General features: G+C 43.6%; 1 non-coding gene and 1 pseudogene across 1 annotated transcript; both read left to right on the top strand.

Annotated features, from left to right (window-relative positions):
- Window positions 1-47969: 47969 nt before the first annotated feature.
- Window positions 47970-48052, top strand: trnas-cga (transfer RNA serine (anticodon CGA)). Its single transcript has one exon. It is a non-coding gene; the product is annotated as a tRNA-Ser (tRNA).
- Window positions 48053-70839: 22787 nt separating this feature from the next.
- Window positions 70840-71227, top strand: LOC139256450 (histone H2A type 2-A-like; annotated as a pseudogene).
- The last annotated feature ends 862 nt before the right edge of the window (window positions 71228-72089 follow it).

Raw genomic sequence — 72089 nt, 5'->3', positions numbered from 1 at the left:
CGTCTTAATGGGGCAATTGATGAACCGGAACTGACAACCATCCCGTTGAAACAGACACCGAATGAGTCTGGACAGGAAGCACATCCCTCTTACACATCTGTAGAATGGGCCTTCACAGACAGCAGTTCCCTTTCAAAAGAATAAAGTGGGATTTCTATCATTCCTGAAGGCAATTGTGCTGTGCGTGAGTGAGCGCGGGTCACAGGACCACGCGGGGCTGGGACGGTTGTTGAAGCCATCGGTGATAGACAGGCAGGAAGGGGAGGGGGTTAAGTAAAACCAACCCAGACAAAAAGACAATTTAAAATATATATATATTTATCATAATAAGAAAATAAATAAATTTACAATCTTATTGAAAAAAATTGAATTTGATTTGATTTAAATAAATAAATAATTGTTTCTTAATCTATATATTTTTGATTGAACGAAGGCTGTGAGACTGCATGAAATCCACTGGAAATCAGGGCGTGCAGTCAGTAAATACCCAAACACAGTAAGCCCATGGTGGAAGACAAGCCACGAGGGAAGATGTGGGCAACAAAAGCCATCTTTTAAAGTCGCGAGTGCCTTTCTGCAGGATCAGACAGAAGCTGCGTGTGCTGTGAAAGAGGTCAAATGTAATAGAGCCAATGTAGGCAGAACAGAAAAAGCACATTTATTGTGAAAGTTAAAAAGTAGGGAATGTATGTAAATATACGCATATATAAATATTTATACATATAGTTATATAAACAAAGTCAGTCAGTCAGTCATGACTTGTCTTATCTTGTGTTGATTTGATTTGTATTTGAAAATAAGGGGGAATGATCTCATCATGTCACACTGCCCATCCGCAAGCTCTCGCTAAAATCGCTATGTTTCTTACTTTTATAAAGTGCCTTCTTTCAGATGTGGAATAGCAAAATCCCACAGCAGATTCTTCTCTGTCAGGCAGTCCTCGAATGCATGTTGAATCAAATTAGTGTGGCTTCAAGTTGCATGTATTGCATTTTTCCTCCCATGATATGAAATGCATAGTAAGATCGCGCAGAACGTTCGCACGCACTCCCTCGCTTACACAAACACACCAACAAACTAAAATTCCTCCACCGTCCAAAGGCAGTTTTTGAAATTTGAAATTTGAAATTTGAAATATGGGACAGACAGCACATCCCTTTAAAACTGATACATAATGATCCTGTACTGAAAGCACACCATTTTGGAGAGACAGAGAATGACCCCGGACAGACGAGCACATCACCTTAAAAGGGATACAGAAACACAATGGACAAAAACAAAGAATTCTGTAAAACTCAGCAGGTCGTGAACATTCTCTAGATGAAGATCCCGGGCTCACGTTCAGTCAGATGATCGTTCCGATATTTTATGAAAAATGTAAATGTTACAGATTTTTTCCACGAAAATAGCACCTGGAAAAAAATAAGCAGCGAGGAAGGACAAAAGGGAATGTCGGTGATAGAGTGGAGCATAGGAGTGATTGAATAATAAATGGAACAATGCGAAGAGGGAAAGTGGGTGGTAAGCGGGCAATAAAGTAACAAAGGATGGACCAGAGGAGGTGTTAGTGTGAACAGCAGAACCATTAGCAGACAATGGGAGCGGTGCTTATGATCCGATACGTTGAACCGAATGTTGAGGCCAGAACACTGTAACATTCCTGGAATGTAGGAATTGAACGCCTTTTAATCAGACCAGGCAGCTTGCCCACCCCGGATTGATTACCTGTACGGTTTAAATTCGGCAGCCAAGGGATTAAATCCAAAGCCAGCTTCTCACATTTTTTCAGCGCTGGAGGAAGAGGACGCACTCATATTCAGGGCAGAGTCTGTTTCACGTTGAAGTGGAGATTGATGCTGAATGTATGCTTATCCGAATGGCGGTGAGCTCATGCGTGCAGAAAGGAAGATATACTGATCAAGTATTGGCCGGAATCAAACACGGGTTTAGGTTTTCCAATGAGACACAGAGCCGAGTGCTTCTGAGAGACATGAACTTTACTCAGTTCGGTGAGTTTCACTTTGCTCCTGGGAATCTCCAAGAATTTGGACGCTGTGGGAACAAGGGAGTGCAATCACACGTTTTAATTTGAAACATGTCAGTTTTCTCACATGTCGACCGGCTGAAAAGTGATTTTGTTGAATAAATTTGACAGGGCTCGTCCGCGATGTGAATGTGAACCCGGGACCTCTCGTTTTTCAATTATTAAAATCCCTATACGAGAATCATACACCTAGACCAACGAGCCGCCGACAATGAGGGCGGTAGCTCTCAGAATCTGACGTTAGTTTGCTATTTATGCCCATCGTGCCTGTGCTGACTCTCAGAGACCTATCCCATGCGTCCCCCTCTCCATTGTCCTGCTAATGTTTTCCCTTTGATGAATAGATTATTTTTTGAGACATTACTTCACCAACGAGCTGCATCCTTGTCAGTAATCGGTGAATTTGGCAATGAGGTTAAATGTGATTGACGAAAAGAAACGAGGGGAAAATGTTCAACACAATAATGACGAAGCTTGCGGCATACTGGATCAGCAGTCCATTGCATGGACCTCTCAGTCACCTTGTCTCCTATTTACTGCAACGTCAGACATTCATCCCCTACTTTTTGCATTCAAACAGAAATAATGTGCACGAAAGTCTACTTCACCCGTGCAACCAGATCGACAGTCATGAAAATGTGCCATTAGCTTCTTAAAGCAAACAGCCTTCCTGTAATTCAGGTGAGTGACTGTACGAGATGGTTGGTTTTGAGGCAGAATCAAAACGAAGAATATAAAATTTCATGCAGCGAGTTAGCTGACCGCGGCAGGACACGAACCTACAATCTTCTGATAACATCACAGTTGCAATCGAAGTCAGACGCCTTATCCATGAGTCCACGCGGCCGCTGCGGTCGGCACAAAATGTGTTCTTTTTTTATACTGAGAGCAAATTTGGGACAAGGGTTATATCAAGGAGTGGATTTCGGAACATATGAGCATTTTTTAGTCATGAATAGATGCGCTGCGATATGGATGTGCACGCATATAGGCAACGTCAATGTCGCTTGAAACACAATTCGGTTATCTCAACTGAAATCACACTCCTTTTAACATATACAGGATGATCCTGATTATGAGAAAATACGTCTCAAAGGGGCAATTGATGAACCGGAACTGACAACCATCCCGTTTGAACAGACACCGAATGATCCTGGACAGGAAGCACATCCCTCTAACACAGTTGAAGAATGGGCCTTCCCGGACAGCAGTTCCCTTTCAAAAGAATAAAGTGGGATTTCTATCATTCCTGAAGGCAATTGTGATGTGCGTGAGTGAGTGCGGGTCTGAGGACCACGCGGGGCTGGGACCGTTGTTGAAGCCACAGGTGATCGACAGGCAGGAAGGAGGGAGGGAAGTAAAACCAAGCCAGACAAAAAGACAATTTAAAACATATATATATTTATCATAATAAGAAAATAAATACATTTACAATTTTATTGCAAAAAATTGAATTTGATGTGATTTAAATAATTGTTTCTTAATCTATATATTTTTGATTGAACGAAGGCTGTGCGACTGCATGAAATCCACTGGAATGGCAACATTGGTGCTTTAAGAAAGGAATTCTCACCTGCAACACAGACGACCCATGTGCGATTCTCAGCCGATGCAGCTTTTCATTTTTACTTATCCATTTCAAACAACAATTTACAAATGAGTGAAGGCATTATGTGAAACATTAATAAGAAAGTAAATTTCGTGGTGATGCTTTAAATAATTAATGTAATGTAAATACATTTGATGAATGCACATGTAATTGGAAAATGGATGTGAACCCAAATAAATATGAGGTATTACATTTTGTTGACAAAAATAGGGCGGTCACATGTTACTCGGTAAATAGGAGGCTCAGTGGGATAGAAGAGAAATTGGATCTCAGAATACAAATATACAAATCACTGAATGTAGCGACGCAGGTTAACAAGGCAATAAAAAGCCAACAAAGCACGAGGGTTTATTTCTGACGGAATAGAATTGAAAAGTTATGATAAAGTTTTAGAGCGCAGTTGGAAATCTGCGTACAATTCTGGTCACGTTGTTATTAAATAGGTAGAGAGGCACTGGAGAGGGCGGAAAAAAGATGATGATACCAGAAATGCAAGGAAATGATGAACATGCTGGGTCTCTTTTCTCCTGAAAAGACAAGGCTTTAGGTTGACCTAATAGAATTTTTTAAAATTATGAAAGACTTTGGTAGAGTAATTTCCACTTGTGTGAAAGAGCAAAACTAAAAGGCCATCAATATAAGATAAACAACAAAAATTTAAATATAAACTCATTTACCCAGATAGTGGTGAGAATGTGGAAGTCACTGCACCAAGGAGTAGTTGAGTAAAATAGTGTAGATACTTTTAACGGGTGGTTAGTTCAGCATATGAGGGAGAAGGGAATAGAGCATTATGCGGATAGAGTTGAGGAGGAAAGACAGGATAACAGCATGTAAATTCCAGATGTATTTAATGAACTCAATTTAAATTCCCCACCTGCCATGGTTGGATGTATATAATGCCTCTGAGTTACTAAACCAGTAGCATAACCACTGTACTACCGTACTCTTAACTTCATCCTTTACCTGTGCAACTGGGTCAAGGATGTGAATAGCCTCCTTCAGCTCCGATGTAATAGACTTGAGTGGCTGAATGGCGTGCTCTGTTTCCTAAATACAAGGGTCAAGGGTTTGAATCACTTCCTCCTGAATCGACGAGGCTTATATTAACCGGAATTTAGAAGAATGAGAGGGGATGTCACAGAAACATATAAAGTTCTGACGGGATTGGACAGGTTAGATGCAGGAAGTCCCGATGTTGGGGAAGTCCACAACAAGGGGTCACAGCCGAAGGATAAAGGATAAGCCATTTAGGACCGTGATGAATAGAAACCTCTTCAACCAGAGAATTGTGAACCTGTGAAATTCTCTACCACAGAAAGTTGTTGTGGCCAGTTCGCTGGATATATTCAAAAGGGAGTTAGATGTGCCCCTAAAGGGATCAAGTGGAATGGAGAGAAAGCAGGAATGGGGTACTGATTTTGCATGATAAGCCATCAGCATATGATTGGTGGTGCAGGCTCGGAGGGCCAAAGGGCCTAGTCCTGCGCCTATTTTCTATGTTTCTCTGTTTCGATGTTTCCTGTTGCTGTCTAATAGGCTGCACGGCATTTAATCAGCCCCTTCTATTCCTATGTAGGTGTTTTGAGGGGCTGAATAGTGTACTTCTGTGTAACAATTTATAGGGGCTGAATGACGTCCTCTTGTTCCACTGCGACAGGCTCGAAGGAGTGAGTCGTATCTACCCGTTCCAGTGTAACAGGCTCAAGTGGTTGAATGGCCTCCTCCCATTCTTATGTAACAAGCTCGAGTGGCTGAATGTCCTACTGCTGTTCTTGTGTAACAAGCTTGAGGGAAGATTAAACTAATTCTGTTCCTGTATAACCAGCCTCAATAGGTTGAATATTCTTCTCCTGTTCCTATGTAATAGGCTCTGGAGATTGAATGTCCTCTTCCGATTCCAGTGTAACATAGAAACATAGAGACATAGAACATAGGTGCAGGAGTAGGCTATTCGGCTCTTCGAGCCAGCACAACCATTCAATAAGATGATGGCTGATCATTCCCTCAGTACCCCGTTCCTGCTTTCTCTCCATACTCTTTGATACCTTTAGCCGTGAGGGCCATATCTACCTCCCTATTCAATACATCCAATGAACTGGCATCAACAATTCTCTGCAGTAGAGAATTCCACAGGTTAACAACGCTCTGAGTGAAGATCTTTCTCCTCAGCTCCGTCCTAAATGGCCTACCCCTTATCCGAATACTTTATCTCCTGGTTCTGGACATCCCCATCATTAAGAACATTGTACGCGCATTTAACCTGTCCAGTCCTGTCGGAATCTTGTAATTCTCGATGAGATCCCGTCTCATCCTTCTAAACTCCAGTGAATACAGGCCCAGTTGTTGCAATCTCTCCTCATATGTCAGTCCTGCCATCCCAGGAATCAATCTGGTGAACTTCGCTGCACTCCCTCAATATCAAAAACGTCCTTCCTCAGATTAGGAGACCAAAACTGAACACAGTAAGAGCATCTATGGGCTTAATGGCCTCCTACTATTCCTATACAACAGATTCGAGGGGCAGAATTGCCATTTTCAATTCCTATAAAACTGTCTGGAAAGTGATGAATAACCCGCCTCCTCTTCTTATGTAAGACGCTTGAAAAGCTGACTGGCCGCCACCTGTTACTATTTAACATGATTGAGGGGATGAATAGCCTGCTCCTGTGTAAAAGGTTCAATGGACTGAAAGGATTCTTCCTGTGCAATAGGCTCACGTTATCATCATCATCATCATCGGCAAACCCTCTGAATCGCGGAAGACGTGCTTCCTCTTTTAGCATGAGTTGTTCGGTGGCTGTACGAGAACCACAGTCTCTGTCACAAGTGGGACAGACAGTGGTTGAAGTAAAGGGTAGGTTGGGAGTCTGGTATGCCGTACGCTCCTTCCGCTGCCTGCGCTTGAATTCTGCTTGCTCTCGGGGACGAGCCTCGAGCAGCTCAGTGCCCTCACGGATGCACTTCTTCTACTTCGGGCGGTCCATGGCCAGGGACTCCCAGGTGTCAGTGGCAATGTCACACTTTATCAGGGAGCCTTTGAGGGTGTCCTTGTAACGTTTTCACTCTCCAATTTTGGATCGTTTGCCGTGGACGAGTTCCAAGTAGAGTGTTTGCTTTGGGAGTCTCGTGTCTGGCATGCAAACTATGTGGCCTGCCCAGCGGAGCTGATCAAGTGTGGTCAGTGCTTCAATGCTCGGGATGTTGGCCTGCACGAGGACGCTAACTTTGTTGCGACTGTCCTCCCAGGGAATTTGCAGGATCTTGCAGAGAAATCGTTGGTGGTAGTTCTCCAGCGACATGAGGTGTCTACTTTAAATGTTCCACATGTTTGAGCAAAACAGGAGCGCTGTTATTAATACAGCCCTGTAGACCATGATCTTGGTGAAAGTATTGAGGAACTGGTCTTCAAACACTCTTTACCACAGGTGGCCAAAGGCTGCACTGGCGCACTGGAGGCGTTATTGGATCTTGTCTTCAATGCCAGCTCTTGTTGAAAGTAGGCTCCCGAGATAAGGGAAGTGGTCCACGTTGTCCAGGGTCGTACTGTGTATCTTGATGACTGGGGGGCAGTGTTGTGCAGCGAGGACAGGTTGATGGAGGAACTTTGTCTTACTGATGTTTAACGCAAGGCCCATGCTTTCGTGCGCCTCAGTAAATACCTCGACTGCGTCCTGGAGTGCAGGCGTCATCCAAGTACGGTAGCTCGACGACAGAGGTTGGGATGATCTTGGACCTGGCCTGGTGACGGCGAACGTTGATCAGGTTCCCACTGGTTCTGTAGTTTAGTTCCACTCCAGCGGGGAGCTAGTCAACGGTGAGGTGGAGCATGGCAGCGAGGAATTGAGAAGAGGGTTGGAGCATTGAAGCAGCTCTGCTTGACTCCGGTTCGGACGTGGATTCTGTCTGTCATGGATCCGTTTGTAAGGATCACGGCCTGCATGTCGTCATGTAGCAGGCGGAGGATGGTGACGTACTTTTGGTGGCGGCCGAAACGAAGAGGACGCTCCTTAGGCTCTCGTGGTTGAGAGTGTGAAAGGCATTTGTAAGGTTGAAGAAAGCCATGTTCCCTGCATTTTTCCTGCAGCTGTCGCGCTGCAAAAAATCATGTCCGTTGTTCCCCAGAGGGGACAGAATCCGCTCTGCAACTCCGTGAGGAGCTCCTCGGCAACAGGATGAAGTCGGTTGTGGAGGAGGCGAGCGACGACTTTCCCAGGGGCTGATAGCCGGGAGATTCCCCTGTAGTTACCGTAGTCGGACTTGTACCCTTTTTTAAAGATGTTCACGATCACTGCATCTCTAAGATCTTCCCGCATGTTCTCCTCCCGCCAGATGAGAGAGAGGAGGTGATGTATTCGCGCCAGACGTTCGTCTCCACCATACTTCACTGCCTCAGCAGCGATTCCGTCCGCCCCCGTAGCCTTGTTATATCTTTAGATTTCTTGTGGCGTTTTCTATCTGGCGAAGTGTTGCGATCTCATTGAGGTGGTGGCGGGTAGCATTCTGCGGAATGAAGTCAACGACAGTCGTGTCAAACATTGTATTACATAAGCTATACTGCACAGAAACAGTCCATTCGCCCCAGCCAGTCTTTTATGCTCCACGGGTGCCTCCGCTCAATTTCAACAACAGTCTAACGCTCGATTTCCTTCTCTCTCATATGCCTGTCTAGCCCCACCTTAAATACTTCCATACTATTCTCTTCAACCACTCCCTGTGGTACCGATTTCCAGAATCTCAACATTCTTTGGGTAAATAAGTTTCTTCTGAATTCCCGATGTTGATTTCATGGTGACTATCATATATTGATAGCGTCTAGTTATTCTCTTCCCCACCAGTGGAAACATTCTCACTGCATCCACTCCATCAAAATCTTTCATAATTTGAAATGCCTCTATCAGGTCACGGCTCAGATTCTTTTTTCAAGCGAAAAGGAATACTGCCTGCTCATCCTTTCCTGATTTGTATACGCTGGCTGTTCTGTTATCATCCTTGTAAATCTTCTCTGCATCCTCTGAAATGCCTCTATGTCCTTTTTATAATATGGCGACCAGAACTGTGCATTGTACTCTAAGCGTGATCTAATGAAGGTTAAATACAGGATTAGCATAATGTGACTACTTTTCAATTCTGTATGTCTGGAAATAAGTCAGCGTGTTTTCTTTGCTTTTTTATGGCCTTGCTAACCTATGTCGTTATTTTTTAGAATTTTGTATTTGTACTCCGAGATCTATTTGTTCCTGAACACCACGTCGATGGGAAACTTCCAGCAATAAGTGACCTCCGTAAGTTTACGACCTAAATGTTTAACACCTCATATTTATATGGTTTGAAATTCATTTGCCAATTATATGCCCATTCTGCAAGTATATTAATGTCCTCCGGTAAGCTGTTTCACCATTCCTCAGTATTGACTATTCCTCCTAATTTGGTGTCACCCGCACATTTAGAAATTTTGTTTTTGCTTCATAGATCAAAATCTTTAATATGCTTTGTGAACAGCAGCGGTCCCAGTACCAATCCTTGTGGAACACCAGTACCCGCCTTCTGCGACTAAGTAAAGCTACTCTCTGATTTCTGTCTTGAAGTCAGCTATCTCTCCATTCTGCTAGGTATCTCCTGACTCTTCATTCTCTGACCTGGCTTGAGGTTTTTTTGTTCATATGCAACAAACTACTTTTTGCAATTGTATTCATTCAAGCATATCGACATCGCTAGCTAGGGCAGCATTTGTTGCCCATCTCTATCTGCCCTTGTGAAGTTGGCGGTGAGTCAAATTTTCGCAACTTAATGGCACGCCAGGCAATTGCAGAGGTCAGTTAAGAGCCAATTACATTGCTGTGGGTTTGGAGTCATATAGGCACTGACCGGTAAGGATGGCAGATTTCCCTCCCTAAAAGTGACAAGTGAACCAGATGGGGAGTTTGTTACAATGGTCACCATTACTGATACTTTTAAAATTCCAGGTTTAATTAATTGAATTTTAATTTCCCCACTCTCGTGGTGGGCTGTGATTTCCTTTCTCTGGATTATTAGTCAAGTTATATAACCATCATGCCACTGTGATTGACCTCCGTCTGTGTAATGCGCTCAAGGGGCTTAATGACTCCTCCTATGCCTGTGCAACAGGTTGAGGGAAGGAATGGCATGCTCCTGTTCCTATGTAACAGGATCGAGAGGTTGATTAGCTTCATCCTGTTCCTGTATAACAGGTTCGTTAGGCTCAAATGCCTCATCCTCAGCCTATGCTGCAGTTCCGAATGGTTAAATGGGCTTCGAGTCTTCTAATAGCTAAAACTAAAGGAGCTGAATGGCTTCCGCCCGTTCTCTGCCTCAGGCTCGAGGGGTTAATGGCCTTCCCGTACCCTTGAGCAACAGACAGGAGATGCTCAATGGCATCCTCGTATTTCTGCTCAACAGCTTCGTTGGATTGGCCTTACATTCTCGTTATCTATGCAACAGGTTCGAGCGACCGAATGGAGTTCGACATTTCTTGCAAAACAGGCGCAAGAAGCTGAATGGCTTCCTCCTGCCCTTTGCAATTGGTTTGAGGGGTTAATGGACACAATGGCCTCCACCTGTCCGTGTGTAACAGGCTCGATTGCTTGCCTCTGCTAGTATGCAAAATACTCAGATGATAATTGGGAAGGACTGCAGCCACTTGTGCAACAACAAGAGCAGGTACCGCAGCTCGCCTTCTTTGAGGTATTGTTTTGCTGCATAATTCACTGTGCAGCCCAAGCCCAAATCCTGACTTTGGTGTGAGTGGAACCCACAAATGTTTAATGTGCCTGGATTAGAAGTGTCAACGTGCTATCCGATGCATCACAGAGCCGCCAAATGCTACATCAGTACAAAATTAAAATAGTGTTGATGCATAATCTGAGCTAAAAACAGAAAAATCTGCAAACATTCAGCAGATGAGGCAAAAACCTGCGGAGAGAGAAACAGAGTGAATGTGTCAGGTCTATGAACTTTCATCTCAACTGGATCAATCTCTGCCTTCCAAAACGGATGCTCTTCCAGACCCGAATCATCATATTTCTGTTTGAAAGGGATATTTTTTCATTGACTGATGGAACTTTTCAGCTCGGAAGGAGGCCACTTCGCCCCATTGTGTCCACAATGTCCGACAAATAGCTAACCCACCTAATCTCACTTTCCAGCTCTTCTTGTTACCATGTAACAATCTATGGTTTCATTTTATTCATTCAAGCATGTTGACATCGCTAGCAAGGAGCTAATGGCCTTCTCCTGTTCTTGTGTAACAGACTGGACGGGCTCAATTGCCTCCTACTATTTCTGTGCAACGGGTTCGTTGGTTTGGCATTGCCTTCTCCTCATCTATGCAACAGGTTCGCACGACCGAATTTGATGCAGTCATCCTAAATATTGAATATCCAACTAATTTGGCATCATTCGCAAATTGAGAAATTATGTTTTTGATTCCGAGTTCTAAGTCTTTAATATAAATTGTAAACAACAGGGGTCCCAGCATTGATTCTTGTGGAACAGCACTAGCCACCATCTGCCACCATGAAAAGCTAACTTTTACACCTACTCTCTGCTTTCTGTCTTGAGGCCAGCTAGCTATGCATTTATCTAGTTGTCTCCTGATTCCACATTCTCTGACCTGTCTTGCGGTTCTTCTGTTTAACAATATAGAGATCCTCGTACTTCTTTTATTCATTCAAGCATTTGGATAATGCTAGCAGGGCAGCCGCTGTTGCCCTTCCATAATTGGCCTTGTGAAGGTATAGGTTAGCCATCTTATGCAACTGAGTTTCTTGCTAGGTCATTTCAGAGGGGTGTTAAGAGTCAACCACGTTACTCGGGATCCAGAGCCACATTTGGGCCCAGATCGGTAAGGACGGCAGATTTTCTTCACTAAAGGAGACTATCGAACGAGATGGGTGTGTTGCATCAATGGTCAACATTACTAATACTTTTAAAATTCCTGATGTATTTAATTGAATTTAAATTGCCCTACTCTCGCGGTTGGCTATGATTTTCTCTCACTGGATTACTAGTCCAGTGCCATAACCATTATTCTATTATATTTGGCGTCCGCCTGTGCAACAGGTTGAGGGATGGAATGTCATCCTCCGAGTGCTGTGTAACAGCTTCGAGGGGGTGATTAGTCTCAACCTGTTCCTGTATAACAGGTCTGTTGGTCTGAAATGCCTCGTCCTAATCCTATGTAACGTGTTCTATTAAGGGGAGAGCGGAGTGGGGTTCGGGATGTTGTGCCGGCGGGGGGGGGGAGGGGAGGAGCGGAGGTCGTGGTGCAGAGAAATCAAGAAAGCTAAAAATAAATGAAAATGAAGCAATGCCGGAAAGTGATTGTTGTAATGTAACCACATTATGTCAAGAAGGGACAGAGCATAGAAACAAAAGGGGGCACTAACACAAAGGATCCTGATAAGAAAAAAAGCGATAAGATAAATAGGGCTATAATACAAAATAATGTTACGATTTCTAATAATGTTAAAACGACAAATCTAAAAGCATTGTATCTGAATGAACGAAGCATCTGTAATAAGGTAGAAGAATTGACAGCTCAAATAGAAGTAAACGGATACAATATAGTTGCAATTACAGAGATATGGTTGCGCGGTGACCAGGGTTGGGAACTGATTATCAAACATTATCCGGTATTTAGGAAGGACAGGCAGAAAGGAAGAGCGGGTTGTGTGACATTGTTCATAAAGGCTGACATCAGCGCAATAATGTGAAATACGGCACAGAATGTCAAGATGTAGGTTCAGTCTTGGTGGCGCGAAGGAGAACGAAGGGCCAGAAAAGATTGGAGTGAGTTGTCTATAGGCCGCCAAACAGTTGTGTTAATATAGTGGATAACATTTACAGTACATTAGCACTGCATGTAGCAAGGGTACTACCATAATCGAAGATGACTTTAAACTACATATAGATTAAAGTAATAATAATATGGCCGATTGATTCCTGGCATGTGTATGAGATGTGTTTTTAGCCCAGTATTTTCGGAGCCTACTAGGGAACAGAATATCCTAGATTGGGTATTATGTAATGAGAAGGGGTTATTTAACAATCTTGTTGTCCGGGGTCCTTTCGGGAAGAGTGGCAATAATATGATTGAATTATTTATTAAGATGGAAAGTGAAGTATTCCAATCCGAATCTATGGTCCTAAATCCAAGCAAAGGAAACTACGAATGTATGGGGAATGAATTAGATGTGATAGATTGGGAAGAGTCAATAAACGTCATGTTGGTGGATGGATAATTGCTAACATTTCAGGAACGAATGCATGATTTGCGACAGTTATACTTTCTTTTCTGGCGTAAAAACACAAAAAAGTGTACTGGCACAACCATGACTAACAAAATAAACTAAGGATAGTATTAGATTCAAAGAAGAGTTATACAAAGTTGCTAGAAAAATAGCAAGCCTAAGGATGGGGGACAATTTAGAATTCAGCAAAAATGTGCCAAGAGATTGATTAAGAGGCGAGACATAGAATATGAGAGTGAACTTGCAAGGAACATAAACATCGACTGTAGTCGATTCTACATGTTCATAAACAGGAAAAGATTAGTGAAGACCAATGTAGGCCCTTTACAGACAGAAACGGGGGAATTTCGAATGGGGAAATAATGAAATGGCAGGACAATTAAATAAATACTTCGGTTCTGTCTTCAAGGACGAGGACACAAATAACATTCCAGAAATGCTTGTGAACCAAACGTCGATGTGCAAGCAGAATTAAAGGAAATTATTATTTGTAAGAAAATAGTTCTGAGGAAACAAATGGGAATGAAGGCCGATTAATCCCCAGGGCCTGATGATCTGCATCCCAGAGTACTCAAAAGGTTGCAATGGAATGAATGCATGCATTGGTTGACAACTTCCAAAAATCTGTAGTTTATGGAACATTTCCTGCAGACTGGACGGTGCAAATGTAACCCTACCGTTTAAAAATGGATGGAGAGAGAAAACAAGGAACGACAGACCGGTTAGCCTAACATCAGCTGTAGGGAAAATAAGAGAGCCAATAAGAAAGGATTTTATAACGGCACACTTACATAATATCAAAGGGATTAGAAAAAGTCAACATGAATTCATGAAAAGAATTCATGAGTATGTAACTGATAGAAAACATAAGGTAGAACCAGTGGATATAGTGCATTTGGATTTTCAGAAGGCCTCTGATAAAGTGCGACGTAAGATGTAGTGTGCAAAATTAAAGTACATCGGATTGGGGGTAAGTTACTAGCATGAATTGAAAATTGGTTAACGGACAGGAAACAGGATCGATGGGCAGAGGGACCGGTGTCCTTGTAAAGCTGACATGTGAAAGCATACATGCAGGTGCAGCAAGCAGTTAGGTATGCAGATGATATGTTGGCCTTCATTGCAAGTGGATTTGAGTAAAGGAGCAACGATGTGTTACTAGTTATACAGAGCCTTGGTGAGACCGCACCTGGTGTATGGCGTGCAGTTTTGTTTTCGTAAATCAAGAAAGGATATACTTAACACAGAGGGAGTGCAGCGAAGGTTCACCAGACGGATTATTTGGATGGCAGGACTGTCGTATGAGGAGGGATTGGGTCGACTCGGCCTGTATTCAGTAGATTTTATAAGAATGAGAGAAGATCTCATTGAAAATTATACCATTGTGACCGGGGTGAATAGACTGGATGCAGGGAACATGATTCACCTGATTGGGCAGATTTTAACAAGGCGTCACAGTCTCAGGATACGGGGTAGGAAGTTTAGAAAGGAGAAGTGGAGGTTTTCTTCCACTCAGAGAGTGGTGCAGCTGTGTAATTCTTTACCACAGAAGGCTGTGAAGCCCGAGTCACTGAATATATTTAAGATGGGGATAGATTTCTAAACACAAAAGACATCAAGTGATATGGGGGAAAAGCGTGAATATGGTGTTGAGATAGAGGATTAGGAATGATCATATTAAATGGTGGTGCAGACTCGAATGGCCGAATGGACGACGACTGCTCCCGTTTTCTATGTTTCTATGTTCTAGGATCGAAATGGACTTTTGCTCTTCTTGTAGACCAAGCTCAAGGAACTGATCGGCTTCTGCCTCTCTGAAGGCTCAAATTTGAGGCGTTAATGGCTTCCTCCTTTCCATGTGCAACAGTGCGGTGCGGCTGAATGGCCTCCTCCTCAATCTGTGTAACAGGAAAGTGTGCCTCCTCGTCATCTATGCTGGAGGTACGAGCGTCCGAATGGCGTTCTACTATTCTTGTATAAAAAGCCCAAATATCTGAATAGCTTCCTCTTGTCCCTTGCAACTGGCTCGAGGGGTTAATGGAATTCTGCTGTCCTTCTGTTACAGGCTTGATGGCTTGCTCCTGTTGCTGTGCAACAGACTCAGTGTGCTAAGAGAACTCAATAGGAAAGAGGGTGGGATTGGAGCCACTTGTGTAACAGGAAGTGCAGGCGCCGCAGTTTCCCTTCTCGGAAGTATTGATTTGATGCAAAATGCACTGAGCGGCCGAAGAAACACCTGATCATGATCTCAATTCCGACTTAAATCCGAGCTATCCAGACTAATGCCACTTTCCAGCTCTTGCACCGTAGCTTTTTAGATTACTGGAATTCAAGTGCACATTCAAGGACTTTTTAAAAGTCGTGAGGACTTCGCCCTCTAAAGTCCTTTCAGGCAGTGATTTCCAGATTGTCACCACTTCATGAGTGAAAGCATTGCACCTCAACTCCCTTATAACCTCCTACGAATTACTTTAAATGTATGCCGCCTGGTTGTTGACAACTCCGCTAAGGGAAATCGATCCGTTCTATGCACTCTATCTAACTAGTCAAAATTTTATTCACTTCAATACGGACACCTCTTAGCCTCCTCTGTTCCAAAGAAAACAAACACTGTCTATGCAATATTTACTCACAGCTAAATTCACCATCCGCCTAAGTCTACCCTGTATCTTCCCGAGTGCAGTCTGATCTTTCCTGTAGTACAGTGGCCAGAACAGCATGTAATACTCTAGTTGTAGCCTAACTAGAGTGTTACACATTTGAAGCATAACTTCCCCGTTCCCCGATCTTATACTCTGTGGCTCATCTAATGAAGGCAACTATTCCGTGTTGATTCTTTACATAGAAATATAGAAAATAGGCGCAGCATACGCCATTTGACACTTCGAGCCTGCACCACCACTCAATAAGATCATGGCTGATCATTCCCTCAGTACCCCGATTCTGTTTATGTCCATACCCCTTGATCCATTTAGCCGTAAGGCCATACCTAACTCCCTGTTGAATATATCCAATGAACTGGCATTCATAACTCTCTGCGGCAGGGAATTCCACAGGTTAACAACTCTCTGAGTGAAGAAGTTTCTCCTCCTCTTATCCTAAATAGTCTGTCGCTTATCCTAAGATTGTGTCCCCTGGTTCTGGACTTTTGCAACATCAGGAACATTCTTCCCGCATCTCACCTGTCCATTCCCGCCAGAATCTTATATGTTTCTATGAGATCCCCTCTCATCTTTATAAACTCCAGTGTATAAAAGCCCAGTTGATCCAGTTCTCCTTATATTTCAATCCAGCCATCCCGTGAATCAGTCTGGTGCACCTACGCAGCAATCCCTCAATAGCAAGAATGTACTTCCTCGGATTAGGAGATCAAAACTGAACAGAATATTCCAGGTGAGATCTCACCAAGGCCCTGTAGAACAGCAGTAAGACCAGCCAGCTCCTATATTCAAATACCCAAGCTATGAAGGCCAACATACCATTAGCCTTTTTCACCGCCTGCTGTACCTGCATGCCAACTTTCAATGACTGATGTACCATGACACCCAGGTCGCGTTGCACCTTCAGTTTTCCTAATCTGCCGCCATTCAGATAATATTCTGCCTTCGTGTTTTTGCCACCAAAGTGGATAACCTCACATTTATAAACAGTACACTGCATCTGCCATGTATTTGCCCACGCACCAAACCTGTCCAAGTCATCCTGCAGCCTCTACGCGTCCTCCTAACGGCGCACACCGCCACCCAATTTAGTTTCATCAGCTAACCTGGAGATATTACACTCAATTCCTTCATCCAAATAATTAATGTATTCTATGAAGAGCTGTGATCCCAGCACTGAGCCCTGCGGCACTCCACTAATCACTGCCTGCAAATTCTTAAAAGGATCCGTTTATCCCGACTCTCTGCTTCCTGTCTGCCAACCAGTTCTCTATCCACATCAGTACATTACCCCCAATACCATGTGCTTTGATTTTGCACACCGATCTCTTATGTGGGACCTTGTCAACAGTCTTTTGAAAGTCCAAATATCACATCCACTGATTTTCCCTTGTCCATTTAGCAAGTTATATCGTCAAAAATTCCAGAAGATTTGTCAGTCATGATTTTCCCTTCATAACTCCATGCTGGCTTGGACCGACCCTGTCACAGCTTTCCAAAAGCGCTGCTATTTCATCCTTAATTAGTGAATCCAACATTTTCCCCACTAATGATATCAGGCTAACCATTCTATAATTACCCATTTTCTCTATCCCTCCTTTTTTAAAAAGTGATGTTACATTAGCTACACTCCAGTTCATGGGAATTGATCCAGAATCGATAGACTGTTGTAAAATGACCACCAATGCATCCACTATTTCTAGGGCCACTTCGTGAACTACTCTCGGATGCAGACTATCTAGCCCCGAGAATTTATCGGCCTTCAATTCCATCAATTTCCCGAAGACAATTTCCCATCTAATAAGGATATCCTTCAGTTCCTCCTTCTCACGAGACCCTCGGTCCATTAACACATCCGGAATGATATTTGTGCCTTCCATCGTGAAGACAGAACGAAAGTATGTGTTCAATTACTCTACTATTTCTTTGTTCCCCATTATCAATTCACCTGAATCCGACTGCCAGCGACCTACGTTTGTCTTCACTAATTTTATTCACTTCAAATATCGACAGAAGCTTTTGCACTCATTTTTTATGTTTCCGGCAAGCTTCCTCTCCTACTCTATTTCCCCCCTCTTAATTAAACCCTTAGTCCTGATCTGCTGCATTGCAAATTTCTCCCAGTCCTCAGGTTTGTTGCTTTTTCTGGCCAATTTATAAGCCTCTTCCTTAGATTTCACACTCTCCTTAACTTCCCTTGTTAGCCACGGTTGAGCCATCTGCCCCGTTTTATTTTTACTCTGGGCAGATATATAAATTGTTAAAGTTGATCCATGTGGTCTTTAAATGTTTGCCATTGCCTATCCATCGTTATCCCTTTAAGTATAATTTGCCAGTCAATTCTAGCCACTTCACGCCTCATACCGTCGTAATTAACTTTTCTTTATTTCAGGTCCCTAGTTTCTGGATTAACTGTGTCACTCTCCATCTTAATAAAGAATTCGACCTTGTTATGGTCAATCTTCCCCAAGGGGCCTCGGACAACACGATTGCCAATTTGCCCCCTCTCATTACACATCACCCAGTCTAGGATGGCCAGCTCTCTAGTTGGTCCGTCGATATATTTATCTCGAAAACCATCCCTAATACACGCCAGGAAATCGTCCTCCACCGCAGTGCTACCAGTTTATTCAGCCCAATGGTAACTGCTGTACCATTATTGCACATATCACTTATTTCTTGTTTGATGCAGTCCCCAACCTCACTGCTAGTGTTTGTAGGTCTGTACACAATTGCCACTATCGTTTTCTGCCATTTGCTATTACGCAACTCGACGCATAACGCTTCCATATCATCCAAGCTAATGTCCCTCTTTACTATTGCATTAATTTCCTCTTCAACCACCAACGCCACCCCGCCTCCTTTTCCTTTCTGTCTATCCTTCCCATGCCTCTTATCTACTTGCCCTGCTACCCTCAAGGATTCTGTGGACATGCATTCCAATGTCTTTTGCACCTCTACACTTATCTGTGGCCTAACAGTTAATCTTTATTCGCTTTCCCTATAAGCACTCCCCAATTGCATTATCTCACACTTCTCCGTGTTGACTTCCATTAAACTCCTGACCAGTTCTTTGATATCTTCCTGCAATGTACAGCTTTCTTCCTCATTGTCAACCATACCTGGTTCACCAATATTTTAGTCACCTGCGCTAATTTGTATTCAGCGGTTAGTTGTCAAATTGTATCGTATAATACTCTTGTGAAGCACCTTGGACGTTTCTCTAATTTCAAGGCGCGAATTGTATATAAGTTGTCGTTTAGAATGTGTGTTATGTAACGTTATATGGAGTTTGCACCACAGAAAGAGCTAATTGTACCTAACTGGTGTTGCTGAAGTACATGTTCCACACTACCCTACTTCACCTGATCCAAGCAGCATATTGTTCTATTGCTTTCTCAGTCATGTGCTTAGGTACTCCCTCTAAAATAAATCTGTGCTATTCGCCGCAACTACTGCTCGTGTAGCATCTTCCACATTCTAACCACTCTTTGGTAAATAAGTTACTGTTGAATTGCCAACTAAATTTAGCGGTGACCTCCGTTCTGAAATCCTGCACTATACCAAACATTTTCTCCACATCAAATACCTTCATAATTTTAAAAATATTTCCCCCTTGTTTTTCTAGAAAGAAGCTCCCCAGTCTGTTCATTTACATTTCCCGAAATGTAAATCCTTTCAGTTCTGACCGAAATGTTTCCTTCTTTGCAATGAGATTCTATGATTCTACGATTTAATTTTCACATCGTCTGGGAGAGGCAACAGGGCAAGTATGCAGGCGGACTCTCTGATAATTTGCACCAACCATTGGACTATTAAAACTGCGTAACTGCGATGGCCGCGTGGTTAAGGCGTCGAATTTAAAATCCAAGGCGTGGTCTCTGCGCAAGTTCGAACCTTCCTCGCAGTGATTCAACAGGTCACTATTTTTTTACTCGACTCCCTGTGGATATCACTGGAATCTGACCACAATTCCCTCCACTGTCCTTTATTCCACTGATCGATGCAAAGCTGTTGTTCGAACTGGAAATACTAATAATTTATCGGTATCAATTAGTGATTGTTGGTTTGTTGGAAACTATCTGCAAAAATCAGTGAGAAATATAAACCGCATGAAAAAATGCATTTTAATAAATATCCCTGCATTGTAAGGGAGGAAATCACTTTCAGTTAATGAGTGGGAACGTGGTTTGGTTTTATAAAGTTGAACAAGATTTGACAAAATAACCGCGGCAGCATTTGACGTTGCAATTTTCTGATAACATCAGCGTTTTCATCAAAGTGAGGTGCCTCATCCATTAAGCGACGTGGCCCCTGCAGTTTGCAGCAGGCTGATGATGAGAATGAAGGATTACACAGCGGAATTGTATTTTGATCAGTTCCATATTTTGCACTGCAAACCAATCAGCGGCAGTGATACTTTCATTGATAGAAATACGGGAAGTCACAAAGTCCCGGAGGATATGGAATTATTCATTAAATGCTGGAAACACTCCGCAGGGCCATCAGCTCGAGGCAGAACTTATGTTTTGCAGCGTTGCTTCAATATACTATAGTTCCTGTGTGATTTTCGTTCCTGAATGTTTAAGCTGTTCTAAAATACTTGCAGCCCAGCCGCACCACCAAAAATATAATAAATGGACTGTAATCAGTTCGAACCCACAAATTTTGCGTTATTAGTACGATGCTCTCACCAACAGAGCTAACCTGCCTTAACACTGTGCCCTTTCTTAGGACACTTTTAAATTAAAATGCTAGCATTTCTACAGCGACATTCACCTCAGCACTTCACAAGGCGGTTCAGAGCAAACTAATTACAGTTAATTAACTGTTGTAATGTCGGAAACGCAAAAATGTATCTTTTGGAAGGAGGCCATTTCAGCCAATCGTGTCTGCGCAGGCCGACCAAGAGCTTTCCAGCCTAATTCTCACTTCCCAGCTCGAAGTAGGTTACAGCACTTTAAGTGGCATCCAAGTATTTTTAAAATGTGTGAGGATTTCTGCCGCTACCGCCCATCTAGGCAATGAGTTCCCGACTACCAGGACCCCCTGGGTAAAGACATTTATCCTCATAGCTCGTCGAACACTCCCCCTAATTCATCATCATAGGCAGTCGCTCGGGATCGAGGAAGACTTGCTTCCACTCTTAGCATGTGTTCTTAGGTGGCTGTACAGTTCAATACGGGAACCACAGTCTCTGTCAAAGGTCGGACAGATATTAGTTGAGGGAAAGTATGGAAAGGGATCCTGGTTTGTCGCACGCTCCTTCCGCACTTGATTTCTGCATGCTCTCGGCGACGATAATCGAGGAACTCAGGACACTCCCGAATGCACTTCCTCCACTTAGCGCAGTCTATGGCCAATGACTCCCAGGTGTCAGTCGGGATGTCACACTTTATCAAGGAGGCTTTGAGCGTGTCCTTATAACATTTCCTCTGCCCGCCTTTGGCTCACTTGCCATGGACGAGTTCCTAGAAGAGCGCTTGCTTTTGCAATCTCGTGTCTGGCATGTGGCCTGCCAGCGGAGCTGATCAAGTGTGGTAAGTGCTTCAATGCTGGGTATGTTCTCCTGGGCGAGGACGATAATGTTTGTGCGTCTGTCCTCCCAAGAGATTTGCAGGATCTTGCGGAGACATCGCTGGTGGTTTTCTCCAGCGACTTGAGGTGTTTACTGTCCATGGTACAGGTCTCTGAGCCATACAGGAAGGCGGGTATTACTCCGGCTTGTAGACAATGAGTTGGTGACAGTTTTAAGGCATTGATCTTCAAACACATTTTTTCCTCAGGCGGACGAAGGCTGCACTGGCTCACTGGAGAGGGTGTTGCCTCTAATCATCAATGCCTGCTCTTGTTGATAGGAGGCTCCCAAGGGAGGGGAAGTGATCCACCCCACAATTACTTTAAAACTATTCCCCCTGATTGTTGACCACTCTGTAAAGGGAAACAAGTCCTTCCTACCAACTCTATCTAGGGCCCTCATAAAGTTATGCAACTCAAACAGTCTCCCCACAGCCTCCTCTGTTGCAAAGATAACAGACTCAGCATTTCCAATTTTCCTCATCATCAAATTTCTCCAGTCCAGGCAACTTTTTTTGTAAATCTCCTCAATACCCTTTCCAGCGCAATCACACCTTTTTTCTGAAATGTGATGACGAGAACTGCACACAGCATTCCAGCTGCCGCCTGACCAATGTTTTATACAGTCAATTATAATGTCCTTGCTGTAACCTACAGAGGTATGGACCGAGAGCTGGTAAGTGGGATTAGGCTGGTAAACCTCTTGTTGGCTGGCACAGATATGATGGTAAGTACTCCACGGAATCCAATACGGCCAGGGTGATCTCCTGGACTAATTTCAATCGACAAGATGGAGAGGAATTTACACAGATTTTTCCCCACATTATCTTGCGTTTTTTTTCTGTTTTTTGCTTCTCCCATGATTTCGCATGGCTCGGGTTGGGGTGGTGTGTATAATATTTGGGTGCAAGGGGTGTAGCAGTTGTGTGGGGCAGACTTATTAGGCAGGGGATTCTTTATCTTTCCGCCATTGTCAATCTTCACACGTTCATATATAGCCTTCAGGGTTGTTGTTCAAAGGGCCTTGTGCCTCGTTTTCAGCCGGCACGTATACTATGGGCCGAAGTGGTCCCCGTCAGTACTGTGGATTTCTAAGTTTCTGTGTTCCTTCACAGATCCAGACTATTCCTTCACAGACCCAGACAGCTACAACACTGACTCAGACTGCTCTTTCACATTCTCAGACTCTATCTTCACAGATTCAGAATCTTCCTACACAGTCCCACACTCTACCTTCACAGATCCAGACTTTTCCTGCACTGACCAAGACAGCGGCTAAACAGACCCAGGCAGCTCCCGTACGAGGGGTACTGATCCTACACCGACTTAGATATTACTGCACAGATCCAGACACTCCTGTGCAGACAGGCAAACCTCATACACAGCATCAAAATCCTTGTTTACAGATTCATACAGTTCCTTTCACAGACCCAGCATCAACTACACAGGAGCAAACATGTCCGCATCAGCCGCAGACAACACCAACACCTTTCCAGAGAGCTTCGATAGAGAACTGACATTTCCGACGTGAAAGTAGGCAGCTCCTGTACAGAACCAGGCAGGTGCTACACTGAAGCAGGGATCAACAGCACAAGCACAAACTTTCCTACACAGACCCATACAGCTCCTTTCAGAGACATAGGGACCTCCGAGACAGATTAATTCCCTCCTACATAGACGTAGATAGCTCTACCCTGGCCAAGGCATCACCAACACAGATCCAAGAGCTCCTACACAGATATAAGCAGTTCTTACACGGGCGCAGACTGTTCCAGCAAAGGACCAGACTGCTCCTACACCGAGCCAGACAGCTAGCTTCGGAGACCCAGACACCTCATTTGACGATCAAGACAGTATCGGCAATGAATCAAAAACGCCAATACAGAACCACACTGACCCAGAGAGATCAACCACAGCCCGACACCCCAACACGGACGCAGACTCTCCTACACAAACATTGACAACTCTTGCACAGACCCAGTCAGCTCCCAACCTGACACATGGAGCTGCAGTACAAACCACGACACTCTCTGCAAGCACGGATAAAACTTAGACAGACAGTCAGCTCACAATCTGACACAGGCAGCTGCAACACAGACCCAGACAGCATCTTACGAGATCCAGAAACTATTACACAGAAACTGAAAGTTCTTATAGTGACCCAGACACTCCTACATATACCCAGAGAGCTTGTCATTGAATCCAATGCCGAATGCTGCAGATAACGGAAATGTATAGGCTTACAAAGGACAGCTTAGCCTAAGCTGCCTTTCTGCCTAACCCAACCATGCCAGCGTTTATGTTCTAATCTAATCTTCTCGAGAATTTCCTGATTTAAATCTATCAGCGTAGCCGTCTATTCCTTTCTCCCTCATATGCTTGTATAGCCTCTCATTAAATGTATCTATACTATTCGCTTGAACCACTCCTGCACTTTTGAGTTCCACATTCTCATCACTCTTTCCAGAAAGAAGTTGCTTCTGAATTCCCTAGCTTGTTCATCAATTCCTCTTATGAATAACCTCACGTTTCTGGTATCGTCCGTGTAATCCTCTCTGCACCCTCCAAAGTATCTCTATATCATCTTTATAACCAGAACTGCATGCAGTACACTAAGTGTGGTGGAACCGAGGTTCAATACTGGTTCAGCATAACCTTCCGACTTTGCAATTCTATAGCACTAGAAATAACCTCCACTCTTAGTTACCTTTATTTTGCCTTGCTAAACTCTATCACAATTTTAGTGAGTTGTACTGAGAGATCCTATTGTTCCTCTCCCCCCCACGCCGAGAGTCATTTGCGCCAAGTAATAAGTGACCTCCATATTCTTCCCACCAAAATGTAATAACTCACATTTATGTGTGTGGAACTTCATTGACAATGATGTGCCCATTCTGCATGTTTATCAGTGTTGTCCTTAATTTGCTGCAGTCCTTCTCAGTATAAATTTCCTACAATTTGGTATCATTAACTAATTTGGAAATTCTGTTTTTAGTTCCAAATGTAAATCGTTATTATAAATTGTGAACAATGTTGGTTCCGGCATTGATCCTTTTGGAAAACCACTACCGACCTTCTGCCAATGTGAATAGCTACCGTTTACGTCCAATCTCTGATTTCAGTCTTGAAGCGAGCTCGCTATCCATTCTGCTACTTATCCCCTGACCGTGTTCAGTAGGCTATTATTTGGTATCAAAGCGAAGCTCTTTTGAAAATCTCCATACATCACACTTATTGCCTTATTTATCAATGTCTACTCTCTCTATTACCTCATCAAAAATTATGTGAGGTTGGTCCAGCAGGACTTTCCCTCTTGAAATCAATGCTGATTATTCATTTTTATTCTTTTGGTATCTAGATGTTCTTCTATTTTCTCCGTTAGTAAGGGTTCCATTATTTTCCTATCGAAGAGACAATCATACCCCTTGACGACCGAGCTGAATAGCTGAGACAAGCAGGGAGTGCACAGTTTATTTTCCGCCTAAAGCGATTCAGCCTATCCCGCTTTCGACTGCGTAATACAGCGACATCAAGTTGTACTGTCAGTCTCGGATGAGTCGGTGTCTGTTTCAAATGGTCGTTCTGTCAGTGCTGCTTCACTCGGTGTGTGTTTAAACATGCAACGTGCTAGCTGCAGTGGTAATGTGCTTAAATCGTTGGATTCGGAATTTAATGGAATTATTTCCGAGTAGTTTCGAGCCCTACTCGCAGTGAATCAGTAGGTGGCGGCATTTGCTCGTAATCCGCTCTGTTTGGAGGTCATTTGAGCTGAAATGCTGCTGAATTATTTTGCAGCAACTTTTAGGCCACCTATTATGTCACGCTCCCTCAATCATCCACTCGTGTGAGTCCAGAGGATTGGGACATTTTAAAATCCAGCCAATAATGACTAAAAATATATTTAAAAGAGGATAGATAATGAATGTTAACTGACACGAAATATAAAAAAAAGGATAGTAAGAGTTTCTACAGGTTTATGCAAAGGAAAAGAGTGGCTAAAGTAAATGTTGGTCTCCTGGAGGATGAGAATGGGGAATTAATAATGTAGAACAGGGAATGGCAGAGACTTAGAACAAATATTTTGTATCAGTTCTCACGGTAGAAGTCACTAAAAACATCCCAATAGTGGATTATCCATGGGCTATAGGGAGGGAGGCACTTAATACTATCATTATCACTAATGAAGTAATAAGAGGTAAAATAATGGGACTAAAGGTGGACAAGTCCCCTGAATCTGATGGCTTATATCCTAGGGTCTTAAGAGAAAAGCGGCAGAGATACTGGATGGTTTGATGTAATCTACCAAAATTCCCTCGATTCTGGGTTCGTCCCAGCGGATGGGAATACCGCAAACGTAAAGCCCCTATTTAAATAAAGAGGCAGACGCAAAGCAGGAAACTATCAAGCAGTTAGACTAACATCTGTCGTTGGTAAAAAGCTGAAGTCCATTATTGAGGAAACAGTGGCAGGACATTTGATAAAACATGATTGAATCAAGCAGAGTCAACATGGTTTTATGAAAGGGAAGTCATGTCTGACAAATCCTGCAAATCTTTGAGGATGTATAGAGCAGAGTGGATAAGGGGGAACAAGTGGATGTGGAGCATTTGGATTTCCAGAAGGCATTCGATACGATGCCACATAAGAGGTTACTGCACAAGATAAACGCTCACGGGGTTGGCGGTAATATATTAGCATGGATAGAGGATTGGCTTACTAACAGAAATCAGAGAGTCAGGATAAACGGGTCATTTTCCGGATGGGAAACAGTGACTTATGGGATGCCGCAGAGATTTGTGCTGGATCCTCAACTATTTAAAACCTACATTAACTACTTGGATGAAAGGACCGAGTGTAATTTAGCCAAGTTTGCTGATGATACAAAGATGGGTGGGAAAGCAAATTGTGAGCAGCACAAAAAAAATCTTCATGGGATATAGACAGGCTAAGTGACTGAGCAATAATTAGGCAGATTTATTGTAATGTGGGAACATGTGAGGTTATCAACTTTGGCAGAAATAATAGAAAAGCAAATATTGGCACTGAAATTCGGCTTCCCCGGGTCTGTATGGAGTTCCTATGGACCCGGGAAGACATCGGAAATGCCGGTTTTCAGTGTGCAAGTTTCTGACTTGACAGATGGCCGTATCTCTGCAGCAAGGACACTTGCAAGTGGAAATTTCCGATATTTATTCTTACTAATAGCCTCAAAAATCTTGTGCCTGAAAAAGCAGGCGCATAGCCGACTTTTACAGGCGCAAGTGTTTTACAAAACACAAAAACAGATAAAATAAAGCTATTAAAACATATTGTATCATTAAAAACCCTCCCCACAACGGTAAGATTGTTAAAGAATATTTTAAAAAACCGTTAATTTTGTAAAGACTTTATTAACTTTAATTTAAATGGAAGTAGTGTAATTATTTTTTTTATAAGTGTTTTACCTGTTTGGGTCTGTGTTTTTAGTGTTTCAGGCTCTATCACAATCATAGTAACAGGAGAAAAGGATCCTGCGGAACTCCTGTTACTATGATACCTCACCTGATTGGCTGCCCAAAGCCATGTGACTCCAGCTCTAGGGCGTGCAAAAGCTGCGAAGCGCAGTCGAAGGAGTCCTCAAGAAAGTCGAACGAGGGCAACACCTCAACGTAGATGGGTATTTTTTCACTAAATCCCCGCGGGAAGGCCAAAGCGGCATTTCATGGCCCACAATTTAAATGGAGAATCGTTGCAACGTGATGCAATAAAAGGAGACTTGGGGGTCCTTGTGCATTAAACACAAAAACGTTATTATTCAGTTACAGTAAGTAATCAGGAAGGCATATAGCTTGTTGGCATTTATTGCAAGGGAGATAGAGTATAAAAACAATGAAGTCCTGCTACAACTGTACAGGCCACCACGTGGAGTACTGCGTACAGTTTTGTTCTCCGTATTTAAGGAAGGTTGTACTTGCATTGGAGGCTGCTCAGAGAAGGTTCACTAGGTTCATTCCGGAGATGAGGGCGTTGATTTGAGGATAGGTTTGGTAGGTTGGCCCTATACACATTGGAGTTCTGAAGAATGCCAGGTTATCTGATTGAAACGTATAAGATCGTTAGGGAGCTCGACTCGGTGGATGCAGAGAGGATATTTCCACTCATAGGAGAAAATAAAACAAGGGGATATAGTCTTAAAATAATGTGCCGCCTATTTAAAACTGAGATGAGGAAACATTTCCTCTCTCAGAGTTTTGTTAAACAATGCCCCAGAGCACTGTGGTCTGAATATATTTAAAGCGGAGATAGATAGCTTTTTGTGCAATAATTGGGTAAAGGGTTATGGAGAGCGGACAGGGAGGTGGAGCTGATTCAATTATCAGATCAGCCATCATCTTATTGAATAGCCGAGCAGGGGATAAATAGCCGACTCCTGCGCCTATTTCTTAAGTTCTTATGTTCCAAATACAACACATCTTCTGGCAACGGCAGTGCGATGTGGCCCAATGGATAAGGCGTCTGACTTTGGTGCTAATCATATCCTGCCGGTGCTGTATAACTCATCGGGTAATACCTTTTCGATTCTGCTGTGAAACTGTCTCAAATCTGGCCATTTCTTATACTCCCTCACCTGAAGTATTGGAAGGGCTTTTGCTTACAGAAGCTGATTGTAGACTTTGAACTTTGTCGACCTGGATGCTCGAGCCAGAAAATTGGTGAACTGGACTTTTTCGCAGGGTATATATGTTTGGATGCAAAAAACAGGAAACCGAAGGGCAGCTCACACTTTAGTCCTCAGACGAGGTGGCCGTGTGGTTAAGTCGATGTACTGCTAATCCCTTATACATTGCACGTGTTGATTCGGATCCCATTCTCGTAGGTTTTTTGTGGAATGTTTCATGCCTCTGTTTTTTTTTTCATTGTACTTTGCCCTCGAAGCTCATGTCCAAATTCATCGTTTTCTACCAAGCATGTTACATTCAGCTCATGAAATTTCTCACATTAACAAGCGAGCCTCAATGGCTTTTAGATAAAAGTAAATATAAACTTATGAATTTGCTCCATTTTCCCCACATTTTCCGAAATCGCAGAGCTTCGCATAAGCAACTAATGGAAACTAATCAACTGAGTAAAGTTAAATGTTTCCCGGTTTATGCGGCGCTGTGTCGACTTGACGTCTGACACCCGTGTTCCATTCGGCACGCAGGAACTCGCCTGAATTTGGATACATTTATATTCAGCGTCTATCTCAAATAATCTTGAAAAATCCTCAGCACTTTATTTTAGTCAGTGCCCATTCTCTAGTGCCGAAGGTTTGAAGGAGCTGGTCTTTGAATTCGTATCATGTGTGCCGAATGCATACGATTATTTAGGATATACAGAGCAGGAGCAGGCCATTCGACCCAACCAGTCGATTCCCACCTTTATGGTCCACTGGACATCCTCTCATCAGAATAACGCTATTTTCCTTTTTCGCACTTATACTTATCTACTGTCGCTTAAATGATTATATCCTACAAATCCCTGCGATAGTGAATTACACATTCTCAATCTCTGATAATTAAGTTTCTTGTGAATTCTTTATTTGATTTGTTGGTGACGATCTTATATTGATTCCCTCCAGTGACGGTCCTCCCCATATGTGGAAACTCTCTCTCTGTGCATTTAACCTATAAAACCCTTTTCATGTCTAGCAGACCTCTATTAGGTCACCCTCAGACTTCTCTTTTCAAGTGAAAAGAGACGCGGCCTGTTAATCCTTTCTTGATATATATCCTCGCATTTCATGTATCCTCCTTGTAAATCCTCTCTTTACCCTCTCTGGTTCCATTATATCAATTTTGTAAATAATATAGCGACCAGATTTGCACACAGTACGCCAAATGTGGTCGATCTGTAGCGGATTCTGTAATGACTGGGAATGAACCGGGCGTCGCCAGGCTGTCTGATCAGAGTAAAAGGCCTCATTCCATGAGGTAGTTTATAGCATTCCTGAAGGCATTTTGCTTGCAGAATCTGATTCTACATTTTGAAATTTGTCAATCTGTGTGCACGGGCAGGACTTTGAAGGTGAGGGGGACCTTTTAGCAGAGTATTTCTGGTTGGAGACTAACAGCACCAGATTGAATGGCTGAGTTGTCTTAGACAGTAGACGGGACGTTGAAGCCATTGCAGATAAACCGTTGTGCTCAGTTATTGTAAACTTTTGATGCTGATGAATCATCCGAGAATTTGACTGAAACTTACATACAATAGGCATTGAATCCAAATCTCCTGAAAACCACTGGTCTCTGCCCCAGCATTGTTCACGTCTTGTTAAAATGAACACTGACTATTGGAATTCTTCACTTCTTGAATGAAGGTGGAACAGAGATCCGGATCGGTGATTGAACTTTTCCTCACTTCAACCTTCAAATCATTCGTCTGGAGTGAACTGACAAAGATTTTTTAAGAAATGACATTCAAAGAGTAAACGTGCACGACAGTTCTCTTTACCACAAGACCTGCCCGTGCACCCCGATCAACAATGTGAAAAACTGACAGTCAGTTTCTATGAGCAAAATTAATTTCGCTAAGTCCGTTATGTAAGGTCAGAGACTGTTAGAAATGGTCGGGTAAAAACAGTTCCTTTCCACGTTGGAAGCCACTGGGCAAACCGACCTCAACGGACTCGAAACGCAATGTTATTTTCCATGAGGAGAGGTTGAGTCGACTAGGCCTATATTCTACAGAGTCGAGAAGAATAGGAGGTGATTTCATTGCGGAGCAGGCTCGAAGGGCCGAATGGCCGACCCTTTCTACTAATGCTTATTTTCTTATGTTCGTCGCATGCCTTGCGGATGCCCCCAGATCGACAATATGGAAAAAGCAGAATCAGTCTCTGTAAGCAGGCGTTTCCATAACTTCAGTTGAGTAACTGTCAGAATTGATCGCTTTTATGGGAGATTCGGAACACAGAAGAATAAGTTTTGCCCGGTGAGTTAAACAACCGGAGCACAACACGAACCTGCAAACTTCTGACAACATCACGATTAAAACTGAACGCGGATGCCTTATCCATTCGGCAATGTGTCCACAGCTGGTCACTTTGTTGTGCAGATAATTAGGAGCATTTTCAGGGCTTCAGCTATGATTAGAGAAAGAGTTTTACTCAAATATAAATACTTTTTGAATTATTCAACAGACGCGCTGTCAACTGGTTTCACTCCTACGCAAGGAAACCCATTTCGCTTTCAAATATATCACCTTAGAAATTCGGTCTTTACAGCTGTAATCACACTAATATTAAGCAGACACACGCAAAGAATGATCCTGCACAGACAGCACATCCCTTTTATACTAACAAAGAATGAACTGAACTGACAGCATATCCATTTAAAGAGACACAGAATGATCCGGGACTGACAGCACAGACATATTTAAACACATATTGGTCTACTTTGCTAAATCCCAAAATTCCCCCATCATTATAGGCAGTCCCTCGGAATTGAGGAGGAGTTGCTTCCACTGCCAAAGTGAGTTCTTACATGGCTGAACATTCCGATACGAGAGCCACAGACTCTGTCACAGGTGGGACAGACATTCGACGGGGGAAGGGGTCGGTTGGGCTGGATTGCCGCGCGCTCCGTCCGCTGCGTGCGCCTGGGCTCTTTACGCGCCTTGCATCAAGCCTTAAAGAGTTCAACGCCCTCCCGGATGGGCGATCTGCAGCCAGGGTCTCCCAGTTTTCAGTGGTGATGTCGCAGTTTACCAGGGAGGCTTTGAGGATGTCCTTATAACGTTTATGCTGTCCTCCTTTGGCTCGGTTACCATGAAGGAGCTCCGCCTAAAGCATTTGTTTCGGGAGTCTCATATCTGGCATGCGTACGATGTGGCCTGCACAGCGAATCTGATCGAGTGTGGACAGTGCTTCAGTACTGTAGATTTTAGCCTGGTCGAGGGCACTGATGTTGGTGTGCCTGTACTCCCCGGAGATTTTCACGATCTAGCGGAGAAATCGTTGGTGATATATCTCCAGCGACTTGAGGTTCCTTCTGTACATCGTGCATGCCTCAGACCCATACACGAGGGCGGGTATTTCTACAGCCCTATGAACCATGAGGTTGGTAATATATTTGTTAAGATCTGATCTTAAAACACTTCTTTCCGCAGGCGGCCGAAGGCTGTTCTGGCGCACTGGAGGCGATGCTGAATCTCTGCCATCGCATATGCCTATGTTGAAAAGAGGCTGCCGAGATATGTGAAATGGTCCACGTTATCCAGGGCCGTGCCTTGGGCCTTGATGATTGGAGCGCAGTGCTGTGCGGCGATGGCAGGCTGGTGAAGGAATTTTGTCTTACGGATGTTCAGCGTAAGGCCCATGCTTTCATATGCATCAGGGAATACAATGATTATACCCTGGAGTTCAGCCACTGATTGTGCACAGACGCAGGCGTCGTCCGCATAGTGCAGCTGAATGACAGAGGTAGGGGTGATCTTGTACCTGCCCTGGAGGCGGTGTTGTTTAAACAGCTTCCGACTGGTCGTGAGTTTAAATGGGGAGCTTGTTGATTGTGAGGTGGAGCATGACGGCGAGGAAAATTGAGATACGCATATGAGGGATAAGGGATTAGGACATTAGGCTGATAGAGTTGACGAGGATGGACAATATAACGTCATTTTAATTCCAGATGTATTTAACGAATTCAATTTCAATTCCACAGCTGCCATGGTTGAATGTGTACACATGCCTCTGAATCACTAAACCAGTAACATAACCACTGTGCAACCGTACACTTAACTTCATCCTTTACCTATGCAAATGGTTCAAGGGTATGAATAGCCTCTTTCAGCTCTTATGTAACAGGCTTGAGTGGCTGAATGACCAGCTCCGCTTCCTAAGTACAAGGGTCGAGGACTTAAATCGCCTCCTCCTGGATCGACTGGCTTATATTAACTGGAATATAGAAGAATAAGAGGGGATTGCATAGAAACAGATACAATTCTAACGGGATTGGACAGGTTAAATGCAGGAAGAATGTTCCCGATGTTAGGGAAATCCAGAACTAGGGATCAGAATCTAAGGATAAGGGAGAAGCCATTTAGGACTGAGATGAGGTGAAACTTCTTCACTCAGAGAATTGTGAACCTGTGGAATTCGCTATCACAGAAAGTTGTTGTTGCCAGTTCGTTAGATGTATTCAAAAGGGAGTAAGATGTGCCACTTACTGCTAACGGGATCAAGTGGTATGGAGAGAAAGCAGGAATTGTGTACTGATTTTGCATGATTAGCTATCATCATATGAATGGTGATGCAGGCTCGAAGGGCCGAATGGCCTACTCCTGCATCCATTTTCTAGGTTTGTATGTTTCTATGTATCCTGTTGATGTCTAATAAGTTGAACAGCGTTTAATCATCCCCTCTATTCCAATGTAAGTGTTTTGAGGGGCCGAATAGTGTGCTTCTGTGTAACAATTTATGGGGGCTGAATGACGTCCTCTTTTTCCACTGCCACAGGCTCGAAGTACTGAATCGCCTCTACGCGTTCCAGCGTAACAGGCTCAAGTGGCTGAATGCCCTCCTCCTATTCTTGTATAACAAGCTCGAGTGGCTGAATGCCCTCCTGCTGTCTTGTCTAACAAGCTTGAGGGAGTGATTGAACTCCTCCTGTTCCTGATTAACCAGCCTCTGTGGGTTGAATATTCTTCTCCTGTTCCTATGTCACCAGTTCGGAAGATTGAATGTCCTCCTCTTTTTCTAGTTCATGAGCATCTATGGATTTAATGACAACCTCATGTTCCTATGCAACGGATTCGAGGGGCAGAATTGCCTTTTCCTATAACTATAAAACTGTCTGGAAAGTGCTGAATGACCCACCTTCTGATCTTATTATAAAGGCTTGAAATTTGAATGGTGGCCACCTGTTAATATTTAACATGTATGAGGGCATGAATAGCTTGCTACTGCGTAAAAGGTTCAAGGTATTGAAAGGCTTCTTCCTGTGCAATCTCCTCACATCATCATCATCATCATTATAGGCAGTACCTCGGAATCGAGGAAGACTTGCTTCCACTCTTAGCATGAGTTGGTAGGTGGCTGTACAGTCTAATACGAGAACCACAGTCTCTGTCACAAGTGGGACAGACAGTGTTTGAAGTAAAGGGTGGGCGTGGAGTCTGGTTTGTTGCACGCTCTTTCCGCTGCCTGCGCTTGATGACTGCATGCTCTCGGGGATGAGACTCGAGCAGCTCAGTGCCCTCCCGGATGCACTTCCTCTAATTAGGGCGGTCATAGACCAGTGACTCCCAAGTGTCAGTGGGAATGTCACACTTTATCAGGGAGGCTTTAAATGTGTCCTTGTAACGTTTCCACTGCCCACCTTTGGCTCGTTGGCCGTGGACGAGTTGCGAGTAGAGCGCTTGCTTTGAATGTCTCGTGTCTGACATGCGAACGATGTGACCTGCCCAACGGAGCTGATCATGTGTAGTCAGTGCTACAATGCTGGTTATGTTGGCCTGGACGAGGATATTAAATTTGGTGCGTCTGTCCTCCCAGGGGATTTGTAGGATCTTTCGGACAAATCGTTGGTGGTGTTTCTCCAGCGACTTGCGGTGTCTACATTACATCTTCCACATCTCTGAGCAGTACAGGAGGGCGGGTATTGCTACGGCCTGTCGACCATGAGCTTGGTGAAAGTATTAAAGTTCTGGTCTTCAAATACACTTTTACACAGGCGGCCGAAGGCTGCACTGGCGCACTGGAGACGTTGTTGGATCTTGTCGTCAATGCCAGCTATTGTTGATATGATGCGCCCGAAATAATGAATTGGTCCACGTTGTCCAGGGCGTACCATAGATGTTGATGACTGGGGGCAGTGCTGTGCAGCGAGGACAGTTTGGTGGAGGATCTTTGTCTTACTGATGTTTAGCGCAAGCGCCATGCTTTCGTGTGCCTCAGTAAATACCTGGACTGTGTCCTGGAGTTCAGCCTCTGTGTGAGCACAGACGCAGGCATCATCCGTGTACTGTATCTCACGACAGAGGTTGGGATGGTCTTGGACTTTGCCTAGGGATGGCGAAGGATGAACAGGTTTCCCCTGGTTCTGTAGTTTAGTTACACTCCAGCGGGGAGATTGTGGACTGTGAGGTGGAACATGGCAGCGAGGAAGAATGAGAAGAGGGTTGGAGCGTTGACGCAGACTGCTTGACCCCGGTCCGGAAGTGGATTGCGTCTGTGATGGATCCGTTGGTAAGGATCACGGCCTGCATGTCAGCGTGGAGCAGGCGGAGGATGGTGACGTACTTTTGGTCGCGTCCGAAACGGAGGAGGACGCTCTTTAGGCTCTCGTGGTTGAGAGTGGAAAGGCATTTGTAAGGTCGAAGAAGGCCATGTTACCTGCATTTTTCCTGCAGCTGCCGTGCTGCAAGAAATCATGTCCGTTGTTCCCCGGAAGGGACGAAATCCGCTCTGCAACTCCGTGAGGAGCTCCTCGGCCACAGGGAGAAGTCAGTTGAGGAGGAGGCTAGCGAGGACTTGCCAAGTGGCTGATAGCAGGGAGATTCCCCTTTAGTTACTGCAGTCGGACTTATTGCCTTATTAAAGATGTTCACCATCACTGAATCACTAAGATCTCCCGACATGTTTTCCTCCCTCCAGATGAGAGAAAGAAGGTCAGGTATTCGCGCCAGCAGTGCCTCACCGCCATACTTTAGTGCCTCAGCAATGATTCCGTCAGCCCCAGTAGCCTTATTAATTTTTCGCATTCTTATGGCGTTTTCTACCTCGTGCAGTGTTGGGGTCTCATTGAGGTGGTGGCGGGTAGCATTCTGCGGAATGGAGTGAAGTACACTCATGTCAAGCATTGGATTACATCGGATATACAGCACTGAAACAGGCCATTCGCCTCAGCCAGTCTTTTATGCTCCACTGGAGCCTCCGCTCAACATTCCTCAACAGCCTAATGCTCTATGTCCTTCTCTCTCATATGCCTGACTATCCCCTCCTTAAATACTTCCATACTATTCTCTTCAACCACTTCCTGTCGTACCGAGTTGCACAATCTCACCACTCTTTGGGTAAATAAGTTTCTTCTGAATTCCCTATTTTGATTTCATGGTGACTATTTTATATTGATAGCGTCTAGTTATTCTGTTCCCCACAAGTTGAAACATTCTAACGGTATCCACTCCATCAAAATCTTTCATAATTTTAAATGTCTGTATCAGGTCACGCCTCAACCTTCCTTTTTCAAGAGAAAAGAGACACTGCCTGTTCATCCTTTCCTGATTTGTGTACGCTGGCTGTTCTGGTATCATCCTTGAAAATCTTCTCTGCATCCTCTGAAATGCCACTATGTCCTTTTTATAATATGGCGACCAGAACTGTACGTAGTACTCTAAGCGCGATCTAATGAAGGTTAAATACAGGTTTAACATAATGTCGCTACATTTCAATTCTGTATGTCTAGAAATGAATCAGCGTGTTGGTTTGCTTTTTTATGGCCTTGCTAACTTATGCCGTTATTTTTTAGAGTTTTTGTATTTGTACTCCGATATCCCTTTTTTCCTGCACACCACCCAGACTGGTACCTTCCAATAATAAGTGACCTCACTAAGTCTCCTACTTAAATGTAACACCTCACATTTATATGGTTTGAAATTCATTTGCCAATTATATGCACATTCTGCAAGTTTATTAATGTCCTCTTGTAAGTTTTGCAGTCTTCCTCCTTATTGACTATCGTTCCTAATTTGGTGTCACCCGCACATTTAGAAATGTTGTTTTTGATTCCGAGGTCTAATTCTTTAATATTAATTTTGAACAACAGTGGTCCCAGCACCAATCCTTGTGGAACGCCATTACCCGCCTTCTGCGTCTAAGAAACGCTAACTTTTACAGCTACTCTTTGATTTCTGTCTTGAAGCCAGCTAGCTATCCATTCTAGTCGTTGTCACCTGACTCCGCATTCTCTGACCTGGCTTGAAGCTCTTCTTGTTCCGATGTAACAATCTATTTTTTTCATTTTATTCATTCAAGCATGTCGACATCGCTAGCAAGGGCCGGATTTGTTGCCCATCTCCTTCTGCCTTTGTGAAATTTTTGGTGACTCACTTTACGCAACCGACTGGCTCGCCAGGCCATTTCAGAGGTCAGTTAAGAGCCAACGACATTGTTGTGGGTTTGGAGTCACATATAGGCCCAGACCGGTAAGGACGGCAGAATTCTTTCCCGAAAGGAGACAAGTGAACCAGATGAGGAGTTTGTTAGAATGGTCATCATTATTGATACTTTTAAAATTCCAGATTTACTTTATTGAATTTAAATTTCCCCACTCTCGTGGTGGGCCATGATTTCTTCTCTCTGGATTATTAGTCCAGTGACATAACCATCATGCTACTATGATTGAACTCCATCTGCATAATGCGTTCAAGTGTCTGAATGACACCTCCTATTCCTTTGCAACAGGTTGAGGGAAGGAATTGTGTGCCCTGATCCTGCGCAACAGTATCGGGAGATTGATTAGTCTCCTCCTGTTCCTGTATAACAGGTTCTTGAGTCGCAAATGCCTCATCCTCAGCCTTTCGAATGGCTACATTGACTTCTACTCTTATTATAGATAAGTCTCAAGGTGCTGAATGGCTTCCGCCATTCCTATGCCTCAGGCTCGAGGGGTTAATGGCCTTCCCCTGTCCTTGTGCAACAGACTGGAGAGGCTCAATTACGTCCTCCTATTTCTGCTCAACAGTATCATTAGTTTGGCATTGCCTTCTGGTCAACTATGCAAAAGGTTCGAGCGACCGAATGGAGTTCGACATTTCTTATAAAACAGGCGCACACAGCTGAATGGCTTCCTCCTGCCCTTTGCAATTGGTTTGAGGGGTTAAGTGACTCATTGGCCTCCACCTGTCGCTGTGTAACAGGCTCGATTGCTTGCATCTGTTACTGTACAAAATATTCAGATGATACTTGGGAAGGACTGGAGCCACTTGTGCAACAGAAAGTGCAGGGACCACAGTTAGCCTTCTCTGAAGTGTTGCTTTGATGCAAAGTTAACTGTGCGGCCCAGGCTCAAATTCTGACTCTGGTGGGAGTCGAGCACAAAAACCTTGAATGTTTAATATGCCAAGAATTAAAAATCTAACGTGCTATCCATTGCACCACAGTGTCGCCAAATTGTGCATCAATACAAAAGTAAAATAGTGTTGATGCCTAATCTGAGCTAAAAAAAAATCTCGAAACACTCAGCAGGTGAGGCAGAATCTGCAGAGATAGAAACAGAGTAAACGTTTGAGGTCAATGAATTGCATAGCCACTGGATCAACCTCCGCCGTCTAAAACGGATGCCCTGTCTGACCCGAATCATTATGTTTGAAAGGGATGTTTTGTCATGGACTCGTAGAACCTTTCAGCACGGAAGGAGGCTACTTCGGCCCCGCACCGTCCGAAAATTGCGATCCCGCCTAATCTCACTTTCCAACTCTTCTTCTAACCATGTAACAATCTATTTTTTTATTTTATTCATTCAAGCATGTTGACATCGCTAGCAAGCGGTTAATGGCCTTCTCCTGTTCTTGTGTAACAGACTGGAGAGGCTCAATTGCCTCCTACTTTTTCTGTGCAACAGATTCGTTGGTTTGGCATTGCCTTCTCGTCATCTGTGCAACAGGTTTGCGCGACCGAACTTGTTGCAGTCATCCTCAGTATTGAATATCCAACTAATTTGGCATCATCCGCAAATTGAGATATTGTGTTTTTGAACCCAGGTAGAATCATTAATATAAATTGAAAACAACAGTGGCCCCAGCACCGATCCTTGAGGAACAGCACTACCCACCTTCTGCCTCTCTAAAAAGCTAACTTTTACCCCTACTCTCGGCTTTCTGTCTTAAAGCCAGCGAGCTGTGCATTTATCTAGTTGTCTCCTGACTCCACATTCTCTGACCTCTCTTGCGGTTCTTCTTTTTCCTGTGTAACAATCTAGAGATCCTATTGTTTCTTTTATTAATTCTAGCATGTGGACAATGCTAGCAAGGGCAACCTTTGTTGCACTTCCCTAATTGCCCTTGTGAAGGTGATGGTAAGCCACCTTATGCAAATCAGTTTCTCGCTGGGCCTTTTCAGAGGGCCGTAAAGAGCCAACCACGTTGCTCTGGATCTGGAGCCACATTTGGCCCCAGACCAATAAGGACTGCAGATTTCCTTCACTCAAGGAGATTATTGAACGAGATGGGTGTGTTGCGTTTTTGGTCAACATTATTAATACTTTTAAAATTCTAGATGTATTTCATTGAATTTAAATTGTCCTACTCTCTTGGTGGACTGTGATTTTCTCTCACTGGATTACTAGTCCAGAGCCACAGGCCTCCGGCTGTGTAATGTGCTAGAGGGGCTGAATGACTCAGGCTGTTCCTGTGCAATAGTTTGAGGGATGGAATGTCATCCCCCGCGTCCTAGATAACAGGTTCTAGGGATTGATCAATCTCAAACTATTCCTGTATAACAGGTCGGTTTGTCTGAAATGCCTCGTCCTAATCCTATGCAACGTGTTCTATTAAGGGGAGAGTGGAGTGGGGTTCGGGATGTGGGGCCGCGGGGGGCGCTGGGCGGAGGTCGTGGTGCAGATAAATCGAGAATGCTAAAGAGAAACGAAAATGAAGCAATGCCGGAAAGTGATTGTTGTAATGTAACCACATTATGTCAAGAAGGAACAGAGTATACAAACAAAAGAGTGCACTAAAAAATAGGGTCCTGATAACAAAAAAAGCGATAAGCTAAATCGAGCTATAGTGCAAAAAAATGTTATGATCTTTAATAATGTTATAAAGACAAATCCAAAAGCATTGTATCTGTATGGATGAAGCATCTGTAATAAGGTAGAAGAATTAACAGCGCAAACAGATGTAAACAGATACAATATCGGTGCAATTACAGATATATGGTTGCACGGTGACTAGGGTTGGGAACTGAATATCAAATGATATTCGGTATTTAGAAAGGACAGGCAAAAAGGAAAAGCGGATTGTGTTGCGTTGTTGGTAAAGGATGATATCAGCGCAATAATGAGAAAGATATTCGGCTCATAAAGACAAGATGTAGATTCAGTTGGATGGCGCTAAGGAGAGCGAAGGACCAGAAAAGATTGGTGTGAGTTGCCCAGAGGCATCCAAACAGTTGTGGTAGTGTAGAGGATAACTTTAACAGGAAATTAGAGCTGCATTTAACAAGGGTACTACCATCATCGAAGGTGACTTTAAACTACGTATAAATTAAAGTAATAATAATGTGGCCGATGAATTCCTGGCGTTTGTACCAGTTGTTTTTTTAGCCCAGTATTTTGCGGAGCCTACTCAGGAACAGAATATCCTAGATTGGGTCTTGTTTTTCAGAAGGGGTTAATTAAAAGTTAAGTTGTCTTGGGTCCTTTAGAGAAGAGTGGCAATAACTCGATTAAACTCGTTATTAAGATGGAAAGTGAAGTAGCTCTTTCCGAATCTATGGTCCTAAATCTAAGCAAAGGAAACTACGAATGCATGGGGAATGAATTGCATGGGGTATGATAGATTGGGAAGAGTCAATAAACGTCATGTTGGTGGATGGGCAAGGACTAACATTTCAGGAACGAATGTATCAATTGCGGCAGTTATACTTTCCTTTCTGGTTTAAAAAAAAAAGGATGCTGGCCCAACCATGGCCAACAAAATAAATTAAGGATAGTATTAGATTCAAAGAAGAGTTGTACAAAGTTGCCAGAAAAAGTACAAGCCTGAGGATGGGGAACAATTTAGAATTCAGCAAAAATGTGGCAAGAGATTGATTGAGAGGCGAGAAATAGAGTATAACAGTGAACTTGCAAGGAGCATAAAAACCGGCTGCAGTAGATTCTACAAGTTCGTAAAAAGGAAAAGATTAGTGAAAACAAATGTAGGCCCTTTACAAGAGAAACGGGGGAATTTATAATGTGGAACAAGGACATTACAGGACAATTAAATAAATACTTCGGTTCTGTCTTCAGGGAGGACATAAATAACATCCCAAATATGCTTGTGAACCAAAGGTCTAGTGAGCAAGAGGTATTAACGGACATGATTATTTAGAAGAAAATAGTGCTGAGGAAACTAATGGGAATGAAGGCCGATAAATCCCCAGGGCCTGATGATCTGCATCCCAGAGTACTAAAAGAGGTTGCAATGGAAATAGTGCATGCCTTGGTTGACAACTTCCAAACATCTTTAGATTATGGAACAGTTCCTGCAATTTGCACGGAGGCAAATGTAACCCCACTGTTTAAAAATGGATGGAGAGAGAAAACAAGGAACGACAGACCGGTTAGCCGAACACCAGTTGTAGGGAAAATGTGAGAATCTATAGTAAAGGATATTATAACGGAACACTTAAATAATACCAAAGGGATTAGACAAAGTCAACATGAATTCATGATAAAGAAAGTCATGTTTGACAAACCTACTAGAGTTTTTGAGGACGTAACTGATAGAAAAGTTAAGGGAGAACCAGTGGATATAGCGTATTTGAATTTTCAGAAGGCCTCTGATAAAGTCCCACGTAAGATGTAGGGTGCAAAATTAAAGCATATATGATTGGGGGTAATATACTAGCATGGATTGAAAATTGGTTAATGGACAGGAAACAGGATCGATGGGCAGAGGGACTTGGTGTCCTTGTAAAATAGTCTACTGAAAGCATACATGCAGGTGCAGCAAGCACTTAGGAAGGCAGATGGTAAGTTGGCCTTCATTCCAAAAGGATGTGAGTAAATGAGTAAAGATGTGTTACTGCAGTTCTACAGGGCCTTGGTGAGACCGCACCTGGAGTATTGTGTGCAGTTTTGGTTTCGTTACCCAAGAAAGGATATACTTGCCATAGCGCGAGTGCAGCGAAGGTTCACCAGATGGATTATTGGGATGGCAGGACTATCGTATGAGCAGAGATTGGGTGGACTCGGCCTGTATCCTGTAGAGTTTAGAGGAATTAGAGAGGATCTCATTGAAACGTATACCATTCTGAAAGGGTTGAATAGACTGGATGCGGGGAAGGTGATTCACCTGATTGGGAAGGTTATAACAAGGGTTCACAGTCTCAGGATACGGGGTAGGAAATTTTGGAAGGAGAAGGTGAGATTTGTTTTTCATTCAGAGAGTGGTGCAGCTATGGAATTCCCTTCCACAGAAGGCTGCGAATGCCGAGTCACTGAAAATATTTAAGAGGGAGATAGATTTCGAGACAAAAAAGACATCAAGTGATATGGCGGGAAAGCGTGAATATGGTGTTGAGATAGAGGATAAGGAATGATCATATTAAATGGCAGTGCAGACTCGACGGGCCAAACGGACTATTACTGCTCCCGATTTCTATGTTTCTATGTTCTAGGATCTAAATGGACTTATACTCTTCTTGTAGAGCAAGCTCAAGGAACTGATCGGCTTCTGCCTCTCCTGAGGCTTAGATTTGAGGCGTTAATGGCCTCCTCCTTTCCCTGTGCAACAGTGCAGTGCGGCTGAATGGCCTCCAGCTAATTCTGTGTAACAGGAAAGTGTGCCTCCTCGTCATCTATGCAGCAGGTACGAGCGGTCGAAGGCGTTCTACTATTCTTGTATAAAAAGCCTAAGGATTTGAATTACTTCCTCTTGTCCTTTGCAACTGGCTCCAGGTGCTAATGGAATCCTGCTGTCATTCTGTAACAGGTTCGATGGCTTACTCTTGTTCCTGTGCAATAGACTCAGGTTCTAAGAGAACTCAATGGAAAAGTGGATAGGATTGGAGCCACCTGTGCAGCAGGAATTGCAGGGAACGCAGTTTCCCTTCTCTGAAGTATTGATTTGCAGCAAAATGCACTGCGCTGCCGAAGAAACACCAGATCATGACCTAAATTCCGACTAAAATCCGACCTATCCAGACTAATGCCACTTTCCAGCTCTTGATCCATAGCCTTTTAGGTTACTGGAATTGAAGTGCACATTCAAGGACTTTTAAAAGTGCTGAGGACTTCTGCCTCTAAATCACTTTCAGGAGTGGGTTCCAGACTCTCACCACCCCTGGGTGAAAACAGTGTACCTCAAATTCCGAAAAACCTCCTACCAATTACTTTAAATCTATGACGCCTGGTTGTTGGCCACTCTGCTAAGGGAAATAGATAATTTCTATGCACTCGATCTAGACCCCTCATGATTTTATTCACTTCAATACGGATCCCCTTAGCATCCTCTGTTACAAAGAAAAGAAACCCAGCCGATGCAATATTTACTCAGAGCTAAATTCACCATCCGCCTAAATCTAACCTGTATGCTCACGTGTGCTGTCTGATCATTCGTGTAATGCGGTGACCAGAGAAGCATGCAATAATCTAGCGGTGGCCCAACTAGAGTTTTACACATTTGAAGCATAACTTCCCCGATCTTATATTCTATGGCTCATCGAATGAAGGCAAGTATTCCGTGTTGCTTCTCAACATAGAAACATCGAAAATAAATTCAGCAGTACGCCATTCGACACTTCGAGCCTGAACCACCACTCAATAAGATCATGGCTGATCATTCCCTCAGTACCGCTTTCCTGTTTCCTCCCTACCTCTTGATCCTTTTATCCATGAGGGCCACAATAACTCCCTGTTGAATATATCCAATGAACTGGCAACAACAACTCTTTGCGGCAGGGAATTCCACAGGTTAACAACTCTCTGAGTGAAGAACTTTCTCCTCATCTTCGTTCTAAATGGCCTACCCCTTATCCTAAGACTGTGATCCCCTTTACTGGACTTTCCCAACATTTTGATCAATCTTCCCGCATCTAACCTGTCCAGTCCCGTCGGAATCTTAAATGTTTCTACGAGATCCCCTCTCATCCTTCTAAACTCCAGTGTATAAAGGCCCAGTTGATCCAGTCTCTTTTCATATGTCAGTCTAGCCATCCCTGGAATCAGTCTGGTGAACCTTCGCTGCACTCCCTCAATAGCAAGAACTTCCTTCCTCAGATTAGGAGACCAAAACTGAACACAATATTCCAGGTGAGGTCTCACCTATGCCCTTGACAACTGCAGTAAGATGACCCTGCTTCTATACTCAAATCCCCTTGCTATGAAGGCCAACATACCATTTGCCTTCTTCACAGCCTGCTGTACCTGCATGCCAACTTTCAATGACTGATGAACCATGACACGCAGGTCTCGTTACACCTCACCTTTTCCTAATCTGCCGCCATGCAGATAATATTCTGCCTGCGTTATTTTGCCATCAAAGTGGATAACCGCACATTTATCAACATTATACTGCATCTGCCATGTATTTGCCCAATCACCCAACCTTTCCAAGTCAACCTGCAGCCACTTAGCGTCCTCCTCACGGCTCACACCGCCAGCTAATTTAGTTTCATCAGCAAACCTGGAGATATTACACTCAATTCCTTCATCTGAATCATTAATGTATTCTGTGAAGAGCTGGGGTCCCAGCACTGAGCCCTGAGGCACTCCACTAGTCACTGCCGGCCATTCTGAAAAGGACCCTTTTATCCCGACTCGCTGCTTCCTGTCTGCCAACCAGTTCTCAACACTTCGGTTCAGTCATCACAAAGGAAGATACCGATCACCTTCCGAATGTACTAGGGAAAAGTGGGTCTAGTGAGAATGAGGAACTGAAAGATATCCTTATTAGGTGGGAAATTGTGTTAGTGAAGTTGATGGAATTAAAGGACGATAAATCCCCGGGTCCTGATAGTCTGCATGTCAGAGTTCTTAAGGAAGTGGCCCGAGAAATTGTGGATGCATTGGTGATCATTTTCCAACAATCTATCGACTCTGGATCAGTTCCTATGTCCTGGAGGGTAGCTAATATAACGCCACTTTTTTAAAATGGAGGGAGAAATAAAGCGGGTAATTATAGACCGGTTAGCCTGACATCCGTAATGGGGAAAATGTTGGAATTAATCATTAAGGCGCCCATTTGGAAAGCAGTGACAGGATCGGAACGAGTCAGCATCGATTTCTAAAAAAGGAATCGTGCTTGACGAATCTTCTGGAATTTTCTGAGGATGTAACTAGTGGAGTGCACAAGGAGAACTAATGGATGTGGTGTTCTTGGGCTTTCAAAAGGCTTTTGACGAGGTCCCGCACAAGAGATTGTTATACAAAATCAAAGCGCATGGTATTTGTGGTAATGTACTGACGTGGATAGAGATCTGGTTGGCAGACAGGAAGCAGAGAGTCGGGATAAACGGGTCCTTTTCAGAATGGCAGGCAGTAATTAGTGGAGTGCCGCAGGGCTCAGTGCTGGGAACCCAGCTCTTTACAATATACATTAACGATTTGGATAAAGGGATAGAGTGTAATATCTCCAAGTTTGCGGATGACACTAAACTAAGTGGAGGTGTGAGCTGTGCGCAGGACGCTAAGAGGTTGCAGGGTGACGTGGACAGATTAGGTGAGTGGGCAAATACATGGCAGATGCAGTATAATGTGAATAAATGTGAGGTTATCCATTTTGGAGGCAAAAACACGAAGGCAGAATATTATCTGAATGTTGGCAGACTAGAAAAAGGGGAGGTGCAGCGAGACCTGGGTGTCATGGTTCATCAGTCATTGAGAGTGGTTACGCAGGTACAGCAGGTGGTAAAGAAGGCAAATGGTATATTGGCCTTCGTAGCTAGGGGATTTGAATATAGGAGCAGGGAAGTCTTACTGCAGTTGTACAGGGCCTTAATGAGGCCTCACCTGGAATATTGTGTTCAGTTCTGGTCTCCTAGTCTGAGGAAGGACGTTCTTGCTATTGAGGGAGTGCAGCGAAGGTTCACCAGACTGATTCCAGGGATGGCTGGGCTGTCATATGAGGAGAGATTGGTCAATTGGGCCTTTATTCACTGGTGTGTAGAAGGATGAGAGGGGATCTCATAGAAACATATAAGATTCTGAGGGGACTGGACAGGTTAGATGCGGGAAGAATGTTCTCGATATTGGGGAATTCCAGAACCAGGGGAGATAGACTTAGGATAAGGGGCAGGCCATTTACGGCTGAGATGAGGATAAACTTCTTCACTCAGAGAGTTGTTGACCTGTGGAATTCCATGCCGCAGAGAGTTGTTGATGCCAGTTCATTGGATATATTAAAGACGGAGTTAGATATAGCCCTTACGGTTAAGGGGATCAAGGGGTATGGAGAGACAGCAGGACAGCGGTACTGAAGGAATGGTCAGCCATGATCTGATTGAATGCCGGTGTAGGCTCGAATGGCCGAATGGCCTACTCCTGCACCTATTTTCTTTGTTTCTATGTTTCTATCCACGTTAGTAGATTACCCCCAATGCCATGTGCTTTGATTTTGCACACACATCTCTTGTGTGGGACCTTATCTAAAGCCTTTTGAAAGTCCAAATACACCACATCCATTGGTTCTCCCTTGTCCACTTTGCAAGTTACATATTCAGAAAATTCCGGAAGATTCGTCAAGCTTTATTTTCCCTTCATAAATCCATGCAGACTTGGACCGACCCTGTCACTGCTTTCCAAATGCGCTGCGATTTCATCTTTAATAATTGATTCCAACATTTTCCCCACGACTGATGTCAGGCTAACCGATCTATAATTACCCATTTTCTCTCTCCCTCCGTTTTTAAAAAGTGGTGTTACATTACCAACCCTCCAGTTCATGGGAACTGATCCAGAGTCGATAGACTGTTGGAAAATGATCACGAATGCATCCACTATTTCTCGGGACACTTCCTTTAGTACTCTGGGATGCAGACTATCAGGCCCCGGGGATTTATCGGCCTTCAATCCCATCAATTTCCCCAACACAATTTCCCACCTAATCAGCATATCCTTCAGTTCCTCCTTCGCACTAGACCCTCGGTCCCCTAGTACATCCAGAAGGTTATTTGTGTCTTCCGTCGTGCAGACAGAACCAAAGTATTTGTTCAATTAGTCTGCCTTTCCTTTGTTCCCCTTTATAAATTCAGCTGAATCCGACTGCAAGGGACCTACGTTTGTCTTCACTCATCTTTTTCTCTTCACATATCTATAAAAGCTTTGGCAGTCATTTTTTATGCTTCGGGCACGCTTCGTCTCCTACTCTTTTTTCCCCCTCTAAACGAAACCCTTAGTCCTCCTTGGCTGAATTCTAAATTCAGGTTTCCTGATTTTTCTGGCCAATTTAAAGCACTCTTCTTTGGATTAATGCTGTCCTTAATTTCCCTTTTTAGCCATGGTTGAGCCATCTTCCCCGTTGTATTTTGACTCCAGACAGGGATGTACAAATGTTGAAGTTCATCCATGTGGTCTTTAAATGTTTGCCATTGCCTATCCACCGTCAACCTTTTAAGTATCATTTGCGAGTCTATTCTAGCCAATTCACGCCTCATACCATCGAAATTACCTTTCCTAAAGTTCAGGTCCCTAGTTTCTGAATTAACTGTGTCACTCTCCATCTTCTAAAGAATTCTACCATGTTATGGTCACTCTTCACCAAGGTGCCTCGCACAACAAGATTGCCAATTTGTCCCTTCTCATTGCACATCACCTAGTCTACGATGGCCTGCTCTCTCGGTGGTTCCTCGACATATTGGTCTGGAAAACCATCCCTAATATACTCCAGGAAATCGTCCTCCAGTTAGGTTAGCCCAATCAATATATAGATTAAAGTCGCCCATGGTAACTGCTGTACCTTTATTGCACATATCCCTTATTTCTTGTTTGATGCTGTCCCCAACCTCACTACTACTGTTTGGAGGTCTGTACACAATTCCCACTAGCGTTTTCTGCCATTTGGTGTACTGCAGCTCCCCCCATACCCTTCCAAACCATCCAAGCTAATGTCCCTCCTTATCATTGCATTAATTTCCTCTTTAACCAGCAATGCCACCCCGCCTCCTTTTCCTTTCTGTCTATCCTTCACAAGCATCTTATCTACCTGCTCTGCTACCGTCAAGGATTCTGTGCACATGCACTCCAAGGTCATTTGCACCTCTACACTTATCAGTGGCCGAACATTTAATGTTTATTCGCTTTCCCTATAAGCACTCCCCAAATGCATTATCTAACACTTCTCCGGGTTGAATTCCATTAAACCCCTGACCAGTTCTTTGATATCTTCTTGCAATCTACAGCTTTCTTCCTCATTATCAAGCATACCTGGTTGACCAATCTTTTAGTCACCTGCGCTAATTTGTATTTAGTGGCTCGGTGTCAAATTTGTATCGCATAAAACTCTTGTGAAGCGCCTTGGACGTTTCGCTAATTTCAAGGTGCTAATTATGTATAAGTTGTTGTTGTTTAACATGTGTGTTACATAACGTTACATAGAGATTGCATCACAGAAAGAGACAATTGCACCTAACTGGTGTTGCTAGAGTTAATGCTGCACACTACCCTACTTCACTTGATCCTATCAGCATATTGTTCTATGCTTTCTCAGTCATGTGCTGAGGTAATCCCTTTAAAATGAATCTGTGCTATTCGCCTCAACTACTGCTCGTGTAGCATCTTCCACATTCTAACCACTCTTTGATAAATAAGTTGCTCTTGAATTGTCTACTGAGTTTATCAGTGACCTCCCGTTCTGCACTCCTGCACAAAAGCAAACATTTTCTCCACATCAACTCGATCAAATACCTTCATAATGTGAAAATTTATCTCAATTGTTTATCGAGAAAGAAGCTCTCCAGACTTTTCAGTTTTTCGCAAAATGTAAATTATTTCAGTTCTGACCGAAATTTTTCCTTCTTTGCTGCAAGATTCTGTGATTCTACGATTTAATTTTCACATCGTCTCGGAGACACAATAGGGCAAGCATGCAGGCGGCCTCTCTGATAAATTGCACCAACGATTTGACTATTAAAGCAGCTCTTCTGTGTAGCTGCGATGGCCGAGTGGTTAAGGCGTTGGACTCGAAATCTAATGGGGGTTTCCCTGCGCAGGTTCAAACCCTGCTCGCAGCGATTCTGCAAATGCTCTTTTTTTTATCGACTCACGGGGATCTCATTGGAATCTGATCACAATTCCCTCCACTGCCCTTCATTACACTGATTGACGCGAAGCTGTTGTTCGAACTGGAAACATTAATAGTTTAACGGTATTAATTGTTGGTTTGTTGGACACTACCTCCAAAAATCAGTGAGCGATATACACAGAATGAAAAAGTGCCTTTTAATAAAGATCAGTGCATTGTTTGGGAGGAACTCACCTTTAGTTAATGAGTGCGAACGTGGTTTGGTTTTATAAAGATGAACAAGTTTTGCCAAAATGACCACGGCATCGTTTGACGTTGCAATTTTCTGATAACATCAGTGTTTCCATCAAAGTAGATGCCTTATCCATTAAGCGACGTGGCCCCTGCAGTTTGCAGCAGACTAATGGACAGCAACATTCTAAATGGGTCAAACTGTAATAGAAAGGGAAGCATGACATCTCGGTGCCGCAATGCAAGGAGTATTCGGAACCCAGGAGAGGGCTCTGAGCTAGTTCGAGTGGGTGAAAGCTCAGGTCACAGGACCCCAAGAAAAAATGCAAAAAGCAGGAGGCAACAGAGTAGACTAGCACTGGGGTAAGTGTAAACGACAAGGTGATAGGGAGGGACAATATGTATGAATATGAAGGGGCTGCAGGAGGGGTCAAAACTAAAAATCATGGTTTAAAAACTAGTATTAAAACACTCTACCTAACCGCAAGCAGCATTCGAAATAAAGTAAATGAGTTGACGGCACAAATCATCATAAATGGGTATGATTTGGTGGCCATTACAGAAACGTTGCAGGTTGGCCAGGACAGGGAATTAAACATACAGCGGTATCTGACAATTCGGAAAGATAGACAAGAAGGGAAAGGAGGCGGGGTAGCTCTGTTCATAAAGGATGATATCAGGGCAGTTGTGAGAGACGATATTGGCTCTAATGAACAAAATGTTGAATCATTGTGGGTGGAGATTAGAGATAGTAAGGGGAGAAAGTCACTGGTGGGCGTAGTTTATAGGCCCGCAAATAATAGCTTCATGGTGGGGCGGGCAATAACCAAGGGAATAATGGAGGCATGTGAAAAAGGAACGGCAGTAATCATGGGGGATTTTAACCTACATATCGATTGGTCCAATCAAATCGCACTGGGTAGCCTTGTGGAGGAATTCATAGAATGCATACGGGATTGTTTCTCAGAACAGTATGTTACAGAACATGCAAGGGAGCAAGCTATCTTAGATCTGGTCCTGTGTAATGAGACAGGAATAATAAACGATCTCTCAGTAAAAGATCCTCTCAGAATGAGTGATCACAGTATGGTTGAATTTGTAATACAGATTGAGGGTGAGGAAGTAGTGTCTCAAACGAGCGTACTATGCTTAACCAAAGGTGACTATAGTGGGATGATGGCAGAGTTGGCTAAAGTAGACTGGAAACACAGACTAAACGGTGACACAATTGAAGAACAGTGGAGGACTTTTATGGAGCTCTTTCATAGTGCTCAACAAAAATATATTCCAGTGAAAAAGAAGGGCGGTAAGAGAAGGGATAACCAGCCATGGATAACCAAGGAAATAAAGGAGAGTATCAAAATAAAAACCAATGCGTATAAGGTGGCCAACGTTAGTGGGAAACTAGCACATTGGGAACATTTTAAACGACAGCAAAGAATGACGAAGAAGCAATAAAGAAAGGAAAGATTGATTACGAAGGTAAACTTGCACAAAGCATAAAAATAGTTAGTAAAATATTTTACGGATATATAAAACGGAAAAGAGTGACTAAAGTAAATGTTGGTCCCTTTGAAGATGAGAAGGGGGATTTAATAATGGGAAATGTGGAAATGGCTGAGACCTCAAACAATTATTTTGCTTCGGTCTTCACAGTGGAACACACAAAAACCATGCCAAAAATTGCTGGTCATGGGAATATGGGAAGGAAGGACCTTAAGATAATCACTATCACTAGCGGGGTAGTGCTGGACAGGCTAACAGGGCTCAAGATAGACAAGTCCCCTGGTCCTGATGAAATGCATCCCAGGGTATTAAAAGAGATGGCAGACGTTCGAGCAAATGCATTCGTTATAATCTACCAAAATTGTCTGGACTCTGGGGAGGTACCAGCGAATTAAAAAGCAGCAAATGTAACGCCTCTGTTTAAAAAAGGGAGCAGACAAAAGGTAGGTAACTATAGGCAGGTTAGTTTAACATCTGTAGTGGGGAAAATGCTTGAAGCTATCATTAAGGAAGAAATAGCGGGACATCGAGATAGGAATAGTTCAATCAAGCAGACGCAACATGGATTCTGGAAGGGGAAAGCATGTTTAAATAATTTACTGGAATTCTTTGAGGATATAACGAGCATGGTGGATAGAGGTGTACCGATGGATGTGGTGTATTTAGATTTCCAAAAGGCTTTCGATAAGGTGCCACACAAAAGGTTACTGCAGAAGATAAAGGTACGTGGAGTCATTGGAAATGGATTAGCATGGTTAGAGATTTGGCTGGCTAACGGAAAGCAGAGATTCGGGATAATTGGGTCCTTTTCGGTTTGGAAATCGGTGGTTAGTGATGTGCCACAGGGATCGGTGCTGGGACCACAACTGTTTAAAATATACATAGATGACCTGGAAGAGGGGACAGAGTGTCGTGGAACAAAATTTGTAGATGACACAAAGATTAGTGGGAAAGCGGATTGTGTAGAGGACACAGAGAGGCTGCGAAGAGATTTAGATAGGTTAAGCGAATTGGTTAAGGTTTGGCAGATGGAATACAATGTCGGAAAATGTGAGGTCATCCACCTTGGGGAAAAAAAAAATTAAAATGAAGGTTATTTGAATGGGGAAAAATTACAACATGCAGAGGGACCTGGGGGTCCTTGTGCATGAATCCCAAAATGTTAGTTTGCAGGGGCAGGAAGTAATCAGGAAGGCGAATGGAATGTTGGCATTCATTGCGAGAGGGATGGAGTATAAAACAGGGAGGTCCTGCTGCATCTGTACAGGGTATTGTTGAGGACGCACCTGGAGTACTGCGTGCACTTTTGATCACCTTTCTTTAGGAAGTATATACTAGCTTTGAAGGGGGTACAGAGACGATTCACTAGGCTGATTCCGGAGATGAGGGGGTTACCTTATTATGATAGATTGCGTAGACTGGGTCTTTACTCGTTGGAGTTCAGAAGGATGAAGGGTGATCTGAAAGCAACGTTTAAAATAATGAAAGTGATAGACAAGATAGAGGCAGAGAGGATGTTTCCACTGGTTGGGGAGACTAGAACTCGGGGGCACAGCCTCAAAATATGGGGGAGCCAATTTTAAACCGAGTTGAGAAGGAATTTCCTCTCCCAGAGAGTTGTGAATCTGTGGAATTCTCTGCCCAAGGAAGCAGTTGAGGCTAGCTCATTGAATGTATTCAAATCACAGATAGATACATTTTTAACCAATAAGGAAATTAAGGGTTAAGGGGAGCGGGCGGGTCAGTGGAGCTGAGTCCACTGCCAGATCAGCCATGATCTTGTTGAATGGTGGATCAGGCTCAAGGGGCTAGATGGCCTACTCCTGTTCTAATTCTTATGTTCTTATAATGAGGGATTACGCAGTGGAATTGTATTTAGATCAGTTCCATACTTTGCACTACAAACCAATCAGCGGCAGTGAGCCTTTCACTGATTGAAATACGAGAAGTCACAAATCCCCGGAGGATATGGAATTGTTCATTAAATGCTGGAAACACTCCTCAGGGCCACCAGCTCTCGGCAGAATTAATGTTTTGCAGCATTGCTTCAATGTATTACAGGTTTGGTGTGAGTTTCGTCCCTGAATGTTTAAGCTGCTCTAAAATACTTGCAGCCCAACCGCACCACCAAAAATAAAATAAATGGCCCGTAATGGGTTCGAACTCGCCAATTTGGTGTTAGTAACACCAAGCGCTGACCGAGTGAGGCAACTGGTCTTCATGCTATGTATTCATAAAGCGACTTTCATCTCAGCTCTTCCCAGAGCAGTTCAGAGCAAATTAATTACTTTTAAAATGTGATCACTTTGTATTGTAGGAAAAGCAAAAATGTACAGCATGGAAGGAGGCCATTTCAGCCAATAGTGCCCGAGGAGGTCGATCAAGAGTTTTCCAGCCTAATTCCCACTTCCCAGCTCTAAGTGCGTCCTATGGGTTAAAGCAATTTAAGTGGCATCCAAGTATTTTTAAAATGTGTGAGGATTTCTGCCGCATTGAGGCTTTGAGTTCCCGACTACCATGACGCCCTGGGTAAAGACATTTATCCTCACAGCTCGTCTCACCCTCCCCCTAAATCATCATCATCGGCAGTCCCTCGGAATCGAGGAAGACTTGCTTCCACTCTTCGCATGTGTTCTTAGATGGCTGTACAGTTCAATACGGGAACCACAGTCTCTGTTACAGGTCAGACAGACTGTCGTTGAGGGAAAGGATTGGCAGGGAGCCTGGTTTGCCGCAGCTCCTTCCTCTGCCTGCACCTGATTTCTCCATGCTCTCGGCGACGATACTTGATGAGCTCAGCACACACCTCCATGCACTTCCTTCACTTCGGGCGATCTATGGCCAAGGACTCTCAGGTCACAGTGGTGATGTCACACTTTATCAGGGAGGCTTTGAGGGTCTCTTTGTAACGTTTCCTCTGTGCGCCTTTGGCTCACTTGCCGTGGACGAGTTCCGAGAAGAGCGCTTGCTCTGGCAGTCTCGTGTGTGGCATATGGCCTGCCCAGCGGAGCTGACCAAGTGTGGTAAGTGGTGCAATGCTGGGGATGATGTCCTGGACCAGGACGCGAATGTTTGCGCATCTGTCCTGCCAGGGGATTTGCAGGATCTTGAGAAGACATCGCTGGTGGCATTTCTCCAGCGACATGAGGTGTTTTCTGTACATAGTCCACAACCCCTGAGCCACAGAGGAGGGCGTGTATTACTACAGCCTTGTAGACCACGAGCTTGGTGAAAGTTTTGAGGGACTCATCTTCAAACACTCTTTTCCTCAGGCGGTCGAAGGCTGCACTGGCGTACTGCAGGCGGTGTTGGATCTCGTCATCAATGCCTGCTCTTGTTGATAGGAGGCGCCCAAGATAGGGAAATTGGTCCACCCCGAAATTAGTTTAAATCTATTCCCCCTGATTGTTGACCACTCTGCAAAGGGAAACAGGATCGTCCTACCAAATCTATCTAGGGTCCTCATAAAGTTATGCACCTCAATATAGTCTCCCCTCAGCCTCCTCTGGACCAAAGAAAACAGACTCAGCATTTCCAATCTTTCCTCATCAACAAAATTCTCCAGTCCAGGCAACTTTTTTTGTAAATCTCCTCAGTACCCTTTCCAGCGCAATCACATCTTTATTTTTTAAATGTGGTGACCAGAACTGCATACAGTACTCCAGCAGCGGCCTAACCAACCAAAGTCCTTGCTGTCACCAGCAGAGTTACGGAACGAGAGCTGGTAAGTGGCATTAGGTTGGATAACCTTTTGTTGGCTGACGCAGATACGATGGTAAGTACTGCAGGGATTCCAATACGACCAAGTTGATCTCTTGGACTAATTTTGATCGCGTAGATGGAGAGGAATTTTAACAGATTTTTTTCCCACAATTAACCTGTTTTTTCTTCTGCTTTTTTGCTTCTCCCATGCGTTCGCATGGCTCGGGTTGGGGTGGTGTGTATAATTTTTCGGTGCAAGGGGTATAGAAGTTGTGTGGGGCGGACTTATTGGGTTGGGCGTTCTTTATCTTTCCGCCATTGTCATATTTCACAGGTTCATATAGAGCCTTCAGGGTTGTTGATCAAAGGGCCTTGTGGCTCTTCGTCGGCTGGCATGTATACTATGGACCGAAGTGGCCACCTTCAGCGCTGTGGATTTCTAGATTTCTATGTACTTTCACAGCCCCAGACTATTCCTTCACAGAGCCAGACATCTGCAACATGTATTCAGACGGCTCTTTCACAGTCCCAGATTCTACCTTCACAGATTCACAATCTTCCGACACAGTCCCACAATCTAGCTTTACAGATCCAAACTTTTCCTGCACCGACCCAGACAGCGGCTAAACAGATCCAGGCAGTTCCCGCACAGAGGAGTACTGATCCTACACCGAGTCAGACATTACTGCACAGATCCATACACTCCTGTGCAGACAGGCAAATCGCATACACAGCATCAAAATGCTTGTGTACAGACTCAGACAGTTCCTTTCAGAGACCCCGCATCACCTACACAGGAGCAAACATGTCCTCATCAGCCGCAGACAACACCAACACATTTCCAGAGAGCTTCGACCGAGACACTGACATTTCCTTCGCGAAAGTTGGCAGCTCCTGTGCAGAACCAGGCAGGTGCTACACTGAAGCACGGATTAACAGCACAGGCACAAACCTTCCTGCACAGACCCATACAGCTACTTTCAGAGACATAGGGACCTCCGAGACAGATTAATTCCCTCCTACATAGACATAGACAGCTCTACCCCGGCCAAGGCATCACCAACACAGATCCAAGAGCTCCTACACAGATATAAGCAGTTCTTACACGGGCGCAGACTGTTCCGACAAAGGACCAGACTGCTCGTTCAGCGAGCCACACAGCTCGCTTCGGAGATGCAGACACCTCAATTAAAGATCAAGACAGCACCGGTACTGAATCAAAAATCTCAATGCAGAACCACACTGACCGAGGGAGATCAACCACAGACAGACACACTCCAACACAGACGCAGACTCTCCGGCACAAACAGAAACAACCCTTGCACAGACCCAGTCAGCTCCAAACCTGACACACGGAGCTGCAACACAAACCCCGACGCTCCTACACAAACCCGGACAACACTTAAACAGACACAGTCAGCTCATAATCTGACACAGGCAGCAGCAACACAGACCCAGACAGCACCTAAAGAGACCCAGAAACTATTACACAGAAACAGAAATCTCTTACAGTGACCCAGACACTCCTACCTATACCCAGAGAGCTTATCATTGAATCCAATGCATAATCCTGCAGATAACTGAATTAAATAGGCTTACAGCGGACAGCATAGCGTATACTGCCATTCTGGGTATTCTGACCATGCCAGCGTTTATGTTCCACTCGAATATTCTGGAGTCATTCTTGATTTAAATCTATCAGCATAGGCATCTATTCCTTTCTACCTCATATGCTTGTATAGCCTCTCCTTAAATGTATCTATACTAGTCGCTTGAACCACACCTACGCTTTTCAGTTCCAATTCTCATTACTCTTTCCAGAAAGAAGTTGCTTCTGAATTCTCTATTTGATTTCTGGATTTCTAGATGACTATCTTATATTGGAGGACTCCAGTTATGCTCTTCCCCACATGTGAAAACATTCTCTCTGTAAACACTCTATCAAAATCTTTCATAATGTTATATAAATCTATTAGGTCACCCCTATAGATCAATCTTCAAGAGAAAAGAGACCCAGCTTGTTTATTATTTCCACTTATGAATAACCTCCCATTTCTGGTAGCATCCGTGTAATTCTTCTCTGCACCCTCCCAAGTGCCTCTATATCATCTTTATAATAGGATGACCAGAACTGCATGCAGTACTCTAAGTGTGGTCCAACCGAGGTTCAATACAGGTTTAGCATAACGTTCCTATTTTGCAATTCTATTCCACTAGAAATAACCTCCACTGCTTAATTACCTTTATGTTTCCTTGCTAAACTCTGTCACAATTTTTGTGATTTGTGTAATTGTACTCAGAGATCCTATTGTTCCTCTACCACACCTAGAGTCGTTTGCGCCTCAATATTCTTCCCACCAAAATGTAATACCTCACATGTGTGTGTGTGGAACTTAATTGAAAATTATATGCCCATTCTGCTTGTTTATTAATGTTGTCCTTAATTTGTTGCAGTCCTCCTTAGTATAAATTTCCACCAATTTGGTATCATTGCCAAATTTGGAAATTCTGTTTTTAGTTCCAAATTCTAAATCGTTAATATAAATTGTGAACAATAGTGGTTCCGGCATTGATCCTTTTGGAACACCACTACCCATCTTCTGCCAATATGAATATCTGCCTTTTAACTCCAATCTTGATTTCAGTGTGAAAGATAGCTCGCTATGCATTCTGCTGCTTTTCCCCTGACGTTGCTTAGCAGCCTATTATTGGGTTTCATAGCGAGGGTCTTTTGAAAATCTAGATACATTACACTTATTGCATGATCAATGTCTACTCTCTCGAGAACCTCTTCAAAAATTATGAGTTTGGTCCACAGGACTTTCCCTGTTGAAATCCATGCTGATTATTCATTTTTATACTTTTGGTTTCTAGATGTTCTTCTATTTTCTCCATTAGTAAGGGTTCCATTATTTTCCCGATATAAGTGACAATCATACCCCTTGACCAACGAGCTGATTAGCTGAGACAAACAGGGAGTACTTCATTTAATTCCCGCCGAAAGCGATTCATCCATTCCCGCTTTCTATTGTGTAATACAGCGACATCAAGTTGTTGCACTGTCAGTCTAGGATAAGTCTTTATCTGTTTAAAAGGGTTGCGCTCTCAGTGCTGCTTCATTTAGTGTGTGTTTAAAAAAAGGCGACGTGCTAGCTGCCGTGGCTGGGTGGTTAAATTATTGGATTAGGAATGTAATCGAATTGCTTCTGAGTAAGTTCGAGCCCTGTTCACAATGAATCAGTAGCTGTAGGCACTGGCACGTAATCCGCTCTGTTTGGAGGTCATTTGAGGTGCAAGTGTTCTGAATTATTTTGCAGCAAATTTTAGGCCACCTGTTCCGTCACGCTCAGCCAATCATCCACTCGTGCGAGTCCAGAGGATTGGGACATTTTTACAATCCAGCAAAGAACGACTAAAAATATGATTAAAAGAGGGTAGATTATGAATGTTAACTTGAACGAAATATAAAATCAGATAGTAAGAGTTTCTACAGGTATGTAAAAAGGAAAAGTGTGGCTAAAGTAAATTTTCGTCTCCTGGAGGATGAGACTGGGGAATTAATAATCGAGAACAGGGAAATGGCAGAGACTTTGAACAAATATTTTGTTTCAGTTCTCACGGTAGAAGTCAGTAAAAACATCCAAATAGTGGATAATCCAAGGGCTATATGGAGGGAGGAACTTAATACTATCATTATCACTAATGAAGTAGTATGAGGTAAAATAATGGGACTAAAGGCGGACAAGTCCCCTGGACCTGATGGCTTATATCCCATGGATGCATTGGTTGTATCCACAGGATATAAGCCATCAGGTCCAGTGGACCTATGGAGGATTGCTTTCATTCCCAAAGTGAATTCTTTGATGGCTGAGCAGTCCGATACGAGAGCCACAGACCCTTTCACAGCTGGGACAGACATTCGTCAGGGGAAGGGGTCGGTAGGGCTGGTTTGCCGCATGCTCCTTCTGCTGCGTGCGCCTGGGCTCTTCATGCTCCTTGCATCGAGCCTCAGGAGCTCAATGCCCTCCCGGATGGATTTTCTCCACCTCGGGCGATCTGCGGCCAGGGTCTCACAGGTGTCAGTGGTGATGTCGCACTTTACCAGCGAGGCTTTGAGGGTGTCCTTATAACGTTTACGCTGTCCTCCTTTGGCTCGTTTACCATGAAGAAACTCCGCATAAAGCATTGCTCAGTGAGTCTCACATTTGGCTTGCGTACTATGTGGCCTGCCCAGCGAAGCTGCTCGGGTGTGGTTAGTGCTTCAATACTGGGATGTTACCCTGGTCGAGGACACTGATGTTAATGCGCCTGTCCTCCCAGGAGATTTTTAGGATCTTGCGGAGACATCGTTGATGATATATCTCCAGCGACCTGAGGTGCCTTCTGCACATCGTCCATGTCTCAGACCCATACAGGAGGGCGGGTATTATTACAGCCCTGTAGACCATGAGTTTTGTGGTAGATTTGAGGGCCTGTTCTTCAAACAGTCTTTTTCGCAGGCGGCCGAAGGCTGCACTGGATCACTGGTAGCGATGCTGAATCTCCACATCAATGTCTGCCTTTTTTGATAGGAGGCACCCCCTCATTTGCAAAGGAAATTCTTCCAGTCACACAGCCTTCGTTCAATCAAAAAATATCGAGATTATGAATCAATTATTTATTTATTTAAAACTAATCAAATTCAATTTTTTTTAAATAAAAATTAAATGTATTTATTTTCTTAAGTTGTTTAATATATATATATTTGTAAATTGGCTGTCAGTCTGGGCTGGTTTTACGTCCCTCCCTCCTTCCTGCCTGTCTATCACCTGTGACTTCACTAACCGTCTCTGTCCCGCGTGGTCCTGAGCTCCACAGCACAATTGCCTTCAGGGATGATAGAGATCTCACTTTATTCTTTTAAAAGGGAACTGCGGTCAGTCAAGTGTCATTGTGCATCTGGGTAAAAGGGATGTCCTTGCAGTCCCCGATCATTCTGTATCTGTTTAAAAGGGCTGGTTGTCAGTTCCGGTTCATAATCTTTCCCTTTAAAACGGATTTACTCATAAACCCGGGTCATCCTGTGTAGTTTGAGAAGGAGTATGATTTCAGCTGCAATGACCGAATTGTAAACTGTTGTGTTCCAATTTACATTGGGGTTGCCTGCGCCTGTGCGCACCCAGATCGCAGTACATCAGTTCATTTACTCGAAATATGCTCATCTTTTCCTAAATCCACTCCTTGATTTTGCTCGCAATATACACAACAACACATTGTATGATGGTGGCAGCGGCCGCGTGGTCTAATGGATACGACGTCTGACTTCGATGAAAACCGCGAACTTTTCAAAACATTGCACATTCGTATTTTGCCGCGGTCAATTAACTCGCTGCGTGAAATTTTATACTTGTTGCGATTCTGCCGAAAAAACAACCGTCTCTTCGAGTCACTCACCTGAAGTAAAGGAAGGCTGTTTGCTTTAAGAATCTAATGGCACGTATTCATCATTGTCGATCTGCATGCACGGGCAGAGCAAGATGTGAAGTGGACTTTCTTGCATATTGTTTCTGTTGGGTTACAAAAAGCAGGAGATTGAAAGGCTGACGCTTGGCTGAATAAAAGACGAGGTGGCCGAGAAATTAAGGCGATGGACGACTGATCAATTTTGTTCTGCAGGCAGGGGTTCGAATCTCATCCTCATCGTGTTTGTGCTCAGCTTTGACTCCCCTGGTCACTTTGTCAATCACATTAACCTCATCGCCGAATTTCCCTTTCACTGACAAGGATGCTGCACTTTGATCATGTCATGTCTCAAATTAATAATATACTCGGCAAATGGATTACATTTGTAGGACTGCGGAGAGGGAGACTAATTTGATAGGTCTCTGAGTGACATCACAAGCACGATGGACCGAACATCTTTTGTCACTACCGTCAGAATCTGAGAGCTGCACTCTTCACTGTCGGCGGCTCGTTGGTCTCGGGGTATGATTCTCGCTCAGGAATGGTCACATTTGAAATGCGACAGGTCTCGGGCCAAATCCTGAACGAGACCCGCCATTTTTTTTTCAAAGTTCCGCTCCTCACAGCCGCTTGACATGTGAGAAAATAGACATATTTCACGTTAAATCATGTGATTTTGCGGTGATTGTTCCCACAGCATCCAAATCCCAGAGCAAAGTGAAACTCACACAACTGAGTAAAGTTAAAGTATCTCAGAGGTACTCGGCTCTGTGACTCGGTGGATAACTTAAACCCGTGTTTAGTTCCGGCCAATAATTGATCAGTATATCTTCCTGTCTGTGCACATCAGCTCTACTCAATGGGGATAAGCATACATTCAGCGTCAATCTCCACCTCTGCCCTGAATATGAGTGCGTCTTGTTTCTCTAGAGCTGAAAAGATGAGAGAAACTAGCTTTTGAATTAGTCCCTTGGCTGCCGAATTCAAAGCGGACAGGAAATCAATCCGGGCTGGCAAAGCTGCCTGGTCTGATTAAAAGGAGGTGGCACCTTAAATTGTAGGAATGTTATAGTCTTCTGGCCACAATATTAGTTTCAACTTATCAGGTGATAAGCACCGCTCCCATTGTCTGGTAATGGTTCTGCTGTTCCCACTAACACCTCCTCTGGACCATCCTTTGTTACGTTATTGCCCGATTACCACCCACTTTGCCTTTCTCCATTGTGCCATTTATTATTTAATCACTGCTGCGTTGCACTGTATCACAGACGTTCCCATTTGACCTTTCTCGCTGCGTATTATTTCCAGGCGCTATTTTTGTTGAAAAATCTGTAATCTTGAACTTTTTCCTAAAATATCGGAATGATTATCCGACAGAACGTGAAACCAGGTTCTTCATCCACAGAATCTGCACGACCTACTGTGTTTTATATATTTATCTGTTTTTATTCATCCTGTTTCCGTGTCTCTTTTACGGGGATGTGCTGTCTGTCTGGGATCATTCTCTGTCTATTTAAAATGGTGTGCTATCAGCTCTGCATCATTCTGTGTCTGTTTAAATGCGATGTGCTGTCTGTCACGGAGTTCAAATTTCAAATTTCAAAACCTGCCTTGAGAGGGTGCAGGAATTTTAGTTTGTTTGTGTGTTTGTGTAAGCCAGTGTGTGTGCAAACGTGCTGTGCGATATTACTGTTATGTGCGAAAAATGCATTACATGCAGCTTGAAACCATACTGATTTGATTGAACACTCTTTCCTGGACTCTCGGACGTTAGAAAAATCTGCTGTGGGATTTTGCTATTCCACATCTGAAAGAAGGGAAAATACACAAGTTAGAAATATAGCGATTTTATCGAGAGCTTGCGTGTGGGCTGTGTGATGTGATGACATCCTCCATCCTTATTTTCAAATTCAAATCAAATCAAATAAAATCAATACAAGACGAGACAAGACAAGACAAGACATGGCTGACTGACTGACTTGTATATATATATATATATATATATATATTTATATCCAATCCCAACATTTTAACTTCCAAAATAAATGTACTTTTTCTGTTCTGCCTGCACGGGGCTCTATTACATTTGACGTCTTTCACAGCACAAGCAGCTGCTGTCAGATCCAGCAGAAAGACACACGCGACTTTAAAAGATCGCCTTTGTAGCCCACAGATTCCCTCGTGTCTTGTCTTCCACCATGGGCTTCCTGTGTTTGGGTATTTATTGACTGCACCTCCTCATTTCCAATGGAATTCTTCCAGTCACACAGCCTTCGTTCAATCAAAAATATATGGATTATGAATCAATTATTTATTTGTTTAAAACAAATCAAATTCATTTCAAAAAAAAAATTAAATGTATTTATTTTCTTAAAATATTAAATATATCTATATTTAAAAATTGGCTTTCAGTCTGGGCTGGTTTTACATCCCTCCCGCCTTCCTGCCTGTTTATCACCTGTGGCTTCAATAACAGTCTCTGCCCCGCGTGGTCCTGAGCCCCCTGCGCAATTGCTTTCAGGGATGATAGAAATCTCACTTTATTCTTTTAAAAGGGAACTGCTGTCAGTCCAGGCTCATTCTGCATCTGGGTAAAAGGGATGTCCTTGCAGTCCCGGATCATTCTTTGACTGTTTAAACGGGCTGGTTGTCAGTTCCGGTTCATAATCCTTCCCTTTAAAACGGATTGTCTCATAAACCCGGGTAATCCTGTATAGTTTGAGAAGGAGTATGATTTCAGCTGCAATGACCGAATTGTTAAACTGTTGTGTTCCCACTTACATTGGGGTTGCCTGCGCCGGTGCACACCCAGATCGCAGGGCATCTGTTCATTTACTCGAAATATGCTCATCTTTTCCTAAATCCAGTCCTTGACAATGCAATTGCCCCGAATTTGCTCCCACTATACCCAACAACACAATAGACGCTGATGGCAGAGGCCGCTTGGCCTAATGCTTAAGGCGTCTGACTTTGATTATAAGCACGAAGTTATCAGAAGATTTCGGCTTCGAATCCTGCCTCGGTCAATTAGCTGGCTGCTAGAAATTTTATATTCTTTGGTGTGATTCTGCCAAAACACCAACCATCACTTCCAGTCACTCAGCTGAAGTAAAGGAAGTCTGCTTGCTTTAACAATCTAATGGCACGTTTTCATCATTGTCGATCTGCATGCACGGGCAGAGCAAGCTGTGAAGTGGACTTTCTTGCACGTTATTTCTGTTTGGATGCAAAAAGCAGGAGATTGAACGGCTGAGGCTCCGCTGAGTGAGAGATGAAATGGCCGAGAGGTTAAAGCGGTGTACTGCTACTCTACTGTACTCTGACACGGATTTTTTCAAATCCCATCCTCGTCGGTGTTGTATTACAGCTTTGACTCCCCCCCCTGCTCCTATTGTCATTCATATTTATCCTCATCACCAAATTCCCCTTTTACTGAAATGGATGCTGTATTTGCTCATGTCATGTCTCAAATTAATAATAAATTCGTCAAAAGGATAACATTTGCAGGACTATGGGGAGATGGACAAATTTGATAGGTCTCTGAGGGACAGCACAAGCACGAGGGGCCTAATATCGTTTCTCACAACCGTCAGAATCTGAGTGCTACGCTCTTCACTGTGGCGGCTCGTTGGTCGAGGCGCATGATTCTCGCTTAGAGATGGTCACATTTGAAATGCGACAGGTCTCAGGCCAAATCCCGGACGAGCCCCGCCATTTCTTACTCGACATGTGAGAAAACAGACATATTTCATGTTAAAACAATTGATTTTGCGCGGATGTTCCCACAGCGTCCAAAACCCAAAGCAAAGTGAAACTCACCCAACTGAGTAAAGTTAAAGTATCTCAGACGTACTCGGCTCTGTGACTGGTTGGATAAACTAAACCCGTGTTTGGTTCCGGCCAATAGTTGACCAGTATGTCTTCCTGTCTGTACGCATAAGCTCACCTCACAGGGGATAAGCATACATTCAGCGTCAATCTCCACCTCTGCCCTGAATATGAGTGCGTCCTGTTTCTCGAGAGCTGACAAGATGTGAGAAGCTGGCTTTTGAATTTGTCCATTGGCTAGTGAATTCCAAGCGGACAGGAAATCAATCCGCGATGTCAAGCTGCCTGGCCTGATTAAAAGGCGGTGACACCTTTTATTGTAGGCATGTTACAGTCTTCTGATCTCAACATTAGGTTCAACGTATCGGATGATAAGCACCGCTCCCATTGTCTGGTAATGGTCCTGCTATTCCCACTAACACCTACTCTGGACCATCCTTTGTTACGTTATTGCCCGATTACCACCCATATTTTGCCTGACTCCATTGTGCCATTGATTATTTAATCGCTCCTGCTTTCCACTGTATCACAGACGTTTCCATTTGACCTTTGTCGCTGCGTATTTTTTTCCAGGCGCTATTTTTGTTGAAAAAATCTGTATTCTTGAACTTTTTCCTAAAATATAGGAATGATTATCCGACAGAACGTGAAACGGGGTTCTTCATCCGCAGAATCTGCACGACCTGCTGAGTTTTACATATTGATCTGTTTTTATTCATTCTGTTTCCGTGTCCCTTTTAAGGGGATGTGCTATCAGTCCCGCATCATTCTGTGTCTGTTTAAAAGCGATGTTCTGTCTGTCCCGGATTTCAAATTTCAAATTTCAAAAACCGCCTTTGGAGGGTGCAGGAATTTTAGTTTGTTTGTGTGTTTGTGTAAGCCGGAGTGTGTTCAAACGTGTGTGCGATCTTACTATGCATTTCATGTCGTGTGAGAAAAATGCATTACTTGCAACTTGAAGCCATACTGATTTCATTGAACACTCCTTTGTGGACTTTCTGACGGTAGAAGAATCTGCTGTGGGATTTTGCTGTTCCACATCTGAAAGAAGGGAAAATACACAAGTTAGAAATATAGCGATTTTAGCCAGGGCTTGCGTGTGGGCTGTGTTACATGATGACATCCTCCACCCGTATTTTGAAATTCAAATCAAATCAAATCAAGACAAGACAAGACATAACTCACTGACAGACTGTGTTTATACATGTGTATATATATATGTATACATGAATTAAATCTGAACTTTTTAACTTTCACAATAAAAGTGCTTTTTCTGTTCTGTCTACATTGGCTCTATTACATTTGACCTCTTTCAACAGCACAAGCAGCTGCTGTCAGGTCCAGCTGAAAGACACATGCGACATTAAAACATCGCCTTTGTAGCCCACATCTTTTATCATGGCTTGTCTGATTTGATTGAACACTCCTTCGTGGACTCTCTGAAGGTAGAAGAATCTGTTGTGGGATTTTGCTATTCCACATCTGAAAGAAGGGAAAATACACAAGTTAGAAATATAGCGATTTTAGCCAGGGCTTGCGTGTGGGCTGTGTTACATGATGACATCCTCCATCCTTATTTTCAAATTCAAATCAAATTAAACCAAGACAAGATATGACTGACTTTGTTTATACATGTATATATATATATATGTGTATTTATATATAATCCCAAATTTTTAACTTCCATAATAAATATGCTTTTTCTGTTCTGCCTGCGCTGGGCTCTATTACATTTGACTTCTTTCACAGCACAAGCAGCTGCTGTCATATCCAGCAGAAAGACACGCGCGACTTTAAAAGATCGCCCTTGTAGCCCACATCTTCCCTCATGGCTTGTCTTCCACCATGGGCTTATGTGATTGGGTACTTATTGACTGCACCCCTCATTTCCAATGGAATTCATCTAGTCACACAGCCTTCGTTCAATCAAAAAATACATAGATTATGAATCAATTATTTATTTATTTAAAACAATTCAAATTCAATTTTTTTAAATACAATTTAAATGCATTTATTTTCTTAAAATATTAAATATTTATATATTTCAGACTGGGCTGGTTTTACGTTCCTCCCTCCTTCCTGCCTGTTTATCACCTGTGGCTTCAATAACAGTTTCTGCCCCGCGTGGTCCTGAGCCCCACTGCACAATTGCCTTCAGGGATGATCGAAATCTCACTTTATTCTTTTAAAAGGGAACTGCTGTCAGTCAAGGGTTATTCTGCAATCTGGGTAAAAGGATGTCCTTGCAATCCCGGATCATTCTGTGTCTGTTTAAATGGGCTGGTTGTCAGTTCCGGTTCATAATCTTTCCCTTTAAAACGGATTTTCTGATAAACCCGGGTCATCCTGTATTGTTTGAGAAGGAGTATGATTTCAGCTGCAATGACCGAATTGTTAAACTGTGTGTCCCAATTTACATTGGGCTTGCCTGCGCCGGTGCGCACACAGATCACAGTGCATCTGTTCATTCACTCGAAATATGCTCATCTTTTCCTAAATCCACTCCTTGATATTGCAGTTGCACCGTATTTGCTCACAATATACATAACAACACAAGAGTTGGTGCTGGCAGCGGCCGCGTGGCCTAATGGATAAGGCGTCTGACTTCGATTACAACTGCAAAGTTATCAGAAAATTGCAGGTTCGAGTCCTGCCCCGGTCAACTTAGCTCGCTACGTGAAATTTTATATTCTTTGTTGTGATTCTGCAAAGAAACCAACCATCTCTTCCAGTCACTCACCTGAAGTAATGGAAGGCTGTTTGCTTAAATAATCTAATGGCATGTTTTCATCATTGTCGATCTGCATGCACGGGCATAGCAAGCTATGAAGTGGACTTTCTTGTACATTATTTCTGTTTGGATACAAAAAGCAGGAGATTGAATGGCTGACGATGTGTTAAAACAGAGACGAGCTGGCTGAGAGGATAAGGCGATGGACTGTTAATCTATTGTGCTCTGCACGCTAGGGTTCGAATCCCATTCTCGTCGTCGTTGGCTTATAGCTTGACCACGTTTTAACATTCACATTTCACCTCATCGCCAAATTCCCCTTTTACTTCCAGGGATGCTGCACTTTCCTCATGTCATGTCTCAAATTGTTAATATATTCGTCAAAAGGAGAACAGTTGCAGGACAATGGCGAGCGGCACTAATTCGATAGGTATCTGAGGGACAGCACAAGCACGATGGGCCTAATATCTTTTCTCACTACCGTCAGAATCTGAGAGCTGCACTTTTTACTGTCGGCGGCTCTTTGGTCCAGGGGCATGATTCTTGCTTAGAGATGATCATATTTGATATGTGAGAGGTTCGCAGACGAGCACAGCCATTTTTTACTTAAAGTTCCATTTCTCACAGCCGGTCGACATGTGAGAAAACAGACACATTTCGTATTTAAACGTGTGATTTTGCGCCGATGTTCCCACAGCGTCCAAATCCCAGAGCAAAGATGTAATTCCCTTCCTACTGAATACTGCGGAGAGATTTGGTCACCTTGGTAACGGAATGGTCATTCTGTCATCAGTTTCGAAACAATAGCACACAAGACAATGGGTCATCAATAAATGGTAACTGAATTAAACACTCTGCAATTACATTGTAAATAATAGGAAATAAAATGCTGGATAATAGCTGGTGCAGAAAGTAGCTTATCTCTCGCAAAGATTAAGAATGATGTGTTTTGTTTACACACACACACGCACATAGCACCGACTCTGTGTGCAGTCTTTTCAGTTGTTCGACTTAACCTGATGCAATTTATTTCTTAGGACTTTAGGAACTTGCGGGAACCAATCCGGCGATGTTTGCTGTGTCAGTATCTCAAGAGGTTGCGCGCCGTTGCTCCTCCCACTGCCCGGGGGAATGGGGCAGCTATTTAAAGGGACAGGGACTCTCTTTTCTCTGCCGATTTATACTTAAAGGTACAGTCCAGTTTATCTCAGAGTGTCGGCGGACTTCACTAACCAAGCTCCCATTAACATTCGCTCCCTTCTGTATTGTCCTGTGATTGTAAAGCTGTCTATTCGATTGACTTGAGCCTTTCTAAAATGGCACATTGTTTTTATAATCCATTTGACTTGCTTGTTTAATTTGGAAAAATAACATAATTGTGCAGTGTGATGAAGGTTTTGTTTAAAGATGGAGTAAAATGTGTTCCAAAATATTATTTCCAACCCTCTGTCAACCCCCCACATTTTAGAACACTCTGCAATACTGACTGGGAAGTTCACAAGTTCGGTCCTTGGTCTGGGCTGTTAGTTGATCTCAGCCAAGGCAGCAGTTCAGGGGTTATAATTGTCCTCAGTACCACTGGGGTAAATATGAGTAAAAATTAGCCTCTGCCCTTGATCTTGATACTGGTCCAGTGACATCAATTGGGAGGTTTGTGGATGTCATTTGGTGGTAGGATTGGATTCGGCTTTGATGCCGACCATAGTGGAAATCCTGCTGCACTCACTGAGTCGACCGATGGTGAAGCACCAGAGGTTAACAAATTTCTGTGGAATTGCACCCAGCCAGATTCAGCACTTCCTGGAGAAAGTAACTCGCAGTTGAGTTTAGACAGTAAGGATGGAGGGAGAGTGACTAGAATAAGGCTTTTACATCTTTGGAGGGACGGGAGGGGACAGAATGTCCTACAGAATCTAGATTTGTCTATTCTGAATTATATCCTGTAATTAAAGGAACAACTTTTGTAACCTACATTTGCAGGGTATTAGAATGGAAGAATCTGCAGCTTGGTAACTCAAACCAAACATCACGTCAAGATTTGAGAGATTTACCAGATTCATTAGGATCACGTTATCATCAGCCTTTGGAAAAACACCAATCACAGCGGTGAGTAACAGTAGACATGTTCTGTGCGTGGATAGAACTTCAATCATTCGTCAACCTCTGAGACTCGTGTGTCCAGCTGACTAAACACTGTAAATGTGGGGAATGTGGAATTGGATGCAGATATGCTTTCGGTGGAAACACATCAGGGAGAGGCCATTTACCAGCTGAGTGTGGAAAGAGATTCAGTCTCTCATCTCACCAACTGACATTCGAGGACTTAGATAACAGACTTTCTCCTGTGAATATCGAGCTGTGTTATTGGGCCATGATGTTTTTACTTGTTGAGTGTAAACCTTTGCCAATTACTTGACGTGATGGGTTTTCTTGTACATTTTTCTTTAAATACATTTACTGAGTGGATTCAAATTTAAATTGAAACCAGATTTGCACGATTCTCTATTCACACATCGAAGGTGAGAGAGATGCTGCCAGGAACGCGCTATGTCCTGCAGCAGAAATGGATTAACAGACTGTGTTTTGTGTTTAGTGATCCCAGGCGTGATAGCTATCCCTACTCTGGACACCAAGGCAAGGAGCAGCACTCTGGAAGGTATAATTAACTGGGACTTCTCCCTGAGAGTAACCAAAGGCATGAGAACAGAAACAATCTAGAGATAGAAAGGAGAAAAGGACCAAAATATAACAGGACATCAATTAGTCTCCTCTTTTCAAGGATATTTCAAATATCGACACATTGTATTATTTGAAATATCAAAATATTAAACTCCATCCCAGTTTTCGGGGTGAGTAATATCAGCAGAAACTTGTTCATCCAGTTGACTGTAAACCTTTGCCAATTAGTTGATGTGATCGGTTTACTTGTAGATATTTAAAAAAATACATTTACTGAGTGGATTCAAATTTAAATTGAAACCAGCTTTGCAGGAGTGATACTCTACTCACACATTGAAGGTGAGAGAGATGCTGTGGGCACAAGAAAATTCCAGTATGTGTAAGTGATTAACAGACTGGATTTTGTGTTTAGTGATCCAGGGTGTGTTAGCCATCCCTACCCTGGACATCAAGGCACTCTGGACGGTATGGGGAACTGTGACTTGTCCTGAGAGTAACCAAAGGTCTGAGAACTGATACAAGCTAGAGTTAGAAAGGAGTAAAGGCGCAAAATGAAGCAGTCGATAACAAGACATCAATTTGTCTCCTCTTTTCATGGAGACATCAAGTATCGACACACTGTGTTATTTGAAATATCAAAATAGTAAACTCCAGCCCAGTTTTATGGGTGGTTAACATCAGCAGAAACAAATACCAACTGACAGAATGAACACGATTCAGTCAGGATGTGATTAACAGCAGTAATAACAGTAGAACCCAACCCCTGCAGTCACTTGCGAACTCGCAATTCAAATGACTGAGTAAATCCCTTCCCACACTTCCCCAGTGTGAACTCGCTGGAGTTTCAGCAGATCAGATGACTGAGTGAAACCTTGGCCATACACAGAGCAGGTGAAAGGTCTCTCCCCAGTGTGACTGTGATGATGGATTTCTAGATCTGACTGGGAACTGAATCCCTTCCCACAGTCTCCACATTTCCATGATTTCTCCATGGAGCAGGTGTCCTTGTGTCTCTCCAGGTTGGACGATCAGTTGAAGTTTCGTCCACACACAGATCACGTGTAGCTTCTCTCATCTGTGAATGGTGCGATGTTTTTCAGGCTGTGTAACTGGTTGAAGCTCTTTCCACAGTCAGTGCACTGGAACATTCTCACTCGGATAGGGTATGTGTGTGTCGGTGCTTTTGCAGTCACACTGATGTTTGAAATATTTTTCCACAGACAGAAGTGAAAAATGTTTCTCCTTCCACATTCAAAGGAAGATGGTATTCATAATTTCCAGTTTACATGGTTGGGTAAGTACGCAAAGTGAGAATAAAATAAATGAGCTGCTGATTTTCTCTGCTGATCACTGGGCCTTTTGTGCTGCACCAATAGGGTGAACCCGGGCTGGCCCAATAGGATGTACCTGGGTGACCCAATAGGGTGAGCCCGGTCTGGCCCAATAGTGTGAGCCCGGGCTGACCCAAGGAGATGAGACTGTGTTGGCCCATTAGGGTGAGCCTGGGCTGGCCCAATAGGGTTAGCATGGGCTGGTCTGACCCAATAGGGTGAGGCGTGCTGGCCCAGGGTCACCAGACAACTATCAGAACAACAAGGCTCCCTATCAGGGGCCACTGAGCTGGACATAAACATCTGACCAATCAAACTGACAGACATCCTGCAGCACCGCCCACCCTTTGTCCCTGCACACACGCACAACCTCTCTGAAAGAGCTGCACAAACCCATCTCCCTTTAGACTCAATTTACTGTAATTATTTCCTGAACAAGTGTGTGGGGACCTTTGCAGTTCCAGCTGTAGATTTAGTTTTAAATTCTCAGATAACTGATTTTACTGTCCGGTTCTTTCTTTTCCCGCCCTAAACAACAAACACGTCCCTGGTCGTCCTTTCCCTTTGTTCTCAGACCTGTTTATTAACAGCGCCTGCCGAAGAATTAGAAACTTGTTTTAGGATGAGACTCAGACTTTAGCCACCTCGTTCTCTCTCACGCCCTTTTCAATTTAAAAGAAAATTCGACTTAGGAGTCAAACCGTTTATTAACCTTCGAGTCCGAGTGTAACAACCCAGAATGGGAGTTCTTACAGAGACCAGAACCGGGACAGTTTGAACACTCTGTCCCTCTTCCCTTTTCACAGAAGGACTCCCAGTTCTGTTCTCACTGCTGCCTGTGCGGGGGATCGATCGATAATCTATGAAAGCTCACTTTTACAAAGATTGAGCTGGAATGTGTCCCGTTACAGAATAAGTGGTGAGTGATTCCCTCCCATTACATATCGTTTGAAACTGAACCCGAATTTAAACCTGATTGTAACAGCCTGGAATTTGCAAGTGAAATGTGGATTAAGACAAAGGGAAACAAAAAGTATTAGGAAATATTTGGCTAATGGGGAAGTTACTAACATAATCCGCAATTTTAACAATTATTGGCGGGATTTTTGAATTTCTAAATCCTTCGAAGACTGACTGTTCAGAACAGTCATTTCCGCCCAGGTTTCTTTGGTGGGCTCAACAGGCTGCGATTGGTCATCCGAAAGGACCAATGAAATTCACCACAGAGCGACCAATCACTAGTTCGCTCGCTGCATTCCTCCAGAAGGTATAAGGCAGATGTGGGAGGAGTTTCTCATTCTTTCCATGAACGTGTAGATTGTGAAAATGTCTCGAAGATGAAAAACCGGCGGTAAAGCTCGGGCCAAGGCCAAGTCTCGCTCCTCCCGGGTAGGACTGCAGTTCCCTGTGGGCCGCGTTCACAGGCTCCTGCGGAAGGCGAACTACGCTGAGTGTGTGGGTGCCGGAGCCCCGGTCTACATGGCTGCTGTGCTCGGGTATCTGACCGGCTGAAATCCTGGAGCTGGCCGGCAACCCGGTCCGCGACAACAAGAACATCCGCACCATCCCCAGACACCTGCAGCTGGCCATCCGCAACGACCAGGAGCTCAACAAGCTGTTGGGAACGGTGACCATCGCTCAGGGCGGGATGCTGCCTGATATACAGGCTGTGCTGCTGCCCAAGAAAACCACCAGTGTGTCCAAGAGCAAGTAAAGCGGACAGGATTTAATCTAATAAACCAAAGGCTCTTTTCCGAGCCACCCACAGTATCAATGTAAGGGCAGGTTAATGCTCTCTGGATCACAATTGTCCCAGATCTAAATTAACATTGAATCTCTGCAATTAAGCGGTTAGTTTCCTGATCAGAAATGACCCTCAGACATTGTCGGTTATAAACTGGTCACTGCTGACAGACAGTGCAACAGGTTTGCTGTTATAAAATCCTGCTGTAATGTCCCATAAATCATTTCTGGCCTGCGAGGCGGCAAACTTACCCCGATTGCGATGGCCGGTAGGTCTGCGACTGAAAAAGGTGAAGTGCATCTTCCTAGCTCCAGAAGTAGAATTGCTGGGGATGAGGTTAGCAGCAGTCGGGATCAGACCGACTGTGTCCAAAACGGAAGCGATCCAGAGAGCATCCAGACGCCGTAACACGACGGAGTTGCATTCATTCCTGGGGCTCCTGAATTTTTTTGATCACTTTCTTCCCAAATTGAGCAGGCTGTTAGAGCCGCGACACGTGCTCCTGCACAAAGGTCGTGAATGGGTCTGGGGGGGGGGACAGCCAGGAAAGGGCTTCTATTTGAGCACAAAATTTGTTATGCTCCAACAATATATTAACGCTATATGACCCATGTAAGAAACTTGATTTAACATGCGATGCGTCGTTCTATGGGGTCAGGTATGTGTTGCAGCATGTGAATGCCAATGGTCAGTTACAGCCGGTAGCTTATGCCTCCAGAAGTCTTTCCCAGGCAGAACGGGGCTACGGGATGGTAGAAAAGTAAGCGCTTGAATGGATATATGGTGTAAAAGAAATGACCCAGTACCTGTTTGGCAGGATGTTTGAGCTGGA

This window comes from Pristiophorus japonicus, unplaced genomic scaffold (assembly GCF_044704955.1).
Source record: "Pristiophorus japonicus isolate sPriJap1 unplaced genomic scaffold, sPriJap1.hap1 HAP1_SCAFFOLD_73, whole genome shotgun sequence".
Taxonomy (NCBI): Eukaryota; Metazoa; Chordata; class Chondrichthyes; family Pristiophoridae; genus Pristiophorus; species Pristiophorus japonicus.
The sequence above is the reverse complement of the archived record's forward strand: the minus strand, read 5'-3'. Positions and strand labels throughout refer to the sequence as shown.